The sequence below is a fragment of the Solanum verrucosum genome, unplaced genomic scaffold (genome assembly GCF_900185275.1).
Source record: "Solanum verrucosum unplaced genomic scaffold, falcon-dt-bn FXZP01000183.1, whole genome shotgun sequence".
Classification (NCBI taxonomy): Eukaryota; Viridiplantae; Streptophyta; class Magnoliopsida; order Solanales; family Solanaceae; genus Solanum; species Solanum verrucosum.
The window spans coordinates 2,512,892-2,575,088 of record NW_026020430.1 but is presented as its reverse complement, the minus strand read 5'-3'; the positions used below and the strand labels follow the sequence as shown (position 1 = coordinate 2,575,088).

The 62,197-nt window shown below is 33.3% G+C and overlaps 6 protein-coding genes across 6 annotated transcripts; 4 read left to right on the top strand and 2 right to left on the bottom strand.

Moving 5' to 3' along the window:
- The first annotated feature begins 2,228 nt into the window (after positions 1-2,228).
- Positions 2,229-4,586, top strand: LOC125807332 (protein NRT1/ PTR FAMILY 2.7-like). Its single transcript, XM_049487029.1, has 4 exons — positions 2,229-2,298; positions 2,838-3,055; positions 3,152-3,672; positions 3,755-4,586. The coding sequence occupies exons 1-4, from the start codon at positions 2,229-2,231 to the stop codon at positions 4,584-4,586; spliced, it is 1,641 nt and encodes a 546-aa protein (XP_049342986.1).
- Positions 4,587-18,518: 13,932 nt separating this feature from the next.
- On the top strand, positions 18,519-23,547 carry LOC125807328 (protein NRT1/ PTR FAMILY 2.3-like). The gene is made up of 4 exons (XM_049487025.1): positions 18,519-18,627; positions 18,786-19,003; positions 21,809-22,362; positions 22,710-23,547. Exons 1-4 carry the CDS (start codon positions 18,519-18,521, stop codon positions 23,545-23,547), a joined length of 1,719 nt encoding a protein of 572 aa, XP_049342982.1.
- A 1,281-nt stretch (positions 23,548-24,828) lies between these two features.
- LOC125807351 (uncharacterized) lies at positions 24,829-25,970 on the top strand. Its single transcript, XM_049487050.1, has 5 exons — positions 24,829-24,936; positions 25,013-25,050; positions 25,135-25,249; positions 25,353-25,408; positions 25,489-25,970. The coding sequence occupies exons 1-5, from the start codon at positions 24,829-24,831 to the stop codon at positions 25,724-25,726; spliced, it is 555 nt and encodes a 184-aa protein (XP_049343007.1). The 3' UTR covers positions 25,727-25,970.
- Positions 25,971-26,496: 526 nt separating this feature from the next.
- Positions 26,497-33,293, bottom strand: LOC125807359 (uncharacterized). The gene is made up of 11 exons (XM_049487058.1): positions 33,078-33,293; positions 32,127-32,330; positions 31,816-32,021; positions 31,616-31,700; positions 31,345-31,503; positions 31,039-31,169; positions 30,478-30,744; positions 27,916-30,350; positions 27,691-27,799; positions 27,205-27,285; positions 26,497-26,762 (listed from the first exon to the last, which is right to left on the bottom strand). Exons 1-11 carry the CDS (start codon positions 33,199-33,201, stop codon positions 26,688-26,690), a joined length of 3,876 nt encoding a protein of 1,291 aa, XP_049343015.1. The 5' UTR covers positions 33,202-33,293; the 3' UTR covers positions 26,497-26,687.
- Positions 33,294-34,095: 802 nt separating this feature from the next.
- Positions 34,096-43,168, bottom strand: LOC125807320 (V-type proton ATPase subunit a1-like). The gene is made up of 18 exons (XM_049487017.1): positions 42,832-43,168; positions 42,080-42,124; positions 41,629-41,751; positions 41,391-41,498; positions 40,790-40,903; positions 40,510-40,683; positions 39,724-39,861; positions 39,184-39,291; positions 38,905-39,012; positions 38,653-38,801; positions 37,906-38,059; positions 37,643-37,803; positions 37,231-37,437; positions 36,968-37,151; positions 36,450-36,533; positions 35,144-35,337; positions 34,988-35,047; positions 34,096-34,785 (listed from the first exon to the last, which is right to left on the bottom strand). Exons 1-18 carry the CDS (start codon positions 42,970-42,972, stop codon positions 34,581-34,583), a joined length of 2,457 nt encoding a protein of 818 aa, XP_049342974.1. The 5' UTR covers positions 42,973-43,168; the 3' UTR covers positions 34,096-34,580.
- Positions 43,169-44,041: 873 nt separating this feature from the next.
- On the top strand, positions 44,042-53,952 carry LOC125807928 (uncharacterized). The gene is made up of 9 exons (XM_049487679.1): positions 44,042-44,139; positions 45,862-46,022; positions 46,114-46,163; positions 46,264-46,333; positions 46,419-46,524; positions 47,750-47,816; positions 51,673-51,748; positions 52,477-52,775; positions 53,534-53,952. The coding sequence occupies exons 2-9, from the start codon at positions 45,863-45,865 to the stop codon at positions 53,615-53,617; spliced, it is 912 nt and encodes a 303-aa protein (XP_049343636.1). The 5' UTR covers positions 44,042-44,139; position 45,862; the 3' UTR covers positions 53,618-53,952.
- Positions 53,953-62,197: the final 8,245 nt, after the last annotated feature.

The window sequence follows — 62,197 nt, the reverse complement described above, 5'->3', positions numbered from 1 at the left end:
TTAAGTTATGACTTATGAGTGCTCTTCCTCTATCACATGTACATACATGTTTGCTACAACTACGTAAAATACTTTTCAATAAAATTAAGGTTAATCCAAAACTCTAAATTATTAGGAGAATCAGTCTTAATTAATTGGCTTTGATTACTTTAGACATTAAGAATTTATTTTATTAGAACGATGATACCAATAATTACATCTGAAATGATTGATTCGGTCAGATAAATAATGAAAAGATAATCCCACTATTGATGCATATTTTGAAGTTGGTCAAATAGGAAAAGACATAAGTAATTTTTAATTTATGAAATGTATATAATTCATGTGTTCAACAGTTTGGACAACGTACGCTGTAGGACAGCAAAAGATATTGATTTTCCTTCTTATAATATTGATTTAGGTGATATTGGAATATCTAATTTTAAAGTGGGAGTCTAATGATTATTTAGTATATGCAAGTTGAGTTATTTTATCGGAAGACCAATTGTGACATCTAGAGTCGTTAAAACGGGCTTAGCCGGTCCAATCCAATTCGTTATTGAGGTAAGTTTGGGATATAATTTTTCAAGCTCATTTAAAACTAAGGCTTATAAGTCCGGCCCATATAAGCCCTTAGCCCTTGAGGCTTGATCGGGGTCGGGCCATGGGTCAAAAGTTTTTATTTAATTGTAATTTATAATAATATCACTAGTATATAATCTAATTACTTAAATACACGCTATGTTGTAATATTATGAATCTTATTAGATTTTGGTACGTCCAGATACATGTATCTAAAAATATATGGACTCAAAATTATGTTAATTTGTTCTAGATACACTCTATCCAAGTAGATTCGCATGTATCTAGAATACATAGACAACACCTCTCTTCCATCTTGTTTGTCACTCTCTTATCTCACTCGCGTATCTGGTATGCGAGATACATGCTAATTACACTAGATTTTTTGCTAGTGTTATTGTTTGTCATATTTGATTTGAAAATCTTCTCATTTTCTTGATGTTATAAAATTATAAGTTTGGAAAGAAAAAAATGAAAAAAAAGGGTTAGTTCACCCCAGCCCTCGGCCCTTCTAGGGTTGAGTTGGGTTGAGAATTTTTAGGCCCTACCAAATGAAGGGCCGGCCCGTCCTAGCCCTTCAAATTCATTGGCCCGTGAGGCTTGGATCGGGTGAGGCTGGGCCGACCCTTTTTGACAGCTCTAGTGACATCCAATATTAAAAGGAAGAAGCTGTCATGTAAACCAGAAGATTTTATATATATAACAATTTTTCATATATACATTTATAATATTTTGAATTATTAATTATTATGTTATACTCCCTCCGTTTCATTTTGTGTAGTACTATTTGGCTTGGTATGATGTTAAAGAAAAAATGAAGACTTTTGAAATTTGTGGTCTAAAATAATTCTTAGATATTTATGTGTTTGATAATCACTTCATTAAGGGTAAAAGGGGTATTTTAAAGTTAAATTATTTCTACTAATAATAAGGTGACATTCTTTTTTAAACAGATTAAACAGGATCACATAAAAATGAGACACACAGAGGGAGTAATATTTTTTATTTCAAATATATAAATTTTACTTTTAGATATTTTATGGTTAAAGTTATGGTCGAAATTTGAATGAGAAAGTAAAGATATTTATGGTTAAAATTGTGAGAGAGTGCAGATATTTATTGTCAAAATTGTTGCAGGGAGAATAATACAACTATTTGTTTTAATTTCCTAAACAAGAAAGTGTGTTGTCCTTAGCGTTGGTGGCAAATATTGTAGATCCGCAGATGATAACATACAATAGCACTCCCCATCCATATTGATTTGGCGACATTCGATTGAGAGTCAAATAACATTATTTATTTGCCATTTTTTTGTATGTCGTTTTAAATATTGTTTGAATTATAAATTATTGTATTGTCATATTTTTTATTTTTAAAGATTTTATGGTTAAAATTAAGAGATTTGTTTTTGGAAATCTGAATCATAACACATGAATTAGAACAAAGAGAATAGTGTATTATTTGTTTAATAGCCTGAAGGAAACTAAAATCCTTTTAAAAACAACTACTAAACGCATGGGTTCATACTTTATTTGTGTGTGCTCACTGTTGAGTTTTCTTTTGATCAAAATATATCTTTCCAATCCATATATTTTTGAGCTGATAATGTATATAAGTGCTCTCCTAGGAGTTTCAAGTTATTATTTATCCCTAGTTTTTTTTCAACTATGGAAGCTCCATCGGAGGCACAGATATCAAGAAGAACCGGAGGATGGATCACCTTCCCCTTCATCATAGGTCTCTCCTCTCTCTCTCTCTCTTTTTCGGTAGACCTGAACCTTGTTCCTACATGATTTGATCAGGCACTTGTCGTTTATTTTATACTCCCTCCGTCCCATTTTATGTGGCAACATTTGACCGGGCACGGAGTTTAAGAAATAAATAAAGACTTTGAAATGTTTACCAAATTGCCCTTTTAAAAAGTAGACTCAATTTCTCTCTCCTCATAAATGTATTTGAGTATTATTTTAAGATTAAGTGGGATCAACAAGGATAAAAAAGGAATTGTACCTTTAAATACTTTCCATATAAGGAAATGTGACATTCTTTTTGGGACTGACCAAAAAGAAAATTTTGCCACATAAAATGGGACAGAGGGAGTAGTTCAAATTTATTACAATATTGAATAAAAATGGAGTAATCAAAAGCTCTAATGCTATGATGTTATCCATGTACTTGCACATTGGCTTAATATTTGTTACAGTAATTTAACATGCATGTTATAACAAGTTACTTGAAGCTAAATCTGATCCATAATTTGATTTTGACAAAAACAGCGAGCTTAGTTGGGTTGACCCTAGCATTTGGAGGTTTGACGAGCAATCTTATTGTGTATCTGATTAAGGAATTTGATGTGGAGAGTATTGATGCTGCTCAAATAACAAATTTGGTTAATGGTGCTGGAGGCTTAACTCCTGTCCTTGCTGCAATTGTTGCCGACTCTTTTTTTGGTTGCTTCTCTATCATTTGGATTTCATCCATCATCTCATTATTGGTAAAAACTAGCTAATTTTGTTTTGTTATCCAAGTATATATAATTTGATATACATTAATTCCTATATAAGATTTGTTTTGTTGTTTGTACGTGTAGGGTGCAATCCTTTTAACTCTAACAACGACTGTTGATTCATTGAGGCCTACAACGTGTGAAGTTGGTTCAACCTCATGTACCCCTAAACCAAAAGTTCAATATGTAGTTCTCTATGCAGCCATAGTTTTGACGACTCTGGGTAATGCTAGTCTCCGATCAACCCTTTCAACAATGGGAGCGAACCAATTTGATAAACCAAAAGATCAAGGGATTTTCTTCAATTGGTTTTTTTTCTTCCTTTCTGGTTCTACTATTGTAGCATCCACAGCTATTGTATATGTTGAAGATAACGTGAGCTGGAAAGCTGGATATATCATTTGTGTAGCAGCTAATGTAGTTGGTGCAGCCATTTTTCTATTGGGGACCAGATTTTACAACAATTCTAAGCCAGAAGGGAGTCCTTTCACCAGTTTGGCTCGCGTTGTGGTTGCAAGTATTAGGAAAAGAAAGTTGCCACTCCCATCGACTAGTGAAGATTTCTACCACGGACTAATGCTTGTTGAGCCTTCAAAAACCTACAGGTAATATATCCTACATGATCCATCAATAATATATGCAAACTTTACATTTTTGTAATTTGTTTGTTTTATTATTATGATGCAGGTTTTTGAACCGTGCAGCCATTAAAAGTGAAGGTGATGTTAAACCAGATGGCTCAACAGCTAAGTCATGGAGACTTTGTTCAGTCCAAGAAATTGAAGATTTCAAAACCTTAATTAAAATTTTACCACTATGGTCAACTAGTTTTTTTCTTGGCACAACAATTGGCGTACAAGCAAGTTTGTCAATCCTTCAAGCCTTATCAATGGACCGTCATATAGGACCCAATTTCCAAATCCCAGCTGGCTCCATGCTCGTTTTTGTCATGCTCTCTACCGCTCTATTCCTCGCCCTGTTCGACAAATTTCTATTTCCTACGTGGAAAAATTTGTCAGGCAAATCACTTACACCTCTCCAGAGAATTGGGGTTGGGCACGTGCTCAATTTTTTGTGTATGGGTGTCTCAGCCATAGTCGAGTCAAAGAGGCTAAATGTAGCAAAATCCAATCAAGGTTCCATTATTGTGCCAATGTCAGCTTTATGGCTTGTGCCACAATTAGCACTTGTTGGTATCGCAGAGGCATTTCATCTTCCTGGACAAGTATCATTGTACTACCAAGAGTTCCCAATAACCTTAAAGAACTTGGCGACCGCGATGATATCCGTGCTTATTGGTATAGCATTTTACTTGACCACTGCTCTAATTGATGTTGTTAGAAGGACAACTACATGGTTACCAGGTAACATAAATAATGGAAGATTGGACAAAGTGTATGGGGTATTGGTTGTAGGGGGGGTATTGAATTTTGGTTACTATGTAATATGTGCTTGGTTTTACAAGTATCAAAACATGAAGGCAGTAGTGGATCATAGTGATTCTCCTTCTCATGAGTGATTCACCGCTCAAAAAGAAAAGAAAATTGGTGGTCATGATTATTGACTATGAAAATATGTATCTTTTTACTGTATGTTGCGATTACCAAATTAGTACTTCTTTTTTTAGTAAAAGGCTAAAAATATCCATTAACAAGTTCCAAAAATATGAAGAAAGTTACTATTAGATCTTGACATTTAGTTTTGTCTGTGATTTTTTTTTGTAATAAGTGCTTGGTTTTACAAGTTCCTAAAATATCCATTAATAAGTTTTTTTTTTTTTACTGTATGTCATGAATATTTGCTATTAGATCTTGACATTTAGTTTTGTCTGTGATTTTTTAAAAATAATTCTAGATTGCACGCCCACTCAGGTATCAGGGTGTGGTTTTCCCCCACTCAGGATCTTTTATTGACTTACGTAATAAAGCTATTTTATTGATGGACAGTATTGACTATTGAAGAGCAATAAAACTTTGGACAGATAATGTTTGGATTAAATTAGACTTAAGATTTGTTTTTATTCAATTTTAGGACGATTGAATCGTGTGAAAGACCGGTTTTTAAACTTTGATCATTAGAAAACGATCAAAATGGTCCTTAATGTATTGGGGTTGCTTTATTTTGGTCCTTAATATATTCTAGGTGATTGAAATAGATGACAAAATGTGTTCAATTTAGTCTTTTACCCTAAACTTAACAATATACCCTCAAAAACTGTTAAATATAACGGTGGGGCCCACACAACTTACAAAATCTACCATTTTTACCATTTTTATTAGCTCAAAGAAAGAGTTTCATGAATTCTAAAACACCATTTCTCTAACATCTAACTACACAATTATAAAATAATTATTATAAAAAAGTTGAATGAAATGGATCATTAAGAATTTAATTTGTCGGTAGAACGTATGCTTGCTATTGGTAACATGAGTGCTGCTACTGGTACTAGTATTCTTGGATATTACTAGTGCTTCTCAAGAATAATTATCTAACCACTCATATTATAACTTGAGTGCTGCTATTGGTAAGAGTATTCTTGGATTATGCGCTGCACTTTTAAATGGATTGGCCACTGTTGGGGCAATTGTTGTTGATTCTTACTTGGGTCGGTTTAGTGTTGTTGTCTTTGGATCAATCTCCATTCTTATTGACCATCAAATTCTTGACGATCCATTTCATTCAATCTTTTTACATAATTATTTTGTAATTGTATGGTTAGATGTTAGAAAAAATTGTGTTTTAGAATTCATGAAACTCTTTTTTGAGCTAATAAAGAAGGTAAAAATGGTGAATTTGTAAGTTATGTGGACCCCACCATTATATTTAACAGTTTTTGGGGGTAAATTGTTAAATTTAGGGTAAAAGACTAAATTGAACACATTTTGTCATACATGAAAGACTATTTCAATACCTAAAATATATCAAGGATCAATATAAAGCAACCCCAATACATCAAGGACCATTTTGATCATTTTCTCAGTTATTTTATGCTTAATTACTTCAGTATGTTTGATTACGTTGGTTTTGGGAGGGATAAGTCGAGTTGAGTTGGAGCTTAGCAGAAATCATTCAATTAACAATGAGTCATTGCTTAACTCTGTTCAAGTAGAGGTACTTGCGCTTAAATGGATTATTGGCTAATAGTAGTCTAAACAATGCGTTATAGTCCAACATATCAAACACTTATCAAATAAATGGAATCAATTGAAAAGAAGTCTATACTGTAATAATTTAGGATCTAAGAATTTAAAACATTACCATAAACCTATGTGTGTTTTTTTTTTTGTAAATAAATGAGAGGAGCAATATAAGTTTGGGTGTGAATCCGTAATAATTTGACCAGAACCATGTTATTGTGAATTTTCTAGGACTTACATAAATTAAATTCCACTAGTTAATGAATTAATTACTTAGATACACTCTTGTTTGCAATATTACGTATCTTACCAGATTTTGATGCCTCCATATACATCAAGATACATGTATCTCAGTTACATGAGGTCAAGTTTAGGTGTATTTTGTTCTAGATACATTGTATTTAAGTGGATTTGAATGTATCTGGGATACATAGCAAATCTCACTCGTCGCTCTCCTATGTATCTGGTATCCTAGGTACATGTGAATCACTCCAGATATATACAAATACATATATCTAGTGTGATTCACATGTATCTGAGATACTTACGAATCTCGTTCGCCTCCCTCTCCAATCTCGCTCGCCTCTCTACCTATTTTGTGTATTTGGTAGCAAAAATACATGTATCTAAGTGTATGATACGTAGGGAACTCTAAATTAATGGTAAGATACGTAATATTTTTAAAATATATGTAATAATAGTATATATGATAGTGAAATATGTCTAATTACGTACTTTTTCTTTTTCTGTCTCATGAATCTTGACCTAAATTGGGCCCAAATACCAGAACTATATATGAGTCGTGCACCTTAATTAAGGCGATGATACAAAATATAAACCTTTTTGGACGTTCTAAAACTCCCAAATTCAAGGCGCCAAGCTTTCTAAAGGGAAGACTTCAACATAGAAGTTACTAATTTTTATAATATCCTTTCAACATATATGCTCGGTTGAAGCGGAATTTAAGGAAATTCCAAAATGCTTACTCGTAAAATTTAATATTTTAAACCACAAACTAAGGTCTAAGAGGCACCAAAATTTGATATTTTAGAGAAAATAATTCTTCAAATAAGTTAAAAGACATTTTCCCTTGTATCTTTTAAAAAAATAACCATGTGAAATCTGTTTAAAATACTTTATGAATCCATAAGTTATGAAAGCTAGGGCCCTTTGAATGATTTCAGATACAAAACATGATTTATGGAGACGTGCGAGCAAAGCATACAGTAGTGGTGTGTAAGCCCATAGAGTTGTATTTTCCTATATATATATTCTTCTTATTTAGAAATGGCACTTTTGAAGTACGAACATCGCAATGAATTATTGTACCAAAAATAGTGCAAATTGTACTAGAAACTAGCTGAATTTAGTAAATGTATTTATTTACTCTTTATTGTACAAGACACGTGTATTGTGTAGTTCAATTGCAAACTCATATTTTCATTTTTGGGAAGACACATGTCCACCTTTTAACTTTGGTTGAACATTTGGCTTTCATTACACCACTAGAGAACTTGGCCGCGCTTCGCGCGATCATTAAAAATTAAATATTTTTGATTAATTTTATATTTACTTTGTTGTTTAATCGTAATATTATTGTTTGTTTTAATAATATGAAGATTGTGAAAAAAATAAAGCTTCACAAATTTTACATCTATTAAATGAGGAAGAATATATTTTTTATCAAATAAGTTAAAATATATTTGCTAATAACAAATTCTTTCATTGCATGAAGGTGATCCTTTAATATTACTCATATTTAGAAATGGGAGTTTGGGAGGACCAACACTGCACTAAAGAGCTGGACTAAAAGCTATAAAAATTGTACATTGAGGCCCACCAAAAAGATAAGTTAAAGTAACTTCATCTACTTCTACTTTTTCTACACATTAGAATGTGTACTGCTTTCTGTACACGTGTTTTTCTGACAATTTTGGTTATATTTTTCTTTAAAATATTTATTGCCTCGATTTTTATATTTATTTTTAATTTTAAAAGATTGGAAATTTTATGTTAAAAATTTAAATAATAGAAAAAATGATTTATTTAACTTTAATCATCATCAATACTACTAATTTATTTGACGTTTTTTCTTAATCTTCATCTCATCATTAATGTTATTTATATAATTTTCTTAAATCACTTATTTTTTCTTTTTTAACTCTTTTATATTTATAATTTATTTGACGTTTTTTCTTAATCTTCATCTCATCATTAATGTTATTTATATAATTTTCTTAAATCACTTATTTTTTCTTTTTTAACTCTTTTATATATATAAAAGTTGGATATGTAAAAGATGATGTGACATTTCTTAAAAGCTAAGATTACTATTTATCTAATTTCTCCAAATTTTTAAAAAAAAATTGAAGATATCATACGCAAATTTATGGTCAAACTTAAACTATTTGATTCTCGAGAAATATAAAGTGTCACATAAAATGGGACAGACAAAGGATAACTCTCAATTAAATTTATTTCACTTTTTATTTTCCATTTTTAACATAATTTTTCAAGTTGGATTTCTAGGAATTCTATAGTAGACCCATTTAAATTTTACTTTTTTGTTTTAAATTAAAGAACTTGGCCGCACTTCACACGATCATTTAGATTGAATATTTTTGATTAATTTTATATTTACTCTGTTGTTTAATCGTAATATTATTATTTGTTTTAATAATATGAAGATTGTGAAAAAAATAAAGCTTCACAAATTTTACATCTATTAAATGAGGAAGAATATATTTTTTATCAAATAAGTTAAAATATATTTGCTAATAACAAATTCTTTCATTGCATGAAGTTGATCCTTTAATATATAATATATATATTCCGGTGTACCATTCTCCTTAAATGTCTAAGAAATATCTCATAATGTCAAATAACACTGTAATACTCCCTCTGTCCCTAATTACTTGTCCACTTTTAAATTGACACATTTATTAAGAAATCAATTAATGACATAGTGAGTTTATCATTTTAACCCTATTAATTATGAAGTAAATGAAAAGTTCTGCAATTTTCAAAGTAATTAGTAATTTAATTGAGGGTATAATAGGTAAAAAAAATGTTCTTTCTTGATTTGTCAAAATGGACAAGTAATTAGAGACAACTATAAAAGGAAAAGTGAACAAGTAATTAGGGACAGAGGGAGTACTAAACAAATGCATCAGCAAATGAAATTTATATTAAAAATATATTGAATAATGACGTAATGATACCTTAATAGAATTTCCTATTCATTTAAAAAAAAAAGCTTCACCCTTTCAATTTCGTTATATCTTCTTATTTAGTAGAAGAATCATCATTTATTATATTCTACTCCACCTTAATTTGTACCATCAGAGTTTTAAGAATAAACATTAAATTTTAAATCGAAATAAAAAATCATTGAAAAATGACAGAAAAAATAATAATAGTATATGAAAATTAAAATAAGGTGCAAGAAAAGCCTTCTCACGATAATTTTTTGAAATATATTGATAACAATTAAGATGAAGTTGTTATTTATCTTTAAAATTAAGTTTGATTGAATTGAATTAGTACAATGAGAAAAAATATTAAACTAATAACTTTTTAATGTTATTAAATGCATTTTCTTTTCGGAAAAGGGTCAAAATGGCCCCCGAACTATATGAAATAGACCATTTATACCCTTCGTTACATTTTGGGATAAAAAATGCCCCTGCTGTTATCCTAAGAGACCACAAATACCCTTAAGAGTTAACACCCCAAAATTTTGTTGACGTGGCAAGCCACGTGGGACTAATCTTTCCACCTAAGCGTTGCCAACTAGGATTCACTACAAAAGAACTAGACCTTTAGCGGCAACAACAGTCGCCACAAAAGCCCAGAAAATCGTCATTAAAAGTTTTTAACATTAAATTCTAATTTTGTGTTTTTTTCTTCATTGTTTTTAAAAAACCAAATATGATATCGATTAAGTAGGAGTTTGAAGACATTATATGTTTTATTTTTATGTCATATGTAAATGTATAAAATGTACAATGATGCATTATATATATATATATATATATATATATATATATATATATATATATATAGTAGGAGATTTGAATCGAGAAGTAATTTTGATTATTTTTCGTAATAATATTGGATGTTTTTAATATGGATATTGCAAGTTATTTATTTTAGAAAATTAGGTCGCAATTGAAAATTAATTATCATATTTTTTTGTTGAAAAAATAGGTTTTACTAGTGAATGGTTGTTGGAGCCTTAGTCGCCACTAAAAATCACTCATAACCTTTAGTGGCAATATTTTGGGATTTTGTGGCGACTTTGTCGCCACTAAAAGTCAAGTTCTTTTGTAGTGAATCTTAGTTGGCAATGCTTAGGTGGAGGGATTAGTCCCATGTGGCTTGCCACGTCACTAAAAAATTGGGGTGTTAACTTTTGAGGGTATTTGTGGTCTCCTGGGATATCTGCGGGGGTATTTTTGATCCCAAAATGTAATGGAGGGTATAAGTGGGCATAGTTCAGGGGCAAATTTTGACCCTTTTCCATTTTCTTTTTAATTGAGTAGTAGATTAAAAGTTCCGAATTAGGATATTAAAATAATATCTTACTCTCTCCTTAATTATTATGATATTGCAAACATTTATTTTCTTTAAATGGTGATTCATTTGCCATTTACAGTTATATCCAATTAATTTCTAATGTATGGAATGTGGTTATGGGATATTGAAATAATATCTTTATCTTTCCTTAATCATAATAAAATTATAATTTAATATTTATTTTTCTGAAATAATAATTTTGTTTTAATTCCTAGAACATATTGTTTACTGTATTGAATGTAATTATAATAAAACATATTGTATTTAGTATGACAAAAGAACCCAAGAATTGGAGAAATTAGATAAATATTAATCTTAGCTTCTAAGAAATGTCACATCATCATTTACATATCCAACTTTATATATATAAAAGAGTTAAAAAAGAAAAAATAAGTGATTTAAGAAAATTATATAAATAACATTAATGATCAGATGAAGATTAAGAAAAAACGTCAAATAAATTAGTAGTATTGATGATGATAAAAGTTAAATAAATCATTTTTTCTATTATTTAAATTTTTAACATAAAATTTCCAATCTTTTAAAATTAAAAAATAAAATAAAATTGAGGCAATAATTATTTTAAAGAAAAAAATAACCAAAATTGTCAGAAAAAATTGATAAAAATAAATAAGTATCTATTACTAAGAATGGTGTCACTACATTTTCTATTTTAACTTTATTGTTACATATGGATAGAAACTTTTAGAAGAAGAAATGAATCAAAAATTTTAAAAATAATGATTCCTTAAATGGTGATTCCTTTTCCATTTACAGCTTTTCAATTAATTTTTAATGTATTATATATGGTTATGGATATTGGAATAATAATTTTATCTTTCCTTAATCATAATAAATTATATTTTAACCTTTGTTTTTGTGAAATGATAATTTTCTTTTCATTCGTACAACATATTCATTAATATATTAAATGTAATTATAATAAAACATGTTGTATTTAGTATGACAAAAGAATTCAAAATTTTAAAAAATTAAATAAATAATAATCCTAACTTCTAAGAAATGTCACAAATATATATATATATATATATCTAAGAAAATGATATAAATTACATTAATGATGAAATGAAGATTAAGAAAAGAAGTAAAACAAATTAATAATAATATTGATGATGATAGGAGTTAAATAAATCATTTTTTATATTTTGTAAATTTTCAATATAAATTTTTCAGTCTTTTAAAATTAGAAAATGCTAAAAAAATAAAACTAAAACTAAAAATCGAGGCAACTATTATTTTAAGGAAAAAATAACAAAAAATGTCAGAAACATTGATAAGAATAAATAAGTATCTATTGTTAAGAAGGTGTCACCCCACATTTTCTATTTTAGCTTTATTATTACATATAGATAGAAACTTTAAGATGAAGAATGATCCAAACAATTTTAAAAATAACAAATCAATTATGTAAAAATACATGTGTAATTCTTATAAAGTTATAATAACTAATTTTTTCAAATAAATAATTAAATGAAAGAAAAAAAAGTAATTAAGAAAATAATATAAATAACACTAATTATGAGATTAATAGCATTGATGAGGAAAGGAACTAAATATGATCATCTTTTTAAATTCTTTTTTAAGAAAATATATAAAAACTTTAATTAAAGATAAATAAGAAAAAAAAACTTTAAAGATACAAAAAATCAAGACAAAATAAAAGAAGAAAGAAATTAGAAGAATAATGAGGTTGAAAGAAATAATATGTAATTTTCTCTCTTTTCAAATCACAAAATAAATTTTTGCTTGTTCTCCTCCTAATTTGATACGAATTCCATAAATAGAATGATTTTTTCTCCAAATATTTTTTCTTACCCTTTGAAAAACTAATCAGCCTTTTTATAAATTTGTCAACCACAATGAATTTTTTCTCCTTGTAGGAGGAATAAACATTTTTTCAAAAAGTCTTTTATTTTGAAAAGAACTTTTTGTTACATAATCTCTTTCTTTACATCAATGTCTTCACAAGAATCATGAGATATTCTCTCTTTCTCTTTTGTTAAAAAAGTCACATGACCTAGAAATTTGATGGACATCTTAGCGACAGAAGTTGATACCATATATTGATCATCATCGTCAGAAGAAGAAGAGCCAAAGTGAAGAAATTTGTTCTTATTTGTTACAAATGGTCAACTATTTTATTTTTTTATAGGCTAAATAATTATAAACAGTTATGAAAAATGAATAGTTTTTATCTTTTCATCTTCCATTTTCATTTACTTAAATCTATATTAGTGTATTGGATGTTATAAAGGGCATAATTAATCGGGTATGATATAAATACTTTTTTTAAAAAAATACAAATAAGAAATACAAAACAAAGATAAAATGTCAAAAAAAGGAGAAAAATGATGACTAGAAATACTGGTCATAGAGAGATGCCACATCAGATTGTCTATATTCAGCTTTATATATACATATATAGGTTCATGCCCTTAGATGTTATTTTATTACTTTAGCTGGCATCGACATTTTTGTAAATCTGATATCTACTTTTGAACATTTTATAATGTGGCATAGGCTGACAATTGAGATCATAAATTTAAAAATAATAAAATTTAATTTATTATAATACTAATATCAATATTATAAATTGTAATAATTAACCGCTTTATTTTTTAAAAATCATATAACTAATTTGATTTACACTCCAAAATTCATAGGTGTCACATAATTTACACATTAATTCTTCATTACTTAATATATGTAATTATATCAATGACATATAAATTGAAATTAAAAAAATTACATATTTTATTTTAAAATCACGTAATAGTACTATAAGGTATAATAATTAACAACTTAACATATTTTAAAATTTTAGTTCACTCTCCAAATTCCATATGTCTCATGTAATTGAGACATAGAAAAACATATATTGGTTTAAAATTAATAAAAATATTATAAATTAACAACTTAAAATTTATAAAAAATATCCTTTAAAAAAATTTAGTTGGCTCTCCAAATTCAATCGGTATTACAATAATTAAAACATAGAAATTAACATAGATTGGACTCCTGCTAACATTTATGTTTCCTTTTTAAAAAAAATTTCTTTTATACTTTATATAAATAATTTTTTTATGTAAAAAGTATTATAAATCATAATAATTAATAGCTTAAAATATTTGAAAACATATAAAAAGTTTTTGTTGACTTTCAAAATTTCATCTATACCACATAAATTGGGAGAAATATAGATATATAGATATTTTAAGTTACTAATGATTGTGAGTTATAGTACGTTTTATGTCATTTTCATATATATTACACGCTTTGTCCTGATTTATGTGATACAAATGAAATTTCAAAAGTCAATGAATTTTATATATATATATATATATTTATTTTTTTTTAAATTAACTTGTTATTGTGATTTATAATATATTTACGTAAAACATACTCTAAATAAAAATAATTAACAACTTAAAATATATAAAAACATACTAAAAAATTGATTAACTTCAAAGTTCATATGTACCACATAAATTAAAACAGAAACAGTAACATATATTGGGCCCCGTGCTGGCACGGGGTCCTATATCTAGTATATATATAGAAGATAGATAATGTCAATTGTCGGTGTATGTTGTGCCTCATTATGTACTGTAGCAACAAACATTGTTCGTTTTGTCATTTTCCTGACAAGTCCACAACAACCAAACTAGCTACATGCTCATTTAGCTCCTCTAATAATTCCCCATCTCCTTAAACAACCACGCTACTCTCATGAATCACTCATTTAGCCCATGTCATAGCCTCTCTATCTCGACAAAGATAGAGATTAGATCTGCATACATACTATCATCTTCAGATTACGTTGAGTATGTTGTTGACAAACAAGCAACAAGACAGTAGTTTTTTTTTTTTTGCAATAAAGATGAATAATCGCATTGATTAACAATTAAAAGCTACGTTCATTATATAAAAATATATTAATAAATGACATAATTCTTTTAGTTAAATGCTTAAATGTATTTATTTTTGGTATATCTCACAGCAAGATTATAATTTTTTTTATAAATAATTAAGAAAACAAAATAAATACATGGATTATTGCTTTGTGCCGAAAAGAATAGTGCAAGTGTCAGATCAGATAACATGTCGGATTACACACACACCGCAATATATAGGAAATTAGTGAGTGGTGAGTTTATCCCATATATGAGAACGACAAAACGTTTTAGGGGCAGATCTACGGCGCTTAGGTTCGTGAATTTACTGTGATTTCAATAATTTTTATGTAAATATTATATTATTACATAGGATCAAACGACTAATTATATTATATGTATAATATCAAAATTAAAATTTTAATATAAACTCCTCGACTTCTTTTATATATATATTTTAAAATTTTATAAAAATTTGAACTCTGTCACTAATTGATTGGTTGATTGTGGAGCATCTTATCATCGATAGCATGCAAAATGTCATATCAAGCGATATCCATCGGATAGCATGTCCCATTATAATTTTAAGTAATTTGCGACTGGTGAAAGGAAAAAAGAATGTGCTACTGTTGATTTTAGAGTTAATATCTCAAAATGTCATTCAACTTTGAGAATTTATCTAGCAAAGTCATTGAACTTTATTTTGTATCAATAAAATCACTAAACTTAGATATTTCTATCAATAAAACCACTCAATCAAATTTATTATTAAATAAAATATTGACATAGCAAAATAAATTACTTGTATATTTTTATATCAGGTAAACACGAACTCACAAATAGATAAAATTAAAGAAAACTTATTAAAAAAATTCGGACAGACTTAATCACGGAAACAAATATTTTTTTATGATATTGTTGTATAGTTTATGTCTTGATTTAATAAATAAATGAAAAAAAATTCTTGGTGAAACATATTTGGTATTACTGTAATACCATAATATTTAGTTTGCCTCCTTAATAAATAAAAAATGAGTACAAGTACTTCAGCAAAACAACAAATTAAATCCAAAACGGGAAGAAAAACAATAAACAAATGTCAAAATAGAACAGGTAAGTATTATTACTAATTAAGTTCTTCAACGTGTAATTTATTTAGATGTTTCTTGCTATATATAATAGGTATAGATCTACTTTTCCTTCGTTTTCCACTGTTTGCTAATGTTAGATTTGTTTGAGCTTGAATAAATTAGTTTTCAAAATTGTTGATAAATAAGGTTTGAAATTTGAAATCGTTTTCGGACATACATTTTAGTTGTTTTTCTTTAAAAAAAATGTGAGAGGAAGTGAAAAGTTCTTAATGAGATTTCTTTAATTTTATTTATTTGTGGGATTCATATTTACATGATATAAAAATAAAAATTTATTTTGCTATGCCAATACTTTTTTTAGTGATAAATTTGATTGAGTGATTTTATTGATAGAAATGTCTAAGTTTAGTGATTTTAATGATACAAAAGAAAGTTCAATGACTCTAATAGATAAATTCTGAAAGTTGAGTGACATTTTGAGATATTAATTCCATTTAAAGAGAACGACAAAACGTTTTTACAAAGAATATATATATATAGTTGAATTTATGGAGTAAAGAAGGTACCCTTTCAATTTTATTGCTACTCAGATGTTAATATTGAAAAGTTTTTTGAGTGGTAAACTTAATTTCGTACATAAATTATCGTATGTTTAATTTAAACATAAGTTTTGAAATTAACAATAAGCAGCTGATTGAAAAAGGCACATATACAATTTTTTTGGTTAAAACAAATTAAAAATTATACCATCTTTATCAGGGAAGGCCGAGCAAGGAATTTTTGCCTCGGGAAGCGTTCCTCATAATTATAAACGATCGAGTTAAAATAAAAATAAATTAGAAAATCATAAGGTAGGGCTGTTATTCCATTACCAATGTTATTTATTACAAGAAGTTCATTTTATAGTTAATAATTTAATTTTTATTTTACTGTACCAAAATAACTAAATCACTATTTGCAATATAAAATCCTTCACCTTACTCACATCTCACAAAAAAATCATAAAAGTATTTTTTGCAACAACACTACAGTTCACAGCGTTGCTGAACATTTTTTCCCTAATCAAAGTCATTTAGCTTTAATTCATTTAAATACCATATAACACATTAACATGTCTCTTGCAATTCCTCTTCTTAACTGTTCGTGCGATTTTAAATTTGCATTTATTTATAAAAGTTATTTAAAAAATTCAACTTCAACTTTAATCTCAAATTCTTTTTTAAAAAATGGAATTTCAAATTGTCATTTTAATTTTTTAAAATCTAAAACTTAACTCATAAAATTATATTTTTGAAAGAGACTCATGACTCACGTGGATGAATTTGTTAAGGAATAGCTAGATACAACTATTATTGATTTATTAAATTCATAAAAAATTGTAAAATTATGTGTAATTAAAAGTTTGTAATAAAATATAATCACAAATATTTATTTATTAAATGAACATAAAGACATACAATTTATTAATTCGGCGCATCTTATGATATTTTGAAGTATAATTTACATAAATCACATAGTGTCAAGAGCTAATTACATTATTTATGAACTGTAATTTGCTTATTCAATAAAATTATATAAGAGTTGGATTTTTTTTTTATAGTTTTCTCAAATTTATGAGGCTTTTAGTGAAATACAACATGAAAAAATCAAATTCTGTCCAAATAAAAATCAACTTCAATCAATCCAATTATTTGAAATCATGCTAGAACCCGTTTGGTTTTAATTTTTTTTTAAAAAAACAATTTTAAAAAAGTCAAACTTTAGTAACTTTTAAGTTAAAAAGTAATTTTTGACTTTTTAATATTTGTTTAAGTCATTTAAAATTTATTTTAAGTTATTTTAAACTTTGTCAACTCTCTCAAAAGCTAAAAATGACTTGAAAGTATATTTGACCAATTTTTAAATCAATTCAAATCAACTCTTAGACCTTAATAGCTAGTAGGTCTTTATCCCTATGATTTTGGCCCTTAATTTGCGCTACCATTAATAATTAAATAGATATTTAAAGATAAAATTTTATCTAGATTTTAGTTGAATAGTTTTTTCTTACAATATATTATTTAATGACTTTAATATAATGAAGTACTCAATAATTGAGTGACTTTATCTGTAAGTTCAATTCTTTTTATAGGAAGTTGGTAAAACTTACATAAAGAAATTATAAATAAAAATCTTTATAAAAGTAATTTTTTTAATTCAACTTTTAAAAATATTTTTTGTCACAATTTAAATATCTTACTTTAATTAATTAGATATTAAGTTTAAAATAAAAAGAGAGATTTTTTGAATCTCAAAAAAAAATTAATTTAAAAAATATATAATATTTATGTTTGTAATCTTAAACTTTTTGACTAAATATTAAAATTTTAAAACTTACCAAATATAAAAGATACACTTTCCTCTTTTTATTTAACAGTTAAAATACAAATACTACTTGATTTGACAGGGAGGAGGAAATTAAACATAGTGGCATCTTTTGTCGTATGCATCCAAAAGACATAGTGATAAGATAGTGTATCAACTTATAAAATTTAATTTACCCCAAACTTTGGAAACAGAATACACTACTAAAATTAATTTTGCTACTATATATCCCAAGGCAACAAGCACAACACAAATAAAAAAAAAGTATATACATAATTAGTACTACTAGTATATATCCAAGTTGTCCTAGAGAAACTAAAAAGAGAGGATATATAAAGAGGTAGCTGAGTTAATAATTAATGCAGCAATGGAGAAATCAGTCCAGACGTTTGTAAATGAAGCACCACCAAATCATCTCCACTCTTCTACCAACACCAACAACAATGGCGGTTGGATTTCATTTCCCTTCATCATAGGTCTTCTTTCTTCCCTCATCTATCTGAATGAAAAATTATACTGTATATATAAGATTAACTTTTTTTGTGTTTATTTTTTTTATATATTTAAATTATTATTATATATATAGTGAAAATTCTGATTCTGCGCGCTGACGGTGGTGTTGAAATTTGATTAGGGAGTATGGCAGGATTATCATTGGCAGCAGCAGGATGGAATAACAACTTAATAGTGTATTTGATAGAAGAATTCAATATGAATAGTGTGAGTGCTGCTAAAGTGTACAACATGGCTAATGGGTGCAGCACTATTTTTCCTATTTTGGGGGCTGTCGTCGCTGATTCTTTTCTCGGCTGTTTCTCCGTCATATGGATTTCTTCTTTCATCTCTTTGCTGGTAACGACTTTCTCCTCTCTCTTTTTTTCGTTTGTGAAATTCATTCGTGTGTTTGTTTCAATTTGCTTGACTTATTTTAATTTGATATAAAATTTTAATCTTTTTTTAATTTTATCATATTAAATTAACAATATATCAAATGTATAAAAATATCTACTAAATTAAAAAATTACTAATATGTGAAAAAGTATATTTTTGTAAAACGGAAGTTGAAACAATGAAGTATTTGTCATTTCATTTCCCAAGAAATAGGTAGCTTCTATTTTATGTTATGATCGGTTCTGTGGGAAGTCGGCTTATTGATTTTGAATTTTACTATTTTCACCGTTTTAATTTAGTTGACAGTGACGTGATATTAGATTTTTTAAAAAAAGGAATATTTTTTAAATTTGTGGTTTAAATTTTTTCATTTTGTACATAATTATAAATTATTTATTTATAATAAAAACATAATTTTTAGAATTAAATTATTTTTTAATTATAAAAGAGTTTTTTTTAAAAGAAAAATTGAACATATTAAAAAAGGAATGTTACGTATATTGGGACAGCGGTGGGACAGAGGGAATACTTAGTTTTGGGGATTTTATTTAGTTATATATGAATCGGCTGTGTAAATATTTGTTATACGGTTAGGTATATTTATTAAGGTGATTATAAGTAAATTAATTCGTAATGGTGACTGACACATTCCGTCTTAATTTAGGTAGTAGGATTTGATTAGAGTCTTGGACACAGAATTTAAGAGATACAAATTAGTTAAAATTTGTGATTTTAAAAGAAAATAGTTAAAAATAAAAACGAAGGAAAAAACTAATCTATTATTGCAAATTAAAATCAAATTCTATTTTTTTTTTTTAAAATCGTGTGGTAGTTTTGATGCCAAAAGACGTCAGTTCATGAGTAACAGAAAGCCACTATTATCTCTCATCATTATATTGCTAAGATAGTTGTTTACTTATGAGCCGCAAATGTGGACAATTCTTTAATTTTGTGAGTAAAATTTGTTAAAAATATTTAGTTATAATTTGTTTTGATTGAACATTTGAATATATGTAATGTATTTTTATCAAGTTATTAAAAAGAAATCGCCCATGTTCTCAAATGTAACACCATAGCATAGACAAGTTTATCATTTGTTATATTTTAAATTAAATTAATAACTCGTAAAATTTCATATATATTTCAATTAATATTGATAAATAATTAAAAGGAGATATATTTTTGGCTATTAACTCATTTCCGTAATGGTTGTTTGTGAAGATTCACAATTTTTTTGGTTCAAAATAGGAGTCAAAATTTTTCGATAGAAGCAATTTAACATGTATTCAGACAGTTAGTCGAAATACATTACATATAATTTGAATTTTCTATATACATTTTTTTTTAGTAAATCTAAAAAAATTGACATATTTTTTATTTGACATATATTTGATAACATTTACTCATATTGATTCACATTTATTCAGAAAAAAAAGCTCATAGAGATGTAATATTCTATTTAAATATTAATATTGTAGATAAACTTAAGTTCCTGGTGGAATTTTAATTTATTTTTGCACCACATATTCATAAGAAAGAGACTGTCTGGAGTAGCCTCTTTTCACTCAACATGCGCCACGTCATCATTTATTTTTCTCTGACTCATACTTCCTTTGTTTGCGGCTTTTTAGGCCATTGCTATGTAAGTTAGAGTATTTCTCACTTATTATTAATTAATAATAATGCTTTCCAACAGAGTTATCCATCTTTTTTTTCGCTTAGATGAGGGCTGGCCCTACATGAGTAGCACAATATCCATGTTGATGTGTATATATATGGAGTAGAGCAATTTGTTACAACAAAAACTGACACAAAATTCAACAGAAAAATGATTTCACGACCAATATTATTCAAGCACTTATACCTATCTTTAATAATAAATATATGACAAATTAGTACTACCACAATAATAATATTTCTCCTGTCGGACATACTTTATAGAATATGCACTAGCTTGGAGTTGGAACTTTTAGTCGGTCTCAAAATGTGAGTTCAATAAGCATATCGAATCAAATTAAAATAAATTGAGTTAATAAATTAACGAATCATTAATTTGATAGTTGGAATTTTACATGTGGTGAGTTGAGTTGGAACAAATTGAACCAATACTATAACTTTTATACCCGTCAAATTTTGTGAACAGTAGTTCTTCTATAGGTGCAAAGAAACATTAGTTTCGGCTAAGTCATGTTACTACATGCAGTGACGTAGCAGAATTTCTAGTAAGACGGTTCAAAATATTAAAAAATAAACATACAACATCTCTTAGATATACATAAAAACAATGTTAATCATATAATAGTACAATTTCCGCCTCAGAGATTTGGATGAACCCCTACGCCCAATCTGGCTCCACCCCGGACTACATAGAGATATGGCTTACTAGTTACTATACTGAAAGAATGGACATAGCAAAAGTTTAATGCACTGAACTGCCCTTTTTCAGTCATGGATATTTTAATTTCTGCAAAATATATCTTGCTCTGCATTAATTTCATAGAACTTTGTATAACAGGCTCAGCTCAACATCTTTTAATGAGTAGAATTTAGCGGGTTGTAGTAGGTTGCTTGCTTTATTACTGAGGAAATTGGCTGTATCGTAGTCGTTATACAAAATATAGCTTGTCAGAGCTTGTTTGCTTTATTTTTCTACTTATATATTATAAGCCATTACTTGTAGTTATCTTTAGACAGCCTGATCATGCATAGAAATTAAACTAATCTAATGTACAATATACTGTTTTGTTTTCTCAAATTGGCATGTAGGGAGTGTTGCTTCTCACCTTCACAGCAGTCATTGACACATTGAGACCTCCAAAATGCTTTGATGGTTCAAATGAGTGCAGAAATGCATCAACATTCCATCTTACAATCTTATATGCAGCTTTAGCTCTAGCATATTTGGGAAACGGAGGAACACGTTTCACCATTGGATCAATGGGAGCGAATCAATTTCATAAGCCAAATCATCAAGCGATTTTCTTCAATTGGTATACTTTTGCGCTCTACACATCTAATGTCATTGGTAGCACAGTCCTTTTGTATATTGAGGACAACGTTAGTTGGGTACTTGGGTTCGCCATCTGTGTCGCCTTCAACATACTTGGCTTGGCTATTTTCTTGTCTGGACGCTCTTTCTATCGCCATATTGAGGCACAACAAGAAAGCCCTTTCATGAGTTTGGCTCGAGTTGCCGTTGCTGCTATCAGGAAGCATAGAGAACCGTTGTCATTAGGAGGTGAAGATTATTATCATGGCATGACAAAACAGGACAGTGCAACAAGTGCTCATGACCTCACAAATCCTAGCAAATTCTTCAGGTATAACAACACTCTCCCTACACTAAATAATGGTTCAAAGTATATATAGTTTTCAGTAGCAGGGGAAATGGGGGAGGGCATTACAAGGCGGGGAATCGAACTAGGTGAAAGTTCAGATAGCCAACCAACTAAACTACTAGGATTCCCTCTTTGCATTTTCTTGAATTCCTTTATCAAAAAATTTAAATGCCCATCTCTAAATAGTCTGTTGCTAAGAATTTTTTTGTTAATAATACCTCATTAAATAGGATTAGTGGATTAGAGACCGTCAATACACCTAATTCCTGTTGTTTTAGGTGATTTATAGTCCAAACGTCGAAAAATGAATGTGTTGTGTGGTTTAATAGGTTCCTGAACAGAGCAGCTTTGATCACAGAAGGAGATAAGAAACCGGACAGAGTTGCTGCTGAGCCATGGAGACTATGTACAGTGCAACAAGTAGAAGATCTCAAAATCCTGATAAAGCTTTTTCCAATATGGACTACTGGTTTGCTTCTATGCACCCCACTAGTCATACAAACCAGTTTAGCAATCCTCCAGGCCCTGAAAATGGACCGGCATTTAGGATCGAATTTCAAAATCCCAGCTGGTTCTGTTATAGTCTTCACGATGATCTCCACGTGCATAACAATAACATTCATGGACCGAGTCCTATCCCCCTTGTTGACTAAACGCATCCGTACTTCTCTGACACCGCTCCAACTGGTTGGGATAGGACACGTGTTGACGGTCGTCAGCATGGTCCTATCCGCCCTGGTAGAGTCAAAGAGGATAAAATTGGACAAATCCCACCACCAAAATAGTGTTGTGGTGCCAATGTCAGTCTTCTGGCTGGCACCACAACTAGCTATTTCAGGTATCGGGCTAGCTTTTCATTCTCCAGGATACGTCGGATTTTATTACCAAGAGTTTCCAGGGTCGTTGAAAAGCACGTCTACCGCAGTTGTGGCGGTTTTTATGGGAGTGGCATTTTATCTAGGGAATGGAGTGATGGATTTGGTTCAAAAAGTGACAGGATGGTTGCCTGAGAATATAAATAATGGTAGGTTGGATAATGTTTTCTGGGTGATTAGTGTTTTAGGAGCTTTAAACTTTGTGTATTATGTTGTATGTGCTTCATTGTACGAGTATAAAAATGTTGACAAGGAAGTGAATGATTCTATCGACAAAGTAGATGGAAATTAGTCCAAATGAAATAGTCCTGGATTCATTATGTAAACATTGAACAACCAATGAATCTCAATTCATGGCTTTTTTCAAGATAAAAAGATAAAATTGCTGACATTGGTTTTTTTGGCTTTTTATTTGTTGACTTTTAGCAAGAGACAAACATGTTTATTTTCCCATTAGTTAATGTACAGGCCAATGCATTTAGGGTAACAGTACATTTTGTTCCCCCCAAAAAGAGACAAATCATCCTTTTTGTTCCCCGGTATATTTGGGAGGTGAATTTTTGAGCAAAAGTTTTTGGAGATTAACTGTTTATATTATCACATCCCGCTGTCTGTTTGTTTTTTGTGCAAAGCTACGAGTAGAGATAGCACATCGGCAAGTAGACAGGCAAAAACAATAAGTAGGGATCTACATAGTTAATTGAAACCACACATGTATCATATTATTATTTATTTTGTTAGAAAGGACATTTTAAATCATAAAGAGAAATCGTGTTTTAATAAATGGAAGGAGAGACATTTTTAACCCAAAAATTGATATTAAGGGCAATTGCGGACCAGTAGGTGGAGGAGGGAAATTTTACCAATTTCGACACATTAGTCTAATTTTTTACCCTTTTTCGATGAACTTGTGATTAGGGATTGAATCTGAATTTAAAGTTTATGTATTCAGAATATTAGTCCTTAATACATTATTGTGTTCTAATTTAATAATTTGTACATATTCAATGAATTTCTCAAAACAAATATCAAATGTGAATCAAAATTATTAAATTCAACTAAATTCGTAATGGGTTCATACATAAATACAATAATACACAACTCCCGTCTCCCAATCTGTTTCTGATTTTTGATATCAAAATCATCCCACGGTAACATTATTGAAACATAACTGTATTTCTCATTAGCAAAAGAAAAGAAAACATAAGGTATTTTATTCTTTACACATTTTTAAGTCGGTGCATATGAATGTCAATATGACAAGTTTTTAGGGGTAAATTGTAAAATCCTGTCAAGAAAAAAAAGAGTTGAATTTCCCTCCTTTTTTGAATTAACTGTCAACACAAAGCACTTGGTCAATTTGGATTCAAGAATCAAGAACTCACTTTTCTATACTAACACTCTCTTCTCAATCCCATTAATTTCAATTTTTATCTTACTTTGTTGAATTCTCATTTTCCATTAGCTCTGTTCTTGTTACATTCACAATCAGTTTAAGTCTTTTTTCCATTGATAATTCCTCTTCCACTTTGTTCTTAGTTGAAGAAACAGGTTGATTCACAAATTTGATATAATGCAAGAAGATTCTGTATATGATCCACTAGTTTTCGGTCATCGTGATTACATCTATTGCAGTAATTGTGAAGCTCGAATTGCACGTGTCCAGTATTACATTCCTAATGTAAGGATCATTTTGTACTGTTGCCTTTTCTTGACTTATGAACAGAACAACTTATTATGTTCATTTTCTTGTCCAGGTGCAGGACTTAGATTATGGAGGCTACTTTAAGAGAGTGTAAGTCTCATGATTTCGATAATTCGGAAATATTGTGATTTGATTAAGCTTTTTTCTGAGTTCTGTGTATTATATTATATTCAGGTTTAATGTTGTTATACTAGACCAACCGAAATTTCATCAACAAGAAGATGGAAATACCCTAACCACACTCAATATTTACTGTACCCAATGTAATATGCTGCTCGGGTGGAGACTTGTAAGATACTAATATTAAAGATCATTTCGTTTCATGATAACAAGACTATTTTGTTGCTCTTTTGTTTAATCTCTTAAATACAGAGTTTATGATTTTATTTCAGAGGGAAGCCACCCTACCGTCCAAGTATTTCATAAGAGGAAGATTCTTTATGAGATTGTAAGTTTCTAATTATGAATTTGCAAATTGAGATTGTCTGTATATATATTTTGTGGAAGGTGTTAATTCAAGTGTGGCAGGGATATGCTCATGTACAAGAGTCGTGTAACGTTGCATGATTCTCTCTTTGGAGGTGCAAATCGACAGGATCATGTTCAAGATGTAGGCGCTAATGTTGATCAAGATGCAGGTGCTAATGCTGATCAAGATAGAGATGCAAAGAAGAGAATCATGATCAAGATGAAACCGCTAATGAACAAGGTCCTAATGAATAATGATCAAGATGGATCGCGGCCAATGAAACGAATGAAGATGTAGATCAACAGGCTGACAGAAATGCTGACATTGATAGCCTACTCAAGCTGATCAAAATGCAGAAAGATACACATTGTACTTTACAAAATGCTAATTCATATTTGTGTGATATTCTTTTTTCCCTTTCTGATTTTGGAATTACAGTACATATTATTATTTCAGGTTGGAACAAAGCAATTGACACCGAACTTTTTACATGTTTGAGCTCTATATGCTGCTTTGTTTTTCTTTTAATTTCTGGAAGCAAGTCAACTGTCAGAGATGTATTTCCTTAACTGCAAATGCTATACAGTCTCATATTTTTTCTCTAAGCTAAAGTTGCTTGACAGTAAATGCTAGTGAAGTTTGGTTTGTTTTTCTATAAAAATGTGAAATGACTAGTGTACTCTTCCAGTATGTGGTGAAGTTAGATTTTTACAGATATGTATGATAAATTGATAATTATGTATGTATAGATTTGATTTTTACTATGATCTAGTTCAGAGAACGACTGGTTGACAGACAATATCAATGATGGAAGAATGGATACCGTCTTCTGGCTCTGTTGTTTCTTGGGATCAGCAAAATTCATGTGTTACCTTGCGTTTACCTCCTTCCACAAGTATAAGAATATAGATGAAAACCAACCGATGCACCCAGTGAATGGCAAATTCTACTTACAAGTACAATTCAAGAAGCATGGATACCATAAGTTCCGCAAGAGATTTCCAGGCTACTTACCGTTTGGAATAAAGATACAAGTTTCCATGAATGAGATATTGCTCTTTACATGAAAGGAAAAAAAAAGGAATCCTTTAAAGTGGATGTAAAAGAATTACATATAAAAAGGATAAATCGTGTGTCTATGGAGAAATGTATCAGTTAGCAGCTTTTCTAGCAAAGCAGTGTCAATCTAGTCTACGCCAGGAACATGTTAGGTGGTGAATAAAAGAATTTGAAAGAGACCAAGTTTAGTCAATACGAATCAGGACTCGGGAGGCCCATTGTGGTGGAACTTTGTACAGTCATAAGGTCCAAGTTGATTGTTTTTCTTCTTCACCTGTAAGTCAAAGAAAAATAACAGTTTAATAAAACTAATATGAAATCGGCAGAACCAGTCAATAGAAATATATGCAACAGCACGCTATTTTCCACTTCATTATTCATCACTTTTTGATCAAGAATTCTAGTTAAAGAGAAAAGTGAGGTAAAAACCCCTCTAAGAAAGTACCAAAATGTATCTATATGGAACAAAATGGTACACTAAGCTCCAGTTAAGCATGAGGTTTTAGGAAGGACCAAACCACTGGGTATATTGTAAGTGGCCTAACCAAAAGTGAATCAATTCTCACTTAATTGGTAGCGTATGAGCATCGAACCTGTTTAACTATAATAAGTAAGAATAAAGTTGAATGCACTCTCATTCTAACTTGTGACATACATTTAGATATGACATAGGCTACCTCAAACAAGAAAAGAAGCATGTATAGATAGTGACATACCGGAGACCATGGGCTTGGCTCAGGCAAGGATTTCTCTTGGGGTGAGTTTTGTACAGCACCACCTTTCATCGTTAATATATCCTGTAGAATCAGAACACAAGAGTCAGTTACTTGATTACTTTTCTGCTAAATCATGCTCCAACAATAGATTTAGAGCAGTAGAGCTTAACACTCAATCCAAGTTTGTCTCACTGCCTAACCTAAGGTTCAGAACACAACATTTAAGGATATCAAGATTGTTCTGGACCTATTACTGGATGATAGCTTCTATCATTTTACTAAAGGAAATATGATGAACAGCTAATATCTCATCAGTTTTTCCTTTAATACCACCTGCTATAAGTGAAGGATTTGGATAAAGGTGTGGAAGCAAACTGCTCTTGAGGAAACTGAAGATGAGTGGATCTAATAAAATATGCTTCAAAGTTAATTATGTTTGGCTTCAATAGATCACAGTATACAGCTCATTTTCCAAAAAGAAATTACCTCCCCTGCAGCTTCCATTGCTGCCAACCATTCATCAGAAAATGGAACTGCATCCCGTGGTGGTAATATCAAAAGATTGCCTTTCTTCAGACAGCTCTCAGCATTCTTGCTGCCATCAACAAAAGGCATTTTAGCAATTCTCCAAAAGAATTGAAATTTGAGAAGGCTAAGTCCACAAAAAATGAAGGAGTTCTTTGGAATGAGAAAAGTTTATGCAATACTTACACTGGAAAAATGGTGTCGTCATTTGTGCATTGCTCGGTATCTTCCAGACCATGGCAAAGTTCATTTTGAGAACTCTCACTTCCACTAAGTTTACCAGTTTCAGATTCCTTCACCAGAATATCTTTATTCAGCATGTCATCTACCTTCCTTCTGATTCTTGATGAGGTCTGATCCCCTGCAACAAGTTCTATGCAATCAGTTGGCACACTTGCTGTATGGTTTTTACTTGTCCCCTCAGATAAATCAGATTCCAAAGATAAAGATTCAATTGCCGCCGGATATGATAGTCTACCCGCAACACAGTGGATAGCATCCAGATCATCAGCATCATCATCACTCCCATGAATCAGAGGTGACTCCTGGTTCAGAAAACTTGGGCTTTCTAATCCACCTGCATCAACACTTTTTCGTGCTGGAAAAGCTTCTCGAAAATTCTCAAAGGCATTGCTGCTTTCACATTCTTCCACCACAGTGATAGGGGCTTTTTTAGGCAATAACTGAGCATCATTGTTATATGTCTCCACGTGTGCATCTTCTATCTGTAAGATATTTGTTAGGGCAGTTGTTGTCTTTCCAACTTCATTTGCTTGTCTTGCATCTCTGACTTTTGGAGGAGTATGAAGACTCTCTAATACAACCTTATGACACCCCGGTTCTGTTGGACTGGAAGGGATGAGGTCTGGATGGCTGCACATGTGTGACTCTTCAACTTTCAGGCTTTCCGGAGAGAGCATACCAAGCTTCAACGTGATGGTCTGATTACCATCATTAGGCTTGTTTGATGAATCTTGAATTTCAAATTCATCCATTCCTTTGGAGAGGAGCACACCGTTGATCAATTTGTTACCTTCACCCACTGGACCAAGTATACCAGATCCAATTACATTTTGTGTTCCCCTGGAAGATGAACCAAATTCCATAGAGGAAGTTAAATTGCCCTCACTGTGACAGTTCAATGAATTGTGTATTTCAGTTTCATCCACCAATTCCAACACAGACTCTATAATTGGTTTCCTACATTCACCAATCGAACCAAGTACATCTGATACCATTTTGTCTCTTGTTCTACTAGACGATAAACAAAATTCCAGACAGGTAGTTGAATTTGCAAGAATCTTATCACGATTGACTTCTTCATCTGTTGAATGATTGCAATTTCCGGGAAGAGTAATTTTGACAAGACTAGAACACATGATTTCCGCAGGATCTTCTCCAACCACTGTCTGTTCGCTTGTTACATCAAACCTATCAAAACCACTTTCATCTGATCGATATGGAAGAGCGGATAAACCAGTTTCATCAATCTGTCCATCTTGGCTTTGATCTATGCAAACATGTTTACTAAGGGACTGACCACTTGAATGCAATATGCTACCAGCCTGGGACTTATGTTCTGAGTACATTGAAAGCCCACCAGGATTAGTCTCGCAATTTTCATCAGATAATGTTTCCCTTGAGATATCTGCTACTAAACCTCCTGTTTGTGCTCTATCTGTGATCTGCTTGCTGGTAAAAGCTTCTTTCAGATTATGAGAATCTTCATGCTGATATGCAACTTCTGACATTTCCATCTTTACTTCACTAAAGTCTGAACCAGTGAGATTCAAGGGCTCACAGTTCCCACCTCCAATATTCCTTAGTTCTCTCTGGACTTTGCTCAAATTGCTCTTAATCTTCATAATGTACTTATCATTATCAAAGATCCTGTCATCTTCAACTGCAAAGGACTTGACCTTTTCAAACTCTCCACCAGTTATATTATTGCAGCCGCCCATGTGACCTTCCTTCATCACCTCCCCGCTTAAATTGATCATATTCACATACTGCGAGTTACAAATCAAACCATCAATTACTGAAGAAATGTCAGATTCTTCTGCTTCCTTTGGATTGCCATCTTCCAGTCTATGTAGAACTAGAGATTGTGAATTGTAGCTAGCTTGTGGAAACTGAGAATCTCTAAAATTTGATCCAGCAGAGCATTTATTTTCTATAAAACCAGGGATGAAGTTCATGAGATCACCATTTTTGTTTATATATTCAAGTTTTCCTGTTTGTGGTGGATGTTGATTGCCGTTCATCAGCAATTCTGTATCTTGAAGCTTCTTTTCTTCATACTTGATGTGATCCAATGCTTGCTCATCAAAATTACCAACATGATCTCTGAAATTATCACTGACTAGATCAAGCTTTTTAATAACACTACTTGGAATATACACTCTTTCTACACTGTTTCCTTCCAAGACTGTTTTAATTACTTTGAAGGATGCTGTTGAGCTTTCCGATTCAGATCCTAGTCCCTTACAGTTTAGATTAGCTACATCGTCCTTGCTTTCTTGCCGTGCTAGTGTCTCTGGTGGCCTCAGATCACCAGACCTTTGCAATGGGCACATGCTAGACTCGACTTTCAACAAGCAATGTGTATCTGAAGCTTTTGTCTGCAATCACCATATTGGTTATCATGTCTTTAAAATGAAATGCTACAGCATGAGCATCATGCAGCCTATGCACCTAAAACAAAAGAACCTAATGCTTAGCCAGAATAGTGCTGGATGCTGGTAATACCTGACGAAAAAATCCCAAGGAAGGTGAGGGCCTCCGCAAACCCGATGGTTTCATGGCTTGTGCGGGCAGGTATGGCATACTGCTAACAGCAGTACGAGTGCTGTGAGGAAGAGGAAGTACAAATGGTGCACATGCATCATGACTTTCAGATGAATGTGCTCGGGTAGATGGAAGTGTGGCATCTGGATTCATCTCCACACCAGTATTGCTAGAATTATCAACTGGAGAAGATTCAATTGATGCCTGTAATTTTGATGCTAATTTCTCCTGCACAAATTAGAATTCAGCAAAAAGGAGGGGCTTTGGTATTGTTGGTTTACCAAATATATTGAATGTAAGCTAAATTCTTTAGTGTTGTGTCCTTGAAATTTGAACAGTTCTTAATCACACCGAATTTTTCTAAAATATTGAGCTCAAAACTTGAACTAACCCTTATGTCATTTCTCCTTAAAATTAAAATACATGATAAAAATTTATCTTTGAAATTTAAAAGTACTTTTAAGTTCTTAACCATGCAGGTTTATTCTAAAATATTGATCTTAAACTTGAACTGAAGCTTACATCATTTCCTCTCAAAATGCTTGACAAAGATTTATCCTTTAAAGGTGCAGCATCAGCTTTTGCTTTCTCTTGGCTATTTCTCAACTTTCTAGAGGAACTCATTAATCCCAAATTCTTCTGAATACCAAAAGCTGCAAGAGAAAGGAAATTAGAATATAAACGACGTGTTCTTTCAATCTGTGACCCAAATGAGGAAGTTACTTTCGTAAAATATAATATTACAGCACATTTTGGATACATTCCATGATAGCAATGGAAACAATCACGCTCAGCAGAAGCCAGAGGAATAGCTAATGAAGAGATTACCAGAATCGGTTACTTGATGCTTAAAATGACTTGCTCTTGGTATGCAATTCTTAGAGTTTGTAGGCAACGAACAAGAATTTGGCTTTGAAACTTGACATTTTGGTAACTTGGAATCCTTGGTCGCAGATTTTCCATGATTCATGTTTGCAGGCCTTTTCAGTCTAAAATGGTATTAAGGCTCATCATCTGTACAACCTCCAAATATAGCAAAATAAAAAACTAACAACTTGGAAATAGTTGAATTTCAAATATATCTAACATGTGCAAGGATATGAAGCTGAAGACAAAGGTCGAGAACAGCTACTAGATTTGGAGAAAGTTCTACCATTGTGAGACGCTGGCATTTTATTTGAGGCCTGAAACCACGCAAAAGACCAAGTAAACAATAAACTAAAATAAGATGAGCATCATCAGAAGTCATGGCCATATTTTATGAGCTGAATCACTGCTAATCTTAAGCTGGGATCTGACCTTCCGATTTTCTTCTTTTAAAGCTACAGCTCGAATTCCTTTAAACGTACTTTTTTTGTTCGAGCTCAAATAAACTGAACTAGCATCATGTAGAGAGTCATTTGAAGTTGGATTTCGCTCTTCTTCATTGATGGTGAACAAGGCCTCTCCGCATGTTTTAACCAATGAACCACTAAGCAGAGAAAGTTCTAATGGATCCAAAACACCTAACAGAAAGAACGAAGTAGGTTTTTCCTGATATCAATCTCCTGAAGTATCTAACAAACTTTTCGGCATTGATACTAGAGATATTGTACTGTAAAAAAAATTACCTTCTTCAGTTGAAAAGGCTCTATCCCATGCTAAACTTTTCCGCAAATTGCAACCACCACTCCTCTTCTTCCTCTTCATGTGCAGCGGCTCCACACTCAGTTTAGGCATTTCTGCTTTGTCTGAATTGATATTTTCTTTATTGCTGGAAACTCTACGAGATGAACATCCGGAGTTTACATGATCTACGCGAACCTCCAGCCCTCCTGCAACATGATGCAATCTGTAAATAACTACCCCTCTACTTCAAGGCACCAACTGCTTCAAATTTCAAACAGAAAACTAAACAGCTTCAAGCTGGAACATAGGCAAATGAGAACCATCAAGAAGAACATAATGCATATCATCTTCAACAGAAAAGCAGAAGTTTTGAATAAAAATGTATGCTACAACCAACAAAATAGAAGAGCCACATAATACCAAATGTAAAGAAGAAAAGATCAAAATTCCACTGACGGACTTAATAATACAAATCAATCAATCAAATTCACCTCAAAGCCTATAGTTAGAGTCTTATGCATCAATTACGTTCTACTTAGTCCCGTTTCATAGTATTCACCAAAGTATGACTACAGACACTAGTTGCCAACGCATAGCTAATCTCCTCCTTTATCAGGAACCTAATATACTTGATTGAAGTAACACAATGAATTATATAACTGCTGAAAGTAGGCAAAAACTGCAGAACCTAATTAACCCTACAAACTCATTACGACTCATTTCCATATAAAACAAAAATTTAGATTTATCTAAACAAGATGAAACCTCCAAAACTTCTAGAAAAAAAAAACATTTTAAGGTATCTGAGCACTTCGTTGACTGCTACAAATCCCTCAATGCGGGAATTGACGAATTGAAATAAAAAAGACGGAGCAAGCCATAGGAATTGGAAAATGGCAATGTGAAACTTGAAAGAAACAAAAATGGAAGAGAAGAAAAGTAGAAGAACTGACTCATTGGGGAAATGAAATTTGAAATTGAAGCGAAATCGTTGGGATTGGTGTCCATATCAGGGAGTGGCGTGAGTAGAGAATCTTCTTCACCGGAGATTTCAAGGAGGCGTAGATCTGATTCCATTTTTCTCTGTTACTTGAAATTGTTGAAGAAATCATCAAAAGAAGTAGGAGTAGTTTGTTTGGTTAAGCGGAAAAGAGGATTTGTTTGTTGGTTTTGAATTGGGGGCAAGCGGGAAAGGGTCCCTAATGTAGGACAAATCACACGTGCCTTGTTCACTCCAATGCCAAATCTGGATTTTTATTTATTTGACCCTTCGTTTAGTTGTTTCAAAAATTGACACTAGAGTCCTGACTCCCTACGATACTAGAATCGAGTTTTTTAAAAAAAACCAGCAGTAGCTAGTGTTTACCCTTTATTATCACCTAATTGTAATTAAGTATTACTTAATCATGATGAAGTATTAAAATTATGTCGAGTGCTGATAAGATCTACGCGAAGGTCATAAGAAATTGTATTGGGAGTCTTTCTTACCACTATTATTATATTTGGATGACAAATATTTTCTACTAGTATTCTTATTATATGGTTTTGGAGAATGAAAACTTCAGTTTAAAAGATTTAACTATTGATATTCAAATTAAAATAGATATGACTTTATTATAGCTCGAATTATTCGAGATTTGGAAATGTTTTCCTTAGTTAACTATTGGACCATTTGCAGGTTTTGAAGATTCAATGTAGAATGACAGTTTTACGCAATGAATGTCATTGCATCCGAAGATGATAATTCATATGTTGGAAAATCTTAAATCGTAGTGAAACAATAACTCTCTACGGAGAGAGTTTTTCCTCCTTTTTTTTTTTCCTACAAAAGCCATTCGCCATATGTTTGTGAACTTCTATATAGTGATTTCAGGGATGTTCGTGCTGGTACGCACGGCATGTGCTCCTCTAGTTTGTTTATCTGTTTCACACATTTGATACACACTCGGAAACATTCTTCTTTCTGAAGCATAACACCGTAAGTGAGACTGGATTTATTGTTACAAAACGGGAAGGAAAACTTCCCCCATCAAAATGAATGAATACAACTTGCAGGTATAATTTTAGAATAAGCAAGTTTTCCTCCACAAAAAGATGTGAAACTCAGAAGATGCAGGTGGTATAAGAGATTCCCTCTTCACAAATTATACTGACTGTTTGAGAGAATGGGATGAGGATATAAGAAATGAGAAAAATTTACACATCTCTTCCTCAACAGCTAACTACGACCCTCAGGGTCCTTTTCATACTGCTATACCAAAAGATTATGTGCTGCAACTTTACAATTCTATCCTACATAATCCAGCTGCTTTCATCCAAATAAAGTGTGTCAAATGTACCAGTCAGTCAAAATTGGGTCCTTCCGAAATTCTTGTCAGGCTTCTTCTCTAGATTGGGAACTCTTCTTCTCCACGGAATTCCCCAAAGGAAGAAAAGAGAGAAAGAAACACTATGTACTAATCTTCATCATCTGCTAATAAGGCAAAGGAGAATGGCATGAACTTATAACCATCCCCATGATAAAACTTGTTTTGGAATTCCACCCAGTGAAGACGCAATGCATGAAGGAATGCACTAAGAGTCTCCATCATGAGTAGTATAAAAGCTGTCGCAAAGGCAAAAACTGCCAGCCCCACTAGTCGTATGATGATGTTTTCATACCTGAACTTAGAATGATAATAGACAGATAAATTCAACACCAAGAATACCAAGAGTAAATTATGAAGAAAATTAACCATTCTACATCAAATCATAGCTATATTTAGGTTTTTCCTTTGAAAGGAAAGCCATAGCTATAAACTGGAGAAACTTGAACAGCCAGTGAGAAGAAAATGAAATAGCTAAATGTCACATGAAAACTTACCCCCAAGCTAGGAGGAGAACTTTCTCATAGAACACAGTAGATAATTCAGAGTGAGCCAAACTGCACCAACATAAACGTGTGTGGTATATACAGCGAATTTTCAAGAAATATACAAAATTCAAGTTGATGACAAAAATAAGTAATTGATGGATTTACCTCAAAGCCCAAAGCCGAAGGTACGATGCAGTGTTAGAAACAGCACCAAGTACAAATTCAATAGAGTGTATCATCTGGTGCACAAAAACCTCACTAAAGTTGAACTCCTCGGCACGCTCTCTGGCAGAATCTGGTTGATCATCACTACCCATCTCTGAGGTTCCAAGTATTCCATATGTCCGACCTTGAAATCTCTGAGAATCATCAAAGGTGCAAGAGAAATAAAGCCTTCAAGATACTAAGTAGTATTGATAGGCAGTACATGAAATTGTGCGAAATTAAATACAAAAGTAAATAAGGCTCTCCGTCCTCCCCTCAGATCCTGTCAATATATAAAATCATATTTGAGAATTCAGTAACATCAATGGACACCTAAACAACATCTATACAGGAACAGATGCAACCATTTGGTGTACAGAATAAAATTCCTGTTCATTTTAGGTGGGATCTCGACCAAATAAGAACTTTGTTGCATTCTCATATTTGGTTAAAACAGAGAAAATAAAAGGAAAAATGGAAAGTCTGACTGGAACGGATCTGCTAGAGTGAGAACAGGGAAGGAGGCTGCTAAAAGGTACACTAGAAAGGGGTTTTCTGAAAAACAAGCAAAGGCGTCCCACCTTTTCTCACAATTTCCAAACAAAGGAAGAGAAAAAAAACAATTGGAATATGGATTACAATCTCAGACAGTCACCTAGTGGCACAAGTAGCTCTAATAGTGTAATCACCCTACCTACACAGCATATGCCATGCTGAAATTTCCCATGAAGCAGCTTCATCTTAGGATATGAGAAGTTCAAGGACACAAATCTCCATTTTCGAAAGCCTAATATCTCTTGGCAGATATTACTTAACAACTGAAAGCATTAATGCCTTCACTAGTATATCAAACTTATATTTTTGGCTATTCCCTTCTTACCACTATTTTTAGATAAAAACCATACACTCAAAACTTGTCAGGCTAATTAATTTAACCAGACAATCATGGAAGGGTACATTTAGAAGTTCATTCTGGCAACATATCAAGAGTGAAGTCATACTTATAAAGGGAAGTATATCTTCAATAAAGTAAGGTACTCAATAGGAGCCTACTTGACTATTACTAGATTTTATGGCATGCCAACAGGACCCCTCGCTCTCCAAGAAAAAAAAAAAATCAAAATAGAAATTAGAATTTCCTTTTTAAAGGTTTCTCCATTCTATGCCACTAAAATGTCTCTCAAAGAAAACAAAAGTTATTTCTGGAAAGGGTTCCAAGGTTCACTACTTTCATCTTTTCTCTGAATCAGAAAGGTCAACACAGTACCTCCATGTGAAGTCTCTTCAAAATAAAAGGTTTTGGGAAGAGCATCCATGGAACAGCAATTAGTGCCAAAAGCAGCAATATTACCTGCAACAGTAATTGTTAACAGAGGGGTACAAGGACGCAGACATATTCTTAGGGGTTGTTTGGTATCGAATTGTGTGACGGACAAGGGAGAAAAAAGAACTTCATTAGTGGTTTTGTTTTTCATATTTCTTTGTTTGTTACTTGTTCTTTCTATTAGTTGCATATGGCACCTTTAATGCATACATACATATATATTTAACTACTCATTACAAGTTATTTATAAAAATTATGCCAGAGGCATTTTTATTAAAAGAATTTAAACCCCACTCCAAAAATCCCAAATATGGGATGCATGTATTAGAAACCCATTAATAATTCACTAATTGACAATATTCTCACAATAATTTTGTGCTAGTACAATTCTACCATACCCCATTTAAGAACCAAACAACCTCTAAGAGCACATGTTCCGGAAATAGAAGGGTACCTCATACCTGAAGCACACTCTGGCCCCAAAACAACCTATTTTCACCAAGAGCCTCAAAAGGACTTAAGAACATATATATCATAACATGATATAGATCTGCTTGAGAACCAGTACACCATTTGACAACAACGAGAAGAGAAAGGTATCCAAAGAGGCTGTTGAGAAAGATTATTTGTGGTATAAACTGATACCTGACAACAACCAATCACAGAATAAATGACAACATACAGGCAAACCATGAAAAAAGAGAGAAGAGAAATGATTACACACTTAATATCAAGTGAGCTGCTGAAGAAACGTGCATTGAAATAACTTAAAATGATTCCAAGATTCATCTGGGCCACACCCAACAAAATAGACATCTTCATCTTCAGAGAATTCAAAAAAGGAAGCTCTGAACGGCTGCCTCTCCAGCTTGGATCCACGCCAAATGGATACGGATCCTTGTATTTTATTAAACCAACTGTCTGTGCATCACTGTAATGTACACACAGTAATGTCAAGATACAATATCGTATCAATCGTATTATGTAAGAGTATACAACACATGATACATATGTATGCACTTGATACAATTGTAATCGTTGATACACTTGATACAAAGTGAATACGTTATTTCCTCATAATCAGAAATTGTAGTCCATTTCTATTTAGAAAATGTAGCATGATAATTATTGTATACCTGCATGTAGCATCTCGGCATTTGTACGCCGAATCACCAAATATGTGAAAGGGAACTGAGAAGAATTCATTATATATCAAGCCACAGTAAATTGAAAATATTGACATCAACAGGAGTACATAGCGACCACCAAAGAGCATCTCCATGAAGCTGCCTAGTTTCTGCCAGGAAAAGTTATTTGATTCACAAAAGGAACATATAATTATATGATTGCTCTAATTCAGCCCTCCAAAGAAGAATCTTAAATCAATAGGAGTATTAACCTGAGAACTAAGTTTGCTTTCCCTTGCGATAAGAACTAATGCTCCCAAGAGCAAGCAGATTCCATGACCCCAGTCCCCAAACATCACAGCGAAAAGGAAAGGAAATGTAACAATGGTATAAACAGCTGGATTTGCTTCCTGGTATTTGGCAACACTGTCAAGAAAAACAGCACTATAAGTGTTTTCTGTTTGGACCAGCCTAAGTGCACAACATATGGATATTCATATTCATATATTCTTTTGAGAAACAAATGAAATTGAAATTTATCTGAAGAGCTGAAGCATTCTGTACAACTACAACCAAAAATAATGGCATGCATTATGTTGAAAAGTAGAATCTTTTCTATTAAAATTTTATTTTGCCAAGCTTCAGGCATATGAAAAACATTCTTGAAACAAGTAAAGGTTTTACTGCAAAAATGAGTGAAGCGTAAGATAAAACAGCAAATGCAATAAAGTTTCAATGTACCATCTAAAACATCATCAACAAACATGTCTATTTCGGGTCATGACATTAACATCATCTCCCCTTTACATCTTCATAGAATACCAACTTGAATTATGTTGAAGTAATTTCAGATGGACATGCTGCTATCAGTAGAATCAGCAAAAATGATGGAATAGAACTAATGCAGTCAACAAACATTTTATCCCCATGACCTAACTGCATCAACTATTTCAAGACAAAACTATTATGTCTACATCATTTTCTTCAAATAATGAAATGCTACTGCATGTTTAACTTACCCATACGCATCAACAATTTCTTGAAATGCATTTGTGAATCTGTTTGTCCTAAAGTATGTTGGAGGTGACTCCACGGCATCCATCACATGAAATATAATGCCCACTTGTGAACTGCTATCAAATGTCGCACGTTGCAAAGCCTCTTGTATCTAAAATTTTCACGAGTCATTACTTGGTATTAATGTTATAAAATTGTGCATGTTGAAGCTCCATATATTAACTGCTACAAAAAGAATCAAAAAAGAAATTTACCTTGGTCTTTGCAAATATTGGGCACCAGCCCTCACCCACTAGACACTTCTTAGTAACATCGAAATTCAGCATATTTAAAGTGTCATACACAGCCTTTTGTGTTTTAACCTAGAAAATGAAGTTGGAGCAATTAACTCGTTTGTCAAAACCACAAAGGTGCACTTGCTCCCACCAGACAATAATAAACTACAGTATAAAGAAATAACTCCAACTATTCTATTCACTCCTTTTTGAAACTGAAAGATTATACAACTATTCTATTCACTCTTAATCTCTTACCATGTTTATCCATTTTGTAAGGTGATATCCGATAGAGGTCAAAGCTTTATCTCTATGTCGCAGGCCAGCATCCAGAGTGGTTTCTAATTCAGACAGCCGAGACAACACCTATAATCAAGAAGTTTATCTCATTCAGATATCTTACTTTAGAGCATTCAAGAATGAACAATCACAAATTATATATGCTATGTACATCACAGTATGTCTAAACAGATTTGGGGTTGGGACTCATTGAAGTGCAAATGCGGCAAATCATGCTGAGGTGATTGTGGAATAAATGTGAAGGCAATCAGACATAGCACGAGTGCTAGTAGGGAGATAACAGAACATTGGCCCATTCTTGATGTATATTATGACGTTGAATGTCAATCTACACATAAATTGAGGGAAACTAAAACTTAGCTTGCTTACATTAGGCAGAAATACCATAAAATTATCCATTTCCTACTTACAATTTTTCAACAAATTATGCAAAGATAATTAACACGCAAAAAGGTTCAATTATAATGCCGATGAAACTCCTTTCCATTAGAAACATACTTCTTGAGTTATCTGCCTCCTCTTTGTCGTGTCTTCAGGAACAGGATAGCAATTTGCACTGAATGCCTCACAAATTTTCAGTATTTTTGTTCTCGCCTGCTCACCTGAAAAGAATACTACAAAGACTATTTTCTCAACCTGCAGAAGCAAATCTATGTTAACCATAAGATAACCTTTATAATCAGGCTATTTCCTTGCAGCAAGGATCCAACAAAGAAATAATAATAACAACAACAGTAATAATACTCCCTCCATTTCAATTTGTTTGTCCTATTTTCCTTTTCAGTCCATTTCAAAAAGAATGCCTCTTTTTTTTTTTTTAGCAACTCTTTAATTCCAGCTTTCCACATGACATGTTTAAGACCATAAGATTAGAGGGCATTTGACATGTCTTTCATTTAAGAACACAAGATTTAGCAGTCTTCTCTACTTTCTTAAACTACGTGTCAAGTCAAAGTCAAAACAGGACAAAAAAAAATTGAAAAGGAGGGAATAATAATAATAATAGATAAAAACATATAGATAATTAAAGAAACCACATTGCATAGACAGAGAGAGTTAGAGTTTGGCCATTTCAAATGGAGAGAAATGCTTCTACTCTTTCCTTATTTATTCATGACTCATGAGTCATGAGTAAATCTTACGCATTTTAGAATTTTCCTTTATTTGGAACTTTTCTTAGTGAACAAATTCATTTTGTGCTGACCCACGTTTAGAAAGATGGCAGTGCAAATGTCCAATTAGAAGGGTTCAATTATATTAGAAGTTCAAAAGAAAGAGGATGACCATTTCGTTTGACGAAGGATCCAGTATTTCATCATCAGCAACTGCCTGATTGAAAAGCATATTACCCCTTGTTGCACGAAATAACATTCTTTCAAATTGAAGAACCTTGGACTTGCAGATAATGCCACTAATAAATCTCACTCCGGATTGATTTGACAGTTCTGAATGCATCTCCTGAAGATTGAAAATAACTTTGCTGAAAAAGTTTTAAGGAACTTAATCATCAATGAATTAATGATATAAGCTACTCAAAAGAAAAAACTGTTTTTTGTGCAGTTACCTGCTCAAGTAATGATGCTGTATCTCCATGGTTATCATTGGAGTATACATTTTCATCCAATTCTATTTCCCGGTCAGTTGTATGACTACTACTTGAAACAAGGAAGCCACTAGCCTGGAGTGATGGTGACCAAAAAAATAAGTATCTCTGAAAGGAATGATTACATTTTAAACCCAAAAAAACATAAGTTTGGTCCTTCAGGTAATTCTGATAAAGAGGTGATCTGAGAAGCTTTGAATGTCAGCTCACAAGTTCAAACTTAGAAGAGAAAATGATAGGTAAGCATAAACAACTACAACATAGACAGTGTAGTCCCACAGAGTGAGGTCTGGGGAGGGTAGAGTGCACGCAGACCTTACCCTACCTCAGAGGTCAAGAGATTGTTTCCAATAAACCCTAGTGTATGCAACCACCTTATTGATTACAAAAAAAAAATCAATATCTTTGCTCTCTTTAAAGCAGCTATTTAAGAATTCCAAGTTTCTGGCAAAAATTAAATGCCTCAAACAACTCAGAATCCACATCATTAATGCAAAATTCATTTCTTACTTCGAATGCTTGCACATTAACAGAATGACTAGATGTCAAGGTAGAAATGTACCTTCTGCAGTACCATCTTAAATTCTAGCAGCTCATTATATGATTGCCGCAATTTCTCACTATTAGCATTCATTTCAATCAATTCATGTTCATGCTCTGCAAGTTGTATCTGAAATTTTGAAGAACCAAATTGTCCATATGAGCTTTTGTTTAATTGGAAAAGCTACTGAATAAATCCATAATTGAAAAAGAAAACAGAGGAAAACTCATTTATCAGCAAGTAACAACCAGAAAGAGACCTCTATTTCTTCTAATTCAGTATCAGGTTGGGAAGCAGGAAGAGGAGGCAGCAATAAACCGGCTTTGTGTATCTGATCTTTGAAATATCGTAGTTTTCTTGCCATCTCCACGCATCTTTTTACCTACAAACGTCACCCAAGATTGTAATTAATAAAAGAAATAACAGATCAATATGTATTCATTTCTAGGTTCAATAAAGGCGAGAAAGAGCAATTCTAAGCAGCTCGACTTAATTTCACAAAATTATGGACTAAAATTTGAGTAAAAGGAAGTGATCTTCTCTTTAGCAAAGTTCCAGCAAAAGTTAGCAGAGATAGCAGTTTGTCAACAGTACAAGCACATTGAAACTTGTCAACAGTTTAAGCTGATTATAGTCACAATTCCACTTTAGTAACAAGCATGTAGAATTTTGAAGATGAATTTACTGTATTCACAGAAATTCGTAGATACCTGGTTTACAAATGTTCTCTGGAAAGGACTCTTTTCGGCATTTAGCTGCACAAAAGAAGTTAGGTAATCAGTTTATTTGCTGGATAATGAAAATAAAGCAGCTTAACTGGAGATAAAAGTCAGGATAGCTAGATCATAAAAATATAATAATATTTAAAAGTTTGCCACATCCCCTTGAAGATGACAAACTAGTTACAAATATCATACAAAATATTGAAAGGGACAACAACATTATAATAATGAAAAAAATTGACTGCATCTCATCTTCAAGAGTGTGGATAGTTCTCTCTGGCCTTACTCCAACCCAAAAGAAAGAACCAGCACGGTAATTTGATGCCTTTGAAACCTCACCTCAATTTACACAAATAACACATTGGATTGTTAGAACAACTATATTAGAAGAATGAAATTAAGCTTCCCTTCAATTTTGATACTCTTTGGCACTTAAAAAGTGATTAAGTAAACGAGTCTTATTCGAATTCATTAATTAACTTCCAAATCCTTCACAACACAGACTACTAAAACTACAGAATCGTTACTTAGTCAAAAGCAACACTTTCCTGTTACATTGCATTCCACATAACCAAAATCACTCTCGAAGACTAACTATTCGAGTAAAAATCAGGCCAATTAATCAGGCACATATAGTGAGTGACACCTCAAAATCATAAAACCACAGTATCAATCCTGAATCAACAAACAAACTTCAAAATCCTTCAAAAACAAAAATCCACAGGTAAAGAGATGAGTACATCACGGAATTGGAGAAGTCCGAGTTGGCCAAGGTAAGTGATGGCACGATGAGCGGATTCAGCAGGAATGATAAGCTGAACGAAAGTCATCTTCTCCGAGCGCATCAGATCCATTAGCGGCATGTTGTCTATGTACTCCATTTTTTTCCGAAAGGTAACAATTCACCTAGTAGACAGAGAGAGATCTATATTCAGATCTACTCTCTGAGAAAGGGACACCACGCTCGTCTCTAACACTCCTCGCAGCTCGCACTGCAAATTTAGTTAAACTGCGGTTTCGTTAACACTGGGCAAAGGTAACTGCCATGGAAATTAATTCGGTCGGCATCTCGCATATTTCGCAGTTTTTCCTACTTTACTTTTCATTCATTTGGGATAAAGATAAAAAGGTATACGCATAAAATTCTAGTGCGCGCTGACTTTAAAGTAATTAAAATACACGCTGACTTTTATTGTTCATTGTGAATGTATCGATCTAAAATAATTTGAAAAGGAATTATCAAATTGCCAAATCGAGTTTATGTTATTTTTATAGGAACACCATTATAAAAAGAAAATTAGATTAAAAGTTTATCTTATTAGGAAAATAATTTTATTTATTAATACTATATGTATTTTCATAAAGGGGTTGGAAATAGTAGAATTTACATAAATCTGCTTCTATCTTATGGAGATAGATAAATTATTTTTTGTAAGACTCTCGGATCAAGTAACACTTTTGAAAAAAACATACCAAAATAATATAAGATATAGCAAATAACACATAACAAATAATAGAGTAAACGTAATGAATCATAGAGTATAACAATATGACAAATGAAGCACAACAAACATCATATAGTAGTAGTAATTGAAGAATAAGAAATTATAGGATTAATATTAATATCAACTACCCACCAAACTTACTAAGCAGAAAAACAAGTCAGTTTATACCCATTTTTTTATTTTAATTTGCGATTTTTGTATCTTCTTATATCGTTACATTTGAAAATTTTGATGTGATGAACCTTTCAATCTCCAAAAACAAAAAAAGTTTAGTGGTGCACCAAAACTACACTAACATCGTAAATATAATGGACTATTAATGCTTTGTGTATCATAAATATATATATAAAGGACTATTAATGCTTTTTGTGGAGAATAATGATGACTTTAAAGTCTAAATGCAAAGATTAGGGACTATTTTAAGCTTTTTCTCATGATATGTCCCCAAGTCACACTCCTTATTCTTCTTTTCCGATTCGAGTAAAACCCTCCCTCGCTTCACTCCGCCAGCAACTCTTGCCGTGTCTTCAGCCGCAAATTTCTGTAAGTTTCTCGGGTTCCACCAAGAGTTAGTTTTTACATTTTCTTTAATTTTCTGGAAGAAGTAAAACTACTGATGGAAAATACTTTCTTCCTTGCAAATATCTAACTTTGTCCCAAAACTTACTGTCTGTGGCCATTTGTATAGTGAAGATTTTGTAAAAACCTCTGCATCTGTTAGCAGAGCTAGTGAAATTGACATATAAAATAAAATAATGTATGGAGTAATTCACTTTTGGCTGTAAAATTTCAGTAATTCACTAACTTCAATACATAATTTGTATTTATTTTTTTTAGTGTATTTTCATGAAATGTGGTGCTAAAAGGTGCTCTCCATGTCATCTAGTTATTATCTGAGCTTCCATTCATGGCTTGATTGTTGTCCAACAGTTTTGTTATGCTGAAATTATGCTTGTGTATTTGCTGAAATTTTCAAACTTTATTTTGAAAAAGATTTGCTTTTACCTTGTGCCTATGAAACTACCTTTCAGAGAACTAATTGGAAACACTTATTTCTTATATCAAGCTCTGTTAATTAGTTAGTTAACTATGCATCAATTCCAAACTAGTTGAGTTTGGACATATCAATCTTTATGTAGTTATACTATTTAATGGAAAGATTCCTCTTTTATCCGGATGTTGATTGGCTAAACATTATAGGCCCCTATTAGACTGCCAAATTGTTACTGGGTGATGTGAGAATGTCCTTACAACTCTGTCTGACGTCTGAACTGATATGTGTGTGCGATCACAGCAGTTGGAAAAAATATAGTTTATGCTACGTATGTAGTTGTCTAGATTCATCTGCACATAAGCATGTACTATAAACTGCATGTATCTTAGCCGAGCAACTCAGGGATGAATCTAGACATGTATCTAAGGTTGGGAACTTGAAAGATTAAGATTCTGAATTAAGAAGACCCAAAGGAATTACTGTGATTGCAATCTGAACATAGAATTAGAAAATATTCCATGTTGCTGATGTTTAAGGATAAGTTGATTATATGAATCTCTATCAGGTCAATTATACTGCTTCCGTTACTAAAGTTAGATTATCAATTGTTTTCTGTTATGGCAGGATAATAATCTAATGATTCTTGTCACTGGCCTGAAAAATCTCCTTTATTATTTTGCCATTAATAGTCTGTTAATATCTTCTTATAAGTCCATAAATTTCAGACTTCAAATTTGTCAAGTAGATAAACATTATTATTGTGTTACAAAACGGGTGATGACAGTGCGACGTGTCCTGTTTAAGTTTTTGAAGGTTAAGTTATGAATCTGATAACTGAAAACAGATAGACCAACAACAACAACAAACCCAATGTAGTACCACAAAGTGGAAAAGCAAGTAGCCCAAAACAAATAATTTTCAACCGTGTTACAGAAGGTACTTTTATATTCTGTAACTTTTTTTCCTTTTGATTTCTCCATGGGAAAGAAGAAAAAATCAGCTATAAGCAAAATAAGAATTAAGATAATTTCACAAGGTTGGGTTGAGGTTTTGACAGTACTTCCTCTTTCCCATTTTCTTTATATATTGACCAACCATTTCTGCATGTCTTTCTTGTTTTATTATAATTTCGAAGTTCAAAACCTTCATTCTCACTGAACAGCAGGATACTAGGGTCATGCATTTTATTTGAATATGAGATCTTCTTGCATTCCTATGATTGGATAATCCCTGGTTGATAAGGCTATTGCTAAGACATCTGATTTCTATAGAATGGCTGCTGCCAATGGCTCAAGTGACTTGTATTCAGAGATGGAGGTGGACGCATTTAGACGTCTTTTCCCTTTGCGCTATCATGAGCAGCATCTTCTTAAATCAGTCCGACCTGATGCTCGAAAGCTCGGAAGCGCTAGAGATACAACACTTGCACTTGGTTTGTCTAATCATCATTTCAACTTATTAGTTGTTATTATATTATCTTTTCTCAGGATTTGTCCAAATATACATTTCTATTATCACTGCAGGTGCCGTGGCCTCTGCTGAGGGATCAGCACTGGCAAAGATTGGCTCCACTGTAAGTGTATCCTATATCAATTGCTTCTTTAATGTACAGGAGCTTCCATTTTTCACTTGAATTTCTTCTGAATTGATTGATCATCTTGAATCAATCGCAGACGATGCTGGCCGCCATCAAAATGGAAATCATGACACCAACTGTTGAATGTCCAGATGAGGGATCCATAGGTAAAAGGTCTCTCATCTCTCAGCTCTTATTACCTTATTACCCATATAGTTTCTGCTTATGTATATGATTATATTGTGATTGCAGCTATCGAATTTCACATGCCTCCCATTTGTTCTCCCCTGGTTCGGCCTGGTAGGCCTGCCGAGGCAGCATCAGTAATTTCAAAGCAGCTGTCAGACACTATCTTGAGGTACGTAGTAATAGCTTGCAGGTGCCCAAAACTCGGAGTCTAAATATCCTTTTTTTTAAATAATCTGAACTTGGAGTCTAAATATTTGTCGTCATCTATTTCATTATGTTAGGTATTTTAATATTGACCATGCCTTTTGGTAATTACTGATTTGTTTTTATTATTTTTTGAGCGTCTGGTAATCTAATACAACAAGTTTTATTTAAGGTTCAACTAGACCCACTTATGATCTGCAGCAAACATAATAATCTGATTGGGAAAATCCTCCTGCTTCAAGCATCTTGGCTGTGTTTCTAGTCTTCGAAGGGGTTATTACTTATTGTTAATAAATTGTAGTAGCTATTATTACCTGGAGAAGTTTTTGAACGAACTTTACATCACAAGAGTTTTATGCTTTTTAAATAAGATTTCCTCTCCTCGGTCTACAGAGACAAAATGTAGACTGGTGCCAATAGTTCATCACGGAAGAAAGGGCTCACTAAGTCGGGATCACACTCCTAAAGAAGCTAGAGCAAGACCTAATTGAAAATGAAACAAATTGTTGATTGTGTCATAAAGACCCTTATGTCCACACCCAATGTCCCCCCGGAGGAATATGTGCATCTAAAAGATCTTTCATACTGTGCCAAACAATATTACCAGACAACCAGAAGCAGCTGCTTCTGGACGAACTTTATGTTACAACTTACAAGGGAGAATATTCTTCTTCTGCTTTATCCCAAGAGAATAACCTTTGCATGTCCCTTTGGGGACATCCGATAAAATAACCTTTGCATGAATCCTTGTTCTTCCCAGAAATTCTTGGAACTTAATCATCATTCGATCAACCCTCCCTAGACCCCACTTGTGGGATTACACTGGGTATGTTGTTGTTAATCATCATTCGATTAACCATGCTTCAGTCCCACACTAGTTGGTGGCCTGCCATATGAATGATCTGACTCCATTTGATCTGTTTGGAACTTGATCATATCTGTTAATACTACTCCTACAAAAAGCTTTATACCAAGAAGTATCTCTGGTTGTGGAGCAAGTCTAACTTTTCTCTTGTTTTTTTTAAAAGTAGAAGTAAGAAAGAATTACTTCGATTGTTATCTTCGTGGCTTTGTTTACCCTTCCTATTTTAGGTCTTTCCTCTTGGTGCATCTTCATAATATTTTTTTTCTTCACTTTCTGATAAGTATGCCTGTACAATCTCCTTAATAAGCAATTGAAATGTTTGCAGTTCTGGCATGATTGACTTGAAAGAGTTGTGCTTGGTTGGAGGAAAAGCTGCATGGATGGCCTACCTGGTAAGTGCTAACGAATGTGAAGATCTTGTTTTCTTGCTTTTTCCCCTTGTCGGTAGAAGAAGGAAAAGTTTGTTCCTTAATTTTACGTTAATTGAAGAGTTGAGTCATCAGAATATGAAACAATGGAAATTTTTGGCGTATCTAGGTGTAACCATTTAAATATGTTACCCCGTAAGGCCGTCCCTCAACACGTAGATTTGGACTAGTTTTTCACTTATTCATAGTTGGTCTTTGAATCTTCCCCTCTATTTCTTCATTTTATTTTATTTTTTAACTCAAAGACATCGTCTCTACTGATCATTTATGTGCAAAAAGTTACATATTTGAGTTTGGTATACCAAACTTTGTACATGACCATCGAGATGAGACTAGTCTAGCCTACTCAATCCTTTTATACATAATTCAAGGAGGTTCATAAGCTATTTGGGCATATTCGGTATGTTTGACTCGAAAAGATGGTAAATTCCATCTATCAATGTTAATAAGCCCCCTAATGTGTTTTGAAAGCTCAGCAAAAGAGTTGAACACTTGGGTTCCCGGAATACTATGACCCAAGTTTGCCAATCTATCAGCAGGTTGATTAGTTTCTCTATAGCTATGATTGATCTCGAACCCATGTTCTTCAACTAAACTCTGAATTTCTTCTATGAAATTGAGAATTCTCCAAGGAATTTTCCATTCTCTGTTTATGCATTTAGCCAACAGTAAAGAGTCTGTTTCGCCCAAGGCAGTTCTAAAGCCATTATGTGCACACCATTTGAGTCCAAAAAGCATGGCTGATGCTTCTGCCATGTTGCTTGTACCAAATCCTAGGTGGATAGTATAGGCAAAAATAAATCTTCCATGTTCATCTCTGACTAGTCCTCCACCACCACACATACCCTGGTTGCAACTGCCATCACTGTTGATTTTCACTCTCTGCGTCATTGGCCTTAACCATCTAACCATTGTGGTGGTTTTTTGTTGTAATGTTGCTTCACATGTTTGGCAAATTGTCCTCCAATGCATTTTCAAATCTCCTATTAATGACCTGCAAAAGAAAGGATAGTATGTTAGTTTTTGTTCTGTAGAATGAGGGGTTCATATTATTGAATTTTTTGTTGCATCTGGCCCTCCATAATTCCCAACATACGATCAGTGGTAATATCCTTGTAATGAATTTAGCAATGATGTTAGGTGTCTTATAGTTCCACCAATTTAGGAGGAGCATCTTCAAACTCCTATTCATATGTTCAATCCCAAGAGGGTCCGCAAATTATTTCCAGAGTTTCCTAGCATGCTCTCATTTGCTGAATAGGTGGTCAGTGTCTTCCATCTCAGTAATAGTGTTGTTTGTATTACAACAGTGGCATGAAATGTCCACCTGAATTCCAAACCTGGCTACTCTCTCTTTGGTGGATAGTCTATCTTTTATCGCTCTCCAGATCAGGAAGGGCATCATTTTGAATGGAATGTCTTTGTGCCAAATATAGTTGACAAAATTATTCGTGGTCCTTTTTTGTCTCAGCATATTCCATGCAGAGCTGATTGAGAAAAGGCCTGCATTATCTAGGGACCAAATGGCTCTGTCATTCTTGTGTTCATCAATCCTGATATTGAGGTCAATGATCTTAGCCTTGGTCTCCTCATTTAACTGAGGTTGCAGAATGTTCCAGTTCCAAGTTCCATTACTGAGGACCTCCTTAATTGTAATCTGGCTATAGTGGTCGTTGTTAGGAGTTAATTGCCAAAGAGGTCCCAAATCTAGACCAATTGTCAAACCAAAAGGAAACGTCTCCCTTACCAACTTTCCAGATGATATTGCATTCGACATCTTCCTTGATTTCAGCAAGTATTTTCCAACTCTGAGCTTTCCCCTTTTTCCATTGAACTGTGCTGGGGTGGTCAAAGTTGAAGTACTTAGCTTTCATAAATTGCTTCCATAAGGAGTTAGTCGTCCTCAAGTTCCACCATTGTTTTGCTTGGAAAGCTTGACGTGTGTCTGAAAGACTTCTAAAATTAGTCCCGCCCTCACTGTATGGGCAACAAAGGTTTTTCCAGGAGACCCAATGGTACTTTCCTCTAGATTCTTGACCAGACCAAAAGAATCTAGTAATGTATTTTTCAATAAGTTCTATAGTACCCATTGGAGGATTAGTGGCTGACAGTAGATGGACCGGGAGAGCTGACAAAACATGTCTGATCAATATAGTTCTTCCTCCCATTGAAAGAAGTTTAGTATGCCATCCCCTAATTTTATTGATGATTTTATTAACCATGCCAGAATAGTGAGAAATCTTTTTCTTCCCTGTGATTAGAGGACATCCCAAATATTTGATAGGAAATTGTTGATGGTTCATACTAGTGATTCTCTTGATCCTGGTGATAGTAATAGTGTTGGTGTTGGCAGCTACCGTAAAACAAAAGTTGTCTTTGTTCATGAGCTGCCCGGAGACATCTTCATAAGTTTTCAGAACTCTCAAAATCATTTCCAGAGGTCGTTTACTACCATTGCAGAACAGGATGGTATCATCTGCAAAGGATAGATGGTTGATTTGAGGCCCATTAGAGTTCATGTGAAAACCTTTGTACCCAGTTCTATAATTTAGATCGTTTAGCATTTTCGATAGGAGTTCCACAGCTATGACAAAAAGAGAGGGGGATACATGATATCCTTGTCTCAGGCCTCTTTCAGACTTAAAGAAGCCATGCCTACCCCCATTCACTATGACTGAGTACCAATTGTTGGAATGTAGTTGTTGGTAATGTGAACCCACCAATCTGAGAAGCCAAACTTTTTCAAAATTAAGCACAAGTACTCCCACGATACTCTGTCGTAAGCTTTTGTCAACTTTATAACAATGTTCCCACCTCTAGTAGGCTTCTTGATATCGTTAATAATCTCCTGAGCTAGCATTATATTCTCTGAGATAGACCTTCCCTTGATGAATCCTGACTCGCTTTGAGAAATGATCATAGGCAAAATACCAGCTAGTCTAGAATTGATGATCTTGGAGATGATTTTGGTGGAGACATTACACAGACTGATTGGTCTAAGGTCCGAGAACTTATGAGGGTTCTCTATTTTAGGAATCATTACCAAACAAGTGTGAGTAAAAAACTTTGGAAGCTTAGCTCCATTGAAGAAAGCCTCAATAGCTCTAGAAAGATCATTGCTTATAATACTCCATGTAGCTTGGTAAAAGCAACCATTCAACCCATCCGGACCAGGTGCACTTTCATTGACAATTGAGAAGACACTGTCCCTAATTTCTTGCATAGTGGGGATGGCAGTAAGCCTTTTGTTATCTGCTTCAGTCACCATTCTTTCAATATGGTTTAAAGCATCCAGGTTTGAGATATGAGTTTCCTGTCTGAAAGCATTTTCAAAATGTCTCACTGCTGCCTCTGCAATCCCGTCATTTCCTTCAATCCATTCACCATCTTCATCCATGATCCTGCTAATAGTGAGTCTCCTCCTTTCCTTGATAATGTTATGAAAGTATGAAGTATTAGCATCACCTTCTTTGAACCATTTGGCCCTTGCTTTCTGTCTCAGAATTTTATCCTGAAGCTTGATGTATTTTGAAAACTCCGCTCGATTTTTGGAAAGCTTTCTCTATTCTCAGATGAATTATTGATTACACATTCATCTTCCAGTGATTTCATATCAGCTTCCAGTTTTTTAGGAACTTCAAAAATGTCTCCATAAGCCTGTCTCGACCATCAACTAAGAGTTTTGGTGGTTTTTTTAATCTTTGGATGAAGGATGTACCAAGGATTTCCATATATCTCCTCCTCCCAAGTCCCAACATTCCGCTTTTAGACCATAGGCCTACTTGTTGGTATTAATTCCTATGGCATATGATTAATACAGGACATATACTGTTTGGATGCTGACGGTTCTCTGTTTGACGCTGCATTACTATCTACAGTTGCTGCCTTTTCGCATTGTAAGTTTGCTATTGCTTGGATTTTCTTGAGTATTCCTGTAATCATTACTTGTCCCATGAGAGACAACAATATTGTACTTTATATCCTGTTTCTGATTTTGAGATTGGAAATGGACCACATGTTAAAACAAAATTTTGGAAAGGTTTTCGATATCAAAGTTGAAAAAGGGTAAGAAAGAAGATGTTTTAGTGATTACAGAAAATATTTATTATACCAAACAGGCGACCGTAAAAAGAGGACCAGCTGTCTGCACAAGTTCTTAGAGTAATTAGCAATATGTTCAAGGAGCAAGTATCTGCAAGAATCTGGCCTGCATATGTCATGTAATAAACCTTAGGGGAAGGCCAGTCTTGAAGAGAATAAAAAGAGAGGGGATGAACTGTTCTTAGTTTAAGCAATAGGTCAAAAGAGCAATCTTCTGCACTTAGTTTTGGTTTGTTAAAAGGAATATCATGCAATAAAATTATGAAGCCATTATTGAGAAAGAGATGAAGGAATGAAGAAGAGTGCACATATTAGGTGCAGTCATGTGATTTTATTTTAAATTTTCTTAAGGTTGCAACAATTCCTGTAGGTCAATAGCTCTTTTTTTGCTATGTGGGAAGAGTGTTTTCTTCTGAAGTGTTCAATATTATATGCACTGAGTTCTTTATAGCTGTACGTATCAGTCTGGGAAAGTTGATTATTATATGCATGGAATTTTACGTAGGAAATGATTTTTTCGCAGTGAACATTCCAGTAGTGTCTTTGAATGAAGATGGGCGAATAGTTCTTGTTTCTGAGGACAATATCCAATTGAAATTGGAGAAGCAACCTGTCAATACAGAGAAAAGAAAACTAAAATTGAACTCTCCACCATTCTCCTTAACGTGCTTACTTCACAAGAACTACATCCTAGCAGATCCTACAGCAGAGGAAGAATCTATAATGGAAACGGCTGTAACTGTGGTATTGGATTCGTCCTACCAGCTTGTTTCACTTTATAAACCAGGGGGACCAGTTCATGCCCATACATCAGTCATCCAGGTTAGTTTGCATCATAATCCTAATGCTTAACTAAACGGACAAGAAGGTTTATTTTTCTCTACTTTTCTTTATAAGGCACATTTGATATTTATCTTAGATCGTAGCTAAAGGAGGTCACAAGTTATCGGAAAACTTATCTAAGGGGACATTAAGATTTCCAATTATTTTTGGGCATGTTTTGTAACTGTCTTCCCTCCCCTCTCTATTGAGAAAAGAACAATATAGAAATCTTATCGGATAGGAGGACAGAAAGAGGTTATACCCAGGCAAGCTGTTTTTGGATGCCTAGTTTTGGTTCAGGTTTGCATTAGAAGTTATATGTTGTCCAAATTGACCCTTGAGAAACTTTGTCAAGATAATTTTTTTTCTGTTTAATATGTTTTATATTGCTATGATAATTATAAATAAGATTTTTTTAATCAGTTCTGTTTTGTAGTTCAACAAATCATAAGAAAACAAACAAGGAAATTAAAATTTCCCAAACCTGTTTTGAAAATCACTTTTCTTGAGCCGAGGATCTATCGAAAACAGCCTCTCTACCCCATCAAGGTAGAGGTAAGGTCTGCGGTACATCCACCCTTCCCAGATCCTACTTGTGTGATCTCACTGTGTATGTTGTTGTTTGTATTAAAATAATGCTATTTTCTTATGTCATACTCACTTTTCTGGAGACGTTTGTTAACTTACATTCCATTCCCTATTGATCTGTAATGGTTCCTAAAACAATCCTGTTAACAGTTCATTAATTTCTTCTTCAGGATTGCGTCGCACTGGCAAAACGCAGAGTGAAAGAGCTTCAGAGTGTCTTAAATGAAGCTATTTCTGATATGGAGGTAGAGTGAAGTAGATTTTCCTTGCACCATACATAGCATTCAGCCGACAGCTGGTTTCATCTTTAAGATTGAGTACCTGAACAGCTGAACTAGTGTACTTTTTCGGGAAAATGGTAGCCATGGCTTGCAAATTCAATTCTGGTTAGCCATTAATTATCAGTGGGTAATGCATAGTATTTGTTAGTTTTCTTGGTTGTTTCATTTCTATCGTTAGCCTCAAGTGCGATCAACAACTATACTATAGTTATTTCCTGTTGAGTTATAGTGATGACAAATAGGCAGATTAGATCGGATTTGGGCAGATTGATATTTGATTTGATTTGATTACGATTCAGCCATATAAATATTGCGTTAATTCTTTGCTTGAAGAGGGAGAAGTAATAGTGGGGTCCTCTATCCACTAATGTGCAGGTTCCTTGAAACTGAAATATTCGTTAGATAGGCATGCCGCGTGTTCATACTCCTAAATTGTCTGCTGGGCCCCTTTTCTCCACCGACTAAAGCCCACTCATCCATGTCTGTCTCTTTTCCCACCTTTCCCTCTTTTTATTTTTAGGAAAATATTTATATAATATATCCGTTACTCACACATTCCTCCATTTATTTTTACGTCCATTATATTAAAATCATATTTTTACTTCTTGTTTTTAGCATATTGTTTCCGTGTCATATACTCTAAACTAATTATACATTTTTTAAATCATTTCACGAGACCTATGACAATGTATCAATCAATTAATATGAGTATTATGATAAAGTATTTATATTAATTATTGTTTCTTGAAGGGCGTGTAATGTTTAAAGTAGACAAATAAAAGTAAATCGAGAAATATATACTTTTAGTTTAAGGGTGTCAAGATTTTAAAAAATTCTATATTTTTTATTTTTTTTTAAACTCCATGCTAGAAAATACAGTTAGCTGGATCAAACTCATTTTTGGGATTCATATAGCTAGCTGAATCTAAATCGCTTGGGATTAAATTATTTTTGTTGTGGTTGTTATTTTAGATTCATGATAATTAAGTTCAACAAATGAATGATCGGAGTTTGCTTAAAATGTAAATAATTAATTTAATGATATTTAATTATTTAAAATTGTAACAGTTATATTGATAGAATTAGTTAAGACTTAGAGTTAATTACTTAAAGTTAGTTAGGAGTCTGTTAAACACTGTTGAAGTAGTTAATTACAATTAGTTGGTTAGTTGGCTATTCTCATGTTTTATTCATGTATATATACACTGCTGTTGTATTCATTATTCATTCATTAAGAAAGAAATAATAAAATCCTCTCTTCATTCTAGAATGACCCATTGTAGCCTCTGTTCTTCTTTCTCTTTGAGCTTAATCTCCATTAATGGAGGAAGCTCACTGGTTTAATACTTCAATCAGTAATTCTGTCATGGTATCAGAGCTCATAGATTCATTCTGCATTCAATTTTGATTTGTGAGTATTGGTTTCAGTTCACAACTGGGAATTTGTGAGATTGTGTTTGTTTCTGTTTCTCGATCTATTTTGAATCAACTGCGATTTTTGTTTTTCGATCGCAATTTCTGTTTCTCGATCTATTCAAAGTGTTGGAATCAATTATTATTGGTGTTATTCTGCTGAATTTCTATCTTTTCTGTGCGACAAATCACTGTTGCATATCATCTGTTTGTGTTTTTGTGTTTGTTGTTTTACACGAACTGGAAATTTTACTTTCAAAGGTATATTGATCAGTATGGTTGATGTTCAATTTGATAATTCAAACATTGCAACTTCTTCTACTGTGAGAATGGACATTGCTAGTCCATTTTACCTGCATCCTTCAGAAAATGCAGGATCAACATTGTTGCCAACTGTTTTTTATGGAACTGGTTATAGATCATGGAGACAAGCTGTCCTTAGGGCCTTATCAGTGAAGAGCACAACATGCTTCATTAATGGGAAAATTATAAAGCCTGATTCAGAGGATCCAAGCTTTGCGCATTGGGAAAGGTGTGATGACATGGTAACTTCGTGGATTATAAATTCCCTCTCACCATAATTGAGAGATGGCCTACAGTATGTGAACAATGCTAGAGAGCTTTGGGAGGAATTGAAGGATCGTTATGACCAAACAAATGGATGTAAGTTGTATCAATTACAGAAGGAGATAAATAATTTGGTGCATTGAAGTTTTGATGTTACTAGATATTACACACAAATGAAGAAGTTGTGGGAAGAGATAAACATTGTTGACATCACTTCTCAATGCACTCGTGTGTGCATTTGTGGTGGAAAGACCAAGATGCACAAGGCTGAACAAGACATGAGACTTATGTATTTTCTGATGGGTTTGAATGAAGTGTATACTGCACTGAAGGGAAGTATCCTGATGATGAGTGACTTACCAAGCATGGCACATGCTTTTGCTATACTATCCCAAGAAGAGAGACAGAGGGAAGTAAAGCCCCATAATCACACTTTTTTGGACTCCACATCTCTAATTGCATCTACATCTACTTCTAATGGAAAAGGTTTCAAGACAAATTACAGTTCTTATAGAGGAGGTGCAAGCAGCTCTGGCAGTACCAATAACAATCGAGCAAGTCCTAACACTAATAACTCCTATTCACAGAACAAATTTGGTCTATTTTGTGACTACTGCAAAAGGCCTGGACACACAAAGGATAGATGTTATAAGCTTCATGGTTATCCAACAAATTCTAGATTTTCTAAAGGTAACGATTCAGGTTCTGCACCAAATGCATATACACAAGAAGAGGGGAACAATGAAGTCGAGGAAGGTCCTGAACTAAGGCGACAAATGCCATTGAACATGTCCAAGGATCAGTATGAGCAGTTGCTGAACCTTTTGGGAACCCTGTGTCACGACCCGAGCCTACACCATGGATGTGGCCGACACTCGAAGACCATTGCTGGTCCCCAAGCGAACCCTCATCTTGGCTGACTACAAGCGGAAAACTGATTCAAGTGTACAAAACTTAAAAACTGAAATAAAAGTTCAAAAAACTTAAATTCAAACTTTAACTCAAATGAAAACTCTAAATAATAAAATATATTCGAGTCGCCCCAAAATTGGCAACTTAAGTCTTTGATATATATAATAAAATATATAAATAATACAGACTTCTCAACTATACTGACTATCTATGAAGCCTCTAACTGATAAAGATGGAAGTCGGGACAAGACCCACGCATCCTGACTAAACTGAAAGGTAAATGAAATCCTCCGGAAGCAAGGAGGCTCACCATAGCTAACTCGAACTCTCGGATGTATCAACGAAGCTCCTGTTGATGATCCTGAATACATGTGTCTGCATCATGAGAAGATGCAGGCCAAATGACTCAGTACGTGGAATGTACGAGCATGTAAGAGGAATTCTAAAGCATAAACATAAGCTTGAAACTTGATAAAAAAGAAACATACTTACCTCTTCTCAAACTTACTCAACTCAAGGAATACTCATGGATAAGATGCTCAACTCAGAGATTAGATACTCAACTCATGATACTCATGGATAATGCAATAGTAAAAGATGCAATATATGGAAAGCTTATAAAACAGTAAAAACAACTTAGTTCGTTAAAGAAAATGCAATAACAAACTCAGCTTTACTTATATAATAAAGTAATATAGTTTCTGTGGGAGATTCTCTAATCGACAACCATCACTATGAGCCTAAGTGGTGATATAACGTCTTGTCCACGCTGCCAGAACTGTCTTATACTTTATCTTCATATAGAACGCTTAACTTAGTGGATGCACTAGTCTATGCTAAAAGCATCTTAAGGAGTCATATAAAAAGTATGATCATTTACTACCCATGATGGCTACATGGTTTATGGATACTTGAGTTAATATGAACTCGCATCCCCATATCGGTGCTCAATACTACTCCCAAAATATACTTAGCTCATATGTTTGTAAAAACAGAACTCTTTCTTTGAACTGAGATAATTACACAAAAGTTAGATTAAAAGTTCTCTTGGAATCGATGTTCCCTTTTCATGCTCAAATGTGAAAACATTTATAAACTTTTTGGGAATACTTAGTTCCCATATAGCTTTTTGAGAAATGGACTCAACTATTTGCTCTTTTCTTAACTTGAAACTTTTAGTCTTAAAACAAAGTTAAAACATTTGTAAAAGACTTCTTAAAATGAGGTTCATGCCGAATTATGGACGTGAACGACTCAATGCAAGGTTTTCAATAACCATAGATAGAACTCAATACTTGGAACTCAAGAACTTCAATAATACTACTCACTTCAAGAATGCTCAACTCAGAGGGTTCATGCGGAATTTATAAGCATGAACTACTCAACTCAAGGGCTCAAAGATACTTCTCGTTTCAAGATTGTTCGACTTATAATGTTCATGCGGAATTGTGGTCATGAACAACTCAACTCATGGACTTCATGGGTAATAAGTAATAGTCCCATGATTAGGATTATAATCTCGGAAGGGTTAGGAACTCAATACTTAAGACTTAGGACATGAAGATATTACTTCTCTCATAGATACTCAACTTCTGAAGTTTATGCCGAATTTATGGGCATGAACGACTTGACTCGTAGGTCTACATAACATTATGGAACTCATGTATACAACTCTTCTCTTTCTCTTACTTACTTCCTCAAAACTTAGTTCAAATCGATTGTTGATCTCAAAGGATTCACAATTGAACTCAAAAACTTTCTTGAACTTTACTTTTAACTCTCTCTTAAATGTGAATTATGAATTCAAGAGTTATGTTTCATGATATAAAGGATCTCGTGATAACAAAGTAGACTCATGAATACATTCTCATCATTCTCATACTCAGTTGCTCGAGTTTTGAAACAAGTTACTAGAAGTTGTAGAAGACTCCACAAAAGGACTCAAAGGTACTCTCTTAGAATGTTCGAAAAAATTCTCAAAACTTAACTCTCAACTCTACCTTGAATTTGAATTATGAATTCAAAGTTATGATAATGTTAGGAATGATTTTAGGTGTTTAGAAGTAGCTTAGATTAGTTAGAATCGAAAAGGAGTGAAGGTGCACTTTAAATGAACTCAAACGGGGCAACCGACGACAAACTGGGTGGGGCAGGAGACCCTGGCGCTATGGGTGGCACGGGGCGCCAGCTTCTAAACTTCAGAGGTGGGTTTGGGGCGCTCTGGCAGGCGCATCGCGCCAGGCCCCCAAGCCAGAAAATCTGACGAACTTCTTTGCTCGTTTTCTCACCCTAACTCGCCTAGAATCGAACGATTTTTTTCTCCAATCACTTAGAATCAATTATTTAACATAAGTACACTCTAATATACTCAATATGTCACGCCCCGAGCTACCCCCGAGACGCGGACACTGGACCTAGGACCACAAGTGATCCCAAGCTAACCCTGCTGGCATGATCATGAGCATACTAAAGATAATAAACTGATGCGGAAGCTAATTCATAAATATATCTGAAAAGATGGGGAATACCCATATACTATAACTGAATATATGAAATCTGAGAGTTTAATACAAAAGAAATATCAAACTCAAAACACTAAGCTGAATCTAACTATGTCTGAAATAAGCCTCTAAACTGACTAGAAATGTTGGGACATGCCCCAACTAGGTCTAGCAAAACTGAAACTAAAGACTAAAAACGATAAAGATAAATATGTCACTAGTCCTCGAAGAATGAGGACTCACCACTGATGTTGTTGAACTGAAGATCGAGAACCGATCTAAGTGTGATCTGGATACTGAGAACCTGAACCTACATCACGAGAAGATGTAGCGCACGTTTGCGTCAGTACTTGAAAGGTACTGAGCATGCAGGATAGAGTAAAGCTGAAAGAACATATAACTGAACAAAGCAATAAAGCAATGAAATAATCTGAACATAATATAGATACTGAATGCTGAGCTAACTGAATGCAATGACCAATTTATAACATGCTGAGACTGAATACTGAATATACTGATAAATGGTCAATGCAATAGAATCTGACTGAACTGTGGGAGCTACTAATAACCAACATAAAACCACATGAGCTAAATGTGGAGTCCGATGTATACGCCCCATCGAGAGGACCCAATATACCCTGCCAGAGGTATAAAGACATGTTGGCGTGATCACTAAACTGATGTTGCCCACAGAGGGGACTTACACCTACGTGGCTCGTAGTTCTGAGACTATATGGGTACGCTAAAACCCTAGTCCAACTCGGTATTATGCTACTCCCAATGAATTAAGTGGTTAACTGGTTATGACTGAATTTCTGTAAATACTGGATAGCTCGAAACTGAACATGCAAACTGAGAATGCAACAATTAATCTAATAATGATGCATTCATAAACTGAGGCATGTAAAACTGAATACCGAAATATCTTACCTAACATGTGTAATTCAAGAACTAAAGAAATACATAGCTAGGGTTCTGAAATTCATGCGATAAACTGAGTAATAACATGATAATCTGATTTGGAACATTTAAATAATTAATTCATGATGATCTGTTCAAATTCTAGAAACCCTAGGTCTGTTCATAATCATGGAATCAAGAATCTGACTGAATTATAGGGACCTAATGGGCGAAAGGAACCCACTAGTGAAATCCCACATACCTGGTGACGAATTCCACGGAGAAATCTTTCGATTTCGTAGTTGGAACTGATGGAACCTTGCTGCGTTCTTGAACTAGGGTTCTTGACTTCTCTTCTCCTTTTAGCGTTCTAATTTTCTAAGTTTTGATTAATGATTTTGACTAAGGTAAGTTTTAGTTATGTTTCTAGGGTTAATCTAATTAAAACCTCTTGATTTGGGGTCTAAACGACGCATCTTAGGAGTTAAATGAAATAGGAAAAGACCAAAAGACCCCTGAATTAGCTGCTGTCGGAGTGACTGACGGACGGGACTGACTGTCCGTCGATTGGGTCCGTAGGTCGAGTCTGCCCGACAGGGCTTCACTAAAACGGGCAAAACTCTTTACTTGGAGGTCGGAATTTAATAAACTCGGTGGCGTTGGAAAGATAATTCAATTATCTATCTAACCATAGGTCATGGGACACATAATTCGTTTTGTAATAAAAGTTATGACCATCTGAAGTTGACCCATCAACAAATTTCAGCTAACTGGTTGCTGACCCTCATCTACGGTCAGACCTACGGACCGTGGATCGAATGACGGTCCATGCTGGTCGACCGTAGTTTATGTCAGAGGCTGGGTAAGGGAAGTCTCGATCCATGGACACAGACCACGGACCGTGGTCTGATCTACGGACCGTGGGTCTGTCCGTGAGTCGGGACTTAGCCAAATTTTTTGGCTAAGTTCTGGGGAAGTTTTCTGTCATGAACCACGGACCTGCAGGACGGACCGTGAGTCCATCTACGGTCCGTGGATGGTGTCCGTGAGTGCCACCTGTAATACCAGAAATCTGAAATCTCTATTTTCGGATACGGGGTGTTACACAATACATCCCTTAAAACACTCACTTTGGGCTCAAGAAATCATCTAAAACCCAACACAACAAGATTTAGAATGAACTTCAAGAACACCTATCAAGAACTGTAAACTTTCAACTTTAAGAATGAAATTTCGCTAAAAAATAATATGATTGGCGTGTGGGTGAACAAACCCAACACTATGGAAGCTTACATATCTCTTAGGGATCAAACCCATGGCAACAATCCGCAACAACTCTCAAGAACGTCGATGAATGCCTTCATCCTTTCATTTTTATCTTTTTCTTTTCTATTCCTGAACTCTCAACTAAAACCTTAGGCGTAAACTAGGATTATAAAACTGAACCTAATCAGATTATACCTCTAAAATATTACTAAAAATGAATTAAATTTGATTGGGTAAGGAAAAGACCAAAATACCCCTCTAAAACCCGGTTTTGACTTTCCTTAACTGGACAGCCTAACTTCAAAAGGTCATATCTCACTCATCCGACCTCGAAACTTAGCAAACTCGGCGGCATTGGAAAGATAACTCAAAGATATTTCCTACAGTATCTGGTAGCGCACCTAACTCGTTCTGAGCTAGGAGTTATGGTCGTTTAAAGTCAACCCAATACTCATACTTAGCTTAACTTGCAAAATTTCAGATTTTGCTATTTCTAATTTAATTTTTTTTCGAACTCAAGGTCCTACATCTAGTGAACTTAAAACTTAAAGAAATTTTTAATTCCTTGGCAAAATCTCACTCACTACGATGAACGGTTCGAGTCTTAGTTCGAATTTTTTTTTGGGATGTTACACCCTGCAGGCTGGAAACAATAGAGGTGACAATTCAGACAACACATTGAGTGGAGCTGTTAACCTAGCAGGTATACTTGCTTGCTACTCTTCAATGACTGAGATAGATGATCTATCATGTGATGTACTAGATTAGTTGCTAGCTCATAGATCATAGACTCGGGAGCATCACATCATATGACCTACAATAAAACTATCCTTAAGAATATTAGAACTCTACTTTATCCTTTACTAATCATCCTACCAAATAGATATAAAGTTAAAGTAACTGAAATTGGAGATGCTTGTTTGAACCCAACTTTGACTCAATGTAAAGTGTTGTTTGTACCTAGCTTCAAGTTTAACTTGATATCTGTCCATTG

Bases quoted from the DNA above. Each gene is read 5' to 3' on its own strand.
- LOC125807332 (XM_049487029.1), top strand. From the start codon at position 2,229: ATGGAAGCTCCATCGGAGGCACAGATATCAAGAAGAACCGGAGGATGG. The intron at 3,056-3,151 runs GTAAAAACTAGC...TTGTACGTGTAG, and splicing joins CATCCATCATCTCATTATTG to GGTGCAATCCTTTTAACTCT. The intron at 3,673-3,754 runs GTAATATATCCT...ATTATGATGCAG, and splicing joins GAGCCTTCAAAAACCTACAG to GTTTTTGAACCGTGCAGCCA.
- LOC125807328 (XM_049487025.1), top strand. From the start codon at position 18,519: ATGGAGAAATCAGTCCAGACGTTTGTAAATGAAGCACCACCAAATCAT. The intron at 19,004-21,808 runs GTAACGACTTTC...ATTGGCATGTAG, and splicing joins CTTCTTTCATCTCTTTGCTG to GGAGTGTTGCTTCTCACCTT. The intron at 22,363-22,709 runs GTATAACAACAC...GTGGTTTAATAG, and splicing joins AATCCTAGCAAATTCTTCAG to GTTCCTGAACAGAGCAGCTT.
- LOC125807351 (XM_049487050.1), top strand. From the start codon at position 24,829: ATGCAAGAAGATTCTGTATATGATCCACTAGTTTTCGGTCATCGTGAT. The intron at 24,937-25,012 runs GTAAGGATCATT...TTTCTTGTCCAG, and splicing joins TCCAGTATTACATTCCTAAT to GTGCAGGACTTAGATTATGG. The intron at 25,409-25,488 runs GTAAGTTTCTAA...CAAGTGTGGCAG, and splicing joins GGAAGATTCTTTATGAGATT to GGATATGCTCATGTACAAGA.
- LOC125807359 (XM_049487058.1), bottom strand. From the start codon at position 33,201: ATGGAATCAGATCTACGCCTCCTTGAAATCTCCGGTGAAGAAGATTCT. The intron at 32,331-33,077 runs GTCAGTTCTTCT...ATCATGTTGCAG, and splicing joins AAATTTCATTTCCCCAATGA to GAGGGCTGGAGGTTCGCGTA. The intron at 31,701-31,815 runs GTCAGATCCCAG...GCGTGGTTTCAG, and splicing joins TAAAAGAAGAAAATCGGAAG to GCCTCAAATAAAATGCCAGC.
- LOC125807320 (XM_049487017.1), bottom strand. From the start codon at position 42,972: ATGGAGTACATAGACAACATGCCGCTAATGGATCTGATGCGCTCGGAG. The intron at 42,125-42,831 runs GTACTCATCTCT...TCTTTTGTGCAG, and splicing joins GACTTCTCCAATTCCGTGAT to CTAAATGCCGAAAAGAGTCC. The intron at 41,752-42,079 runs GTATCTACGAAT...TGACGTTTGTAG, and splicing joins AGAGAACATTTGTAAACCAG to GTAAAAAGATGCGTGGAGAT.
- LOC125807928 (XM_049487679.1), top strand. From the start codon at position 45,863: ATGGCTGCTGCCAATGGCTCAAGTGACTTGTATTCAGAGATGGAGGTG. The intron at 46,164-46,263 runs GTAAGTGTATCC...AATCAATCGCAG, and splicing joins TGGCAAAGATTGGCTCCACT to ACGATGCTGGCCGCCATCAA. The intron at 52,776-53,533 runs GTTAGTTTGCAT...TTTCTTCTTCAG, and splicing joins CCCATACATCAGTCATCCAG to GATTGCGTCGCACTGGCAAA.